The 60,598-nt window shown below is 36.4% G+C and overlaps 2 protein-coding genes across 4 annotated transcripts; one reads left to right on the forward strand and one right to left on the reverse strand.

The window, feature by feature from the left end:
* Positions 1-4,617: 4,617 nt before the first annotated feature.
* Positions 4,618-39,640, forward strand: LOC125227402 (alpha-tocopherol transfer protein). 3 transcript variants are annotated; one of them, XM_048131712.1, is made up of 7 exons: positions 4,618-4,793; positions 31,033-31,212; positions 32,820-32,914; positions 33,213-33,366; positions 35,470-35,663; positions 37,167-37,428; positions 38,387-39,640. In XM_048131712.1, exons 1-7 carry the CDS (start codon positions 4,712-4,714, stop codon positions 38,416-38,418), a joined length of 999 nt encoding a protein of 332 aa, XP_047987669.1. In that variant the 5' UTR covers positions 4,618-4,711; the 3' UTR covers positions 38,419-39,640. The 3 variants fall into 3 exon arrangements, with proteins under 3 accessions (XP_047987669.1, XP_047987672.1, XP_047987671.1); XM_048131714.1 differs by lacking the exon at positions 4,618-4,793 and adding an exon at positions 28,188-28,342; XM_048131715.1 differs by lacking the exons at positions 37,167-37,428; positions 38,387-39,640 and adding an exon at positions 35,926-36,231 and having other exon boundaries at positions 35,470-35,561.
* LOC125227403 (alpha-tocopherol transfer protein-like) lies at positions 39,635-54,640 on the reverse strand. Its single transcript, XM_048131716.1, has 7 exons — positions 54,158-54,640; positions 49,885-49,979; positions 48,907-49,060; positions 47,553-47,746; positions 45,788-45,934; positions 40,988-41,102; positions 39,635-40,548 (listed from the first exon to the last, which is right to left on the reverse strand). Exons 1-7 carry the CDS (start codon positions 54,333-54,335, stop codon positions 40,502-40,504), a joined length of 930 nt encoding a protein of 309 aa, XP_047987673.1. The 5' UTR covers positions 54,336-54,640; the 3' UTR covers positions 39,635-40,501.
* Positions 54,641-60,598: the final 5,958 nt, after the last annotated feature.

Here is a 60,598-nt window from a genome sequence, read left to right on the forward strand (position 1 = left end):
TTGAGGTTCAGAAACTTTTGAAATGAAGGTGCACTGAAAACAAATCAAAATAATGACTACAAGAAGGCAGATCAGATAATGACGTTTTCAGTTTATTTACAGGATGGTGCTTTTTGCTTGTCTTTTATATCACGACAGTGGCAAACAAGCATACGGTCCGCCAGACGGAAAGCGGTCACCGTAACCTATGGACGCCTGCAACTCAAAGAGTGTCACATGCGCGTTACCGACCCATTAGAAACTTGGACACTTATTTTTGCTGTGCACTTATTTCTAAGAAGAGTGGGCTGACTATACTATTTTCTAATGATTGACCTGACCGAAAAAGCTGGCAGAATGTATAGGTATGAGTCCTCCTTCGATTGAATAGGTACTTTTTTATACGGAAATCGTTTTTGGAAAACACGATCAATCTAATAAGTAATGAGGGCACCACTGGATGGTCAGGTAAGTAATTTTCTTGAAAAGTATGTTAATAGAGACCTACAAAGAAACCTAGGTAATAATTCTTCTTGATGCGACTTAATTGTGTTGCTTTTCTTTGAAAGAAAAATTCAGGGATTTAAAAATAATACACACCATGTACCTAGTGGTATCTGTCGGTAGAACGTTACACTATCTGAGTGTCAACAATGATACTGAGCGCAATACGAAATTCAAGACTGAGTAACCAAACAGTTCTCCTACTCGACGCTAGATGTCAGCATTTAACTAGCACTATTGTGTTGGAAAAGTACATTATTTTTTCTACTTATAAAGAAACAGAAAAGCAAAATAAAATGTATCCCAGCAGGGTTAGCACATGATTGCCGCGATAGTATGTCACCGCGAGATAGACTATATACCCGTCCTTATGTCATTGATATAGTTAGAAGAAGACGTGTGATCTCCCGCGGCAATCATTTGCTAGGCCTACAGACAAAAGAAAATAAAATAATAGACAAAGTAATGAAAAATTTAATATTGTAGTAGCTGCAAATGTCATTTATTACAACAATACGTGTCGTATGTTCTTGCACTTACAGCGCCAGTATAGGACGTTGCTAGGCAACCAACATTGTTTTGAATGCAGTGAACTGTGAACGATCCAAGTTTCTTTCTATTGTTTTTACTTCACACCGGAAGCGAGATTGCGAGTTGGGATAACTCTGATTCGATGATGCATCACGATTCATGAACCTTTAACACCATTATTGTCTTTGTTTTAGAAACAAAGGAGGAAGGGACTTTTTGAGGGAGTTATAAAATTTTCTTATACCGAAGTAAAAAACTTTTTAAATCTTTTTACATTTTTTTATTGCACATGTTATGAAAATTATTGTATGTGCAAGCCGTTGTGATTTAACTATACCCTAATTTGCAATATTTACCTTACGCCTCATATGTTGCACAATGCACTTCTTTAACTTATTTGCAATAGCACATTTAGTGTGCTAGTGTGATGAAAAATAAGTAGGAACATCGATTAGCAGATCACTTTGGTGTCATTCAATAACAACGATAACATTTCAGGGGGTGGGCAGTGATCAATAAATGTAAAACATGTAAAACAAGTCAAAATAACAAGAGGAGGCGAATCAAAAAGTAAGTGACATTAGTGTAAAAACTCCAATAGTAGGTAATGTAAATTGCTTTGTTTTTTGTTGTATGAACCGCTACAAAATTATGACACTAAATAGTAAAAAAAAAGAATTGGGGGTGGGGCCCCCATACATGTAACTGAGGGATGAAAATTTTTTTTTCGATGTACATACCCGTGTGGTATCAATGGAAAGGTCTTTTAAAATGATAAAGAAAAAACGACGAATAAGCAGTTTATGTTTTCTACGTAGTAAAAAAAATAGAGGTATGCTTTAACTCTTTCAACGATTTTTGGTTTGATCAAAGTATCTCTTATAGGGATAGGTTGGTAATTTTGAAGAGGTTTATTATATTTGCTGCTACGGAACCAAGCTGGCCAAAACAGGAGTCATTGGCGGAGAATATGTTTCGAACCTTACACCCAAGTAAAAAAACCTAGAAGTTGAGAAAAAACGTAATGTAAGACACGTCAAGATCGCGTAGTAATTGAATGCCGCAAAAAAAAAGATTGGTATATTGTAAACAATTAATTTATCTTAAAGATTATATATAAGTAAGTAAATAATGTACTTTCCTCAAACGTCACAGTTTATTATTATAAGTTATTATAATAGCAGACCTCTAATTACTATAACAAAGCATGTCTATCTCTAACATTTTAATACCTATTGTTCTGATTTATATTATTATCTATTTTATTTCTTTGTGTTAAAAAATAATTACAAATGTAGATATAAATAAAATAGGTACTAATTAAAGCGTATAAAACTTAATATTGATACGCCCTAGTTATTAGATGCATGATTGTAGTAGTATGTTGTATTTGATTTTAAGAACACTAGTAGAATAATACTATGATTGCAACGAATAACAGTTATGCTATTAGCGTCTTATGATGTCAACCACACTTAACTTACGACTAAAACCACAAAAAATATAATAGTACAATGCAAGTATAGTATGAATTTACTGAGATGCACTTTTCGCTTTTGCCCTAATCTGTTAAACAAAAGCCTTTGTTTCTATTATTCGCTGCGGTTAGCTCCCGTTTAATTGGCACGTGCTATAGTCTCAGTGTAGTTAAAAAGCAATCCATAAAAAGCCCTTTCGGAGATAACACGTTTTGTCATCTTCAAAAAAACTTACCTGCACACTGCAAACTGTTTAATAAATTTGAACCTTATTGCTATCATGATAGTTGCTTTTTAACTACACTGAGACTTTAGCACGTGCTGTGGAAACGGGAGCTAACCACCGCGAATAATAGAAACAAAGGCCTCTGTTTAACAGATTAGGGCAAAACCGAAAAGTTCATCTCAGAAAATTCATACTGGACAGAAGGCTCACTCTTTTGATGTTCACAAAATGTCGCCATTCTCGAAATTCTTACCTACATTAACAAACGGACCGGACGTCACCGCACGCGAGCAGCCGACAATGAATTCTATTGCGCCGCGCGAAGGTCATCAATGTCATCATCATCACCACTGAACGGGCCGCGATCTCGCGGCCGCCGGCATGTACTTGTAGCGCGGTGATAGAATCGCGGAGTGAGCCGCCCCTGCCACAGAATACATATTAGTACAAGTACCCCGGCTAAAACTCAAAATCATGTGCATGAGAACACTGTCCCATTTCAAATATTGTAAGTATTTAAACTGAACTTAAGTACCTATTTAATTTATTCGTGTGCTGGGTTATATAAGTTTTAACTATAAAAACATAAAAAAAATGTACTGGCGGGGTCACTGCCGTGCCCCCAGAGCAGCTAATTAAATACTTCAATAATAATGGCAATGCTGTTATTGATATAGGTACAGTCGCCATCAAATATATCGGAGCTGCCAAAGCATTCATAAATATCAGAACACGCATTCTTAAGTCTAGAATAGAAGCGTGTGTGTGCCGGACTATTTGTGGGAGCTTGAGTAAGGCTGCCAGAGCTCAACGAGGGTGCGGTGTGCTGGTGACGGAAGGACCTACGGAACTAAATATCTGTTCCGTGTATTGTCCTTTGAGTCGTCGGCAACCCGAACCCTCCTTGGAACTTGTGTACTTAACACAGCAAAAAGGAGTGTACAAGTTTCTAATGGGTTGACGACGCGCATGTCACAGTACTTGAGGTTGCAGGCGTCCATAGGTTACGGTGACCGCTTTTTATCAGGCGGACCTTAGGTATGCTTATTTGCCACCGATGTAGTATTAAAAAAAAGCTTTGGTAGCTCAGATATATTTGATGGCAACTGCACCTACATAGCACATCCACTAACTAAATTTATCGGAATCGATTGAAAGCTAATTTCTTGTTCGGAAGGCGTACTGAAGACCAGCCGCAGTGTATGCCATTAAACCTTGATAACCGCACTGACACGTCTGTCTGTCTGCCTATATCTAGAGCTACTTCACTCAACAACGACTTTTTTATGCACTTACATTTCACTTCGAATTATAATTATTTAATAGATAAGCAACCTAATTTAAAAATTGTTATGTACCACAGATTTAATGCGAAAAGCTCAGATGTATACAAAATTATTTAACATTTTTTATGGGATAGGAGGCAAACGAGCAGACATGTCGCCTGATGGTAAGCGATTACTGCCGCACATGGAAACCCGAAACACCAGAATAAAATCTCACACCTTAAGTCTCAAGGGCGAATCCAGGGGAACCATGGGGCTCATGGCCCAAGATGTAGCGCTTAGAATTTGGCCATGCGTATGCGACTACAAAGCTGGATCCGCTCTTGATGAGTCCCTCATATATTTCGCTTACTTGTCTGTCTTGTTACTTGTGGCTCTCTATAAATAACATCATCTAATTTAAAATTACCGAATATTACGACTAAATTACCGAATATGACGAGTCCAATTATAACAATAAGTATTAGCGTGTATACTATCAAATGCCCTTTAAATCCTTTATAAAGACTAATGATCAACAGTATCGATCGAGATAAGCTCGTAATTGATCGGACTACATTTATTTAACAACAATCATGGGCCGGAGAAATGCGCGGCGAAGCGCAGACGGCAGTCTCGACCCGACAGCACGCCGCGCCGCTCGCCCTTGCAGGGAGAGCATGCTTCACGAGTTTCACAAATAATTCACGAGTTTCACAAACTGTATAATGAAAGGGAAGAAAACAGTGAAGATGCCGGAGGAAATAGAGCCCGTGTCGAGGATCGTGTACCGCGAAGTCACGCCGGAACGTAAGTTTTAGTACTTTTCGTTGACAAATTAGATCAGTTGTTTCTTACATCGGTTACTTTCACTCTTAATTGGGAGGAAATAATTCGACAAAAACATAAAGTTCTACTTTTGTGATTTTTTTCATATTTTTTAAACATATGGTTCAAAAGTTAGAGGGGGGGGGACGCACTTTTTTTTCCTTTAGGAGCGATTATTTCCGAAAATATTAATATTATCAAAAAACGATATTAGTAAACTCTTGTTCATTTTTAAATACCTATCCAACAATATATCACACGTTGGGGTTGAAATGAAAAAAAATATCAGCCCCCACTTTACATGTAGGGGGGGTACCCTAAGAAAACATTTTTTTCCATTTTTTATTTTTGCAGTTTGTTGGCATGATTGATATACATATTGGTACCAAATTTCAGCTTTCTAGTGCTTACGGTTACTGAGATTATCCGCGGACGGACGGACGGACGGACGGACAGACAGACATGGCGAAACTATAAGGGTTCCTAGTTGACTACGGAACCCTAAAAATGACCGCATAGGATCTGTTGAATTCATCGATTTTTTTTAATAAGCTTGGGTTTTTTTGTGGCTACCGACTTTCTGTGCAGTTTAATTTCCGGGCTTATTTGTTATTGAATTATGAAACTTTACTCCGAGTTTTTTTTTTTTTGTAGGGTATGATGACAACGCAGAAACATTAAGTTTTTACGTTTTATTTATACACCGGTCAAATCTTACATGAAAATCGGCTAAAAAAACAAAGTGTGATGTAAAGCTGGATTTTTGGTATGTTATTTGGAGTCCTTGAGGGAATGTAAGACTATATTTTGCAAGCAAAAAAAAAGTGTGCTAACTTCGTAATTTAAAAAAAAAAGTAAAAATATCGGACTTTTTTTGGTTTTTATTTTTTTATTAAAAAACTGTGCGTTTTTGGTCAAAAGTTGCTTTGTAATGTTGAAAGCGCATTAAATTTCAAACAGTTTGACATATTTTATATCAATGTCCGTCAAATAGTTTTCGAGATATGAAGCGTCAAAAAAGGTTAATTTTTGACACATTTATAAAATGTAGCGTTTTGCCAATATTTTTAGACAAATATCTGCAAAATACTACATGATATGATATATATTGCAATATAACATTGTATAAAATTTATTTTGCTTTAGTTTTAGTGCAAATAAAGGTCAGTAAGACGAATAGTTACTTTGGTAAACAAAAAAAATCTATAAATAGAGAAGCCAAGAGTCTGGTAGATTGGTTAAGGTAAAATAGTTTACGCTAAAAGTTTTAGGTTGAAAGTGATATCTATTCGATCTCACTTTCTTTGATATACGTTTATCTGAAAAAATTGTCTAAGCTAACTTTGCATCGATTTGACTATTACTAATGAAGAAATAAAATACAGTAAAATTTTGAAGTTTAGTAAATTAGAAAAATAAAACAGAATTAGTTACATTTTACTTTTTCCTTTTTGAGGGTCCTGGTCCTACATCTTGATGGCACAACTCCTGTAGTGATAGAAAGTCCACTTGAGTTGTATTTGACCACCAATTGCTGTGGAATAAACTACGGGAACGGAAAGCGCCCACGCCAATTATTAAGATACTGGAGAAGTGGTATTCCCAGCAGAAGAACGTAGTAAGATGGAAGTCAACTCTGTCCACAGCCAGCGGGCTAAACTGTGGCGTGAGACAAGGAGGCAGTATGTCTCCGGCTCTCTTCAGCGTGTACATGGATGGGCTGTCGCAGGCTTTGACCAGTACCGAGGTTGGCTGCTCCATCAATGGGCAAATGATAAATCACATCGCATATGCAGACGATATGGTCCTACTAGCACCATCTGTGGGAGCTATGCGTAAGTTACTTGCAGAATGCGAGAGATACGCCAGCCAGCATAACATGAGATACAATCCGGACAAGTCTGAATTTATGCTCATGGAGGCAGCACATATGCCCACACATGTACCACCTCTTTTGCTTGATGGAGTTCAATTGCGGAGAGTACACGAAGTCAAATATCTTGGCCACATCTTGTTGTCCAGTTTAAAAGACCAGGAGGACATAGAAAGGCAGAGGCGAGCCACCGCAGTAAGGGCAAACATGTTGGCTAGAAGATTCGCCAAATGTAGTGACAGCGTAAAAAGACAGCTGTTCCTCAGTTTTTTTACAAGCGTGTATAATGTCGAGTTATGGTCCGACTACACCTGCGCGGCGGTGAGAGACCTGCGCGTGCAATACAACACATACTATGTACTGCTATTTCGTTAAACGGAGAATACTATTATTCAGGCACGTCCACGACAACGCTCGTGAGATTGCATCGATGTTATTGACCCTCAGTGATATGCTTTAAAAACCAGTCCATACAAGAACAATTTCGGAACAATCTGATTCAATTAATAAGGGTTTTCTACTCGTAAATATTTTTTTCCGCCAAGCGGCGATCCTGAGGTCTTTCTGACCGTAAACTTAACTTACTAAATAAATGTTGATTTGATATACGCAAATATGTGTCTGAGTAATACTTGAACAGCCCCCAAATAATAATAATTCGTTCTCCGCTACGCCTCCTGTAAATATATGTAAACTATCCCATTTGGCCATTACCATCCACCGATTATTTCTGATCCAGTTATACTAGACTTATGATATAATCCTATTTTATTAAATAACTCGCACTCTTTTGATCTTAAATGAAAGCTAGTGAAATGTTCTACATTTTTATTTTACAATTTATGTAATAGCCTGAGTTGTTTTGCTGATATCTGTCTTAAAATATTAGCAAAACGAATATTTTCATAGAAAGGGGAAAAATGCTCTTTTTTTGACGCTTCATATCTCAAAAAATATTTGACGGACATTGATAAAAAAGATGTCAAACTGTTTGTAATTTAATGCGCTTTCAACATTACACAGCAACTTTTGACCAAAAATGCATAGTTTTTTAATAAAACGGCAAAAACCAAAAAAAGACTGATTTTTTTACTTTTTTTTTTAAGTTACGAAGTTAGCACACCATTTTTTTGCTTGCAAAATATAGTCCTACATTCCCTCAAGGACCCCAAATAACATACCAAAAATGCAGCTTTACATCACACTTTGTTTTTTTATTTCTCTTTTTGACCAGTGCTGACAACTTATTTTATAATAACTTGATAAACTGTAATGATGATCAGACTTGTAAACAAACAAATTCCTTTACGGTGTAAAACCATACTTTACTTACTGTTTTTCTCTTTCTACAAAACCAACTGTAAAGAAGTGTTAGTCATATACGATTTCAAATTCCTGAAAAACATTTTCAGTATAATAACTAAAATACATCATAAAGTTCTAACAGGCCGCAAATGGTTCATTCATCCATCGATCGAAATGCACAACCAAGATAAAATCGATTCTCATATTCATCTAATAGCACAGAATATATAATAGTACAAGTACAGAAGGCCCACTGCTTTGATGTTCACGAAATGCCGCCTTTTAAATGCCTACAACATTCTAACAAAGAAACCCGCACGTGCGCAGCGTCGGACGATAGGGTTGCCTGTGGACTAAAACGAATTAATACTCAGATGAAATGTTATGCTATTATATTCCAGTCTTGGGTACTTTCTAGGTATATATACAGTATTTATATATTTTTGTTTAAGTCCCAACATCACAAACCTTATTGAACTTTTCCGTGGGACTTAATCACTAGTAGATCTGTGTAAGATTGTCCTATTTTATTCATCATGTCTATTTAACTAAGCACCATTAGCCATTCACACGCGGACATCGCATATAAAACTTAAAAAAAACTCTAGACGTAAAGTAACAATAGAAAGTGCGAACGTGCGTTCCGTGAGAACGCGCGCCACCCCTGATTAGGCCGCGAACTCGCGGCCGCCAGCATGTACTTGTAGCGCGGCGATAGAATCGCGGAGTGAGCCGCCCCTGCTAATAGTGTAAAGCAGATCTATAGAAAGTGCTAGCTAAGTTTTCCCTCGCCCAGATACCCCACGAGACCTGAAAGTAACTTAAGTGTGTTACTGCCACTTTCAATTCCATTTTTTCGTCAAAAAGTCGGATATAGTTGACATTTTCTGAGGTGACCTCTTATTACTACGAGAGCTCATAGTCCTAAACGGTGAGCATAAAAAATACTAGTAGTAAAAGTTTCAGGTTTTTAAAGAAACAACTTAAAAGTTATTTCTCTGTGACCACTGTATTTCATTCAAATCGCTAACCGTGAGATGATTTTATATATGATTGGGAGGAAGTGGGCAATTGATCACAATATTTCGTAGTTTATTATATTATCGATGTTCTCACCATTTGGGGCATAAGTTTGTGAAACAAAGAATTCTGAAATTATTTATCGTACATACATAAATGCAGTAACAGCTAAGTACTAAAAAAATATAATGACCAAAATTATAAATTTAATATTTAATCTAGGTTCGTCTCCATATTTCAATTAGTCCACTATTTCATACACAATGACGAAGTTTACAATTTACGCCACAAATTAATGACCATATAAAAAAATATACTACGTTTCGTTTTAATTTCAGGAAATAAATGTTAATTACAGTTCTTATGTAGACTATTCATATAGTTTTGCTAACCATTAAAACTTCACAATTTAATGGCATTTTAATATAGGATGGAATTTATCGTTCGGGCAACATATGTATAGATGGACAATAACCATATTAAAATTACGTATCCTCCATTATTAAATATTCTCTCCATTCTTCTATGCAAATAAACATCGTGAAATCATGGCTAAACTTATTAGATCAATGTACAATTTCGTGCGTTAACTTGTGGTAATGTATGTAAATACAGCGACCACTGTGACCCTTCGCGAGGGGTCACAAGACACTAGGCATTAAACCACATGAATATACGTGTCATGCGCACGTAAGCGCTCCAAATTCGTTTATTATTTAGATAGCGTTTTTTGCATTTGTGTCTTGTACTTAGTCTTATACTTGTGTCTTGCTTGTATCTTGTACTTGTTATATTTTTGTAGAGTTATAAATAAATCAGTTGCCAAGAGATAATGTAGTTGCTGCATCGATTAAAAACAAGCTTATAAAATAATACGATATTCCATTATGTTGTGTTACTGATACTGATATCCCATTCAACTTCTCTATTAAATTATCATCATTCAACTTCCATAACTACATCTCTTCTGTCAGTTCTGTCCCAAGCAATTTGTAATTTTAATCTCATTCGTAATAAATGTACTTAATATTAAAAAGGTTCTGTCATTTCAGCGACCAGACGACCGGTCTGGCTCAGTCGGTAGTGACCCTGCCTGATGAGCCGCGGTCCTGGGTTCGAATCCCGGTAAGGGCATTTATTTGTGTGATGAGCACAAATATTTGTTCCTGAGTCATGGATGTTTTCTATGTATATAAGTATGTATTTATCTATTTAAGTATGTATATCGTCGCTTAGCACCCATAGTACAAGCTTTGCTTAGTTTGGGGTTAAGTTGATCTGTGTAAGGTGTCCCCCAATATTTATTTATTTATTTATTTTATTTATTTAGTTGCATGTACTTACCTAAAAACAATAAAAACACAAAGTAATTTGGTTGCCATCTTTTTGTTAAAAGTTCCTGAGATCGCTTTCTAACTTAAGCAATAAGAATTTAATAGGTAAATAAGTCAAATATTAGAAATACATACCGTATACCGTACTTACTATCTAGATCGGATATGTCAGTGACAGAAGTAATACATTTGTTTGAAGTAACATCGCTTTTGACTGAGAAATCGGTGTTATAACGGAGGCACGTCTTATTACCATTTTAGAATCATCATTCGAATACGGCCGATAGGAAGGTACTACGGTACTGTAAGGATTCTAGACACTTTGTTTTTGTACATATACAATATGCATACAATATTGCTTTTCCGATATTGCAAATACATACAATGATTCAACCGTTTTATTAACTCGTTGGAGCTCACGCGATTGTTCTGTGATTTTCCGACATTTTCTAACGTGATATGAAACAATGAAGAACATTATGGTGAAACTATTTCGTAAATAGGTAATGAAAAGTGTTATGAGTATCACGTCAAACAAGTCAAACAACAGTCATATTAAAAATAAGTATTACCTAAACCGATTTTTTGCCCTACAACATTATTTTCTTCCCTACTGAAATTAAAATAAAATTCTGACAAGTTCCTCAATTTATAAAATGTTTTAAACAAATGCATTAAGAAATTGAGGAAGACTGAGATCATACTCAAGTTTCATTGCATCACTACGGGCCAGTACTACATAACATAACACCATCGTCTCGACACTTGAGAACTTCCTTTTATAAGATTTATAAGTATTTCGCACTGGCCTAAGCTAGCCTCAAAATAGGGATGAAGTACTTTATTTCTTCGTTTTTAAATTGACCTATTATTAATATCGGTAATTGAATGTTCAAAGTATAGTTTACCTTAGATCAATGCACCCAAAATACATTGTAGGTTATTTTTTAATTATTATTCTGATGCTCAGATGTTTAAAATGCGAAAATAACATTTGAAGTTTACTGAACACCGCTATAGCAAAATAAGTATCTGTAATCGTTCCAATTTTTCCTGCACGTTCAAGCAACAACAATGGGTAACTAAGGGCATTCAGTGCACAATTGACAATTACTTGAAGTACATAAATATGATGAAATGTATTAGCGTGATCTACACCATTACTGATCACTTTCGCAACTTGAACTCAACAATGTAAACAAGGACTTAATAGATAATCAGATAATTTACTTACCACTGGTAATCTCACTTGTATCGGATTTTTAAATGAGGAAGTATTATTACTGAAGGTTAACGACGTTGAAGCGAAACAACTAAAAATCCCACAGTATTCATCATCAGTAAAAAGTAGGACAAATATTTAATATAAATATTAAATAAAATCTCTATGTACCCACTTAGAAATAGAACTCTACTGTCAATTTTATGTTCAGATTATTGCACTTTTATGTTATATAAAATATGTAATCGTTAAAATCAATTATTTGTATAAGTACTCACTTAAGTGAATTGTAAATTTCTTCAAGATTCTTTACACCTAATATAAAAATTTTATCTTAAAAAGTATTGCAAGCAGAATTTATTCATTTTCCATCTGTGCTCTAAACCAGCTGGCCATCCGATCGAGATTTGCGGTTTATTTCTAGCCATGTTAGCTTTTCCGATCTAATAATATTTTTACAGTCTGTCATTAAATCGATTGGAGAAGAATCCACCTTAGTAATTGTACAGTAAGCGATTCTTGTCTAGTATTCCCGAAAGTTGATTACAAAGCAAATCCTTCAAATAATCCCAGAGGAATGATAAGGATGATCAGACTACTTTTGTTAGTTTTTTGTTTGTTCTCATTTACTTAAAATTACCTGAAATAACTATAGTTACATAAGTTTTTACTTAAGTCATTAATGTTATTCCCTAAGCCCTAGCTTTTTCCTTTTCTTTATGTGTATAGTTATATACTCGTACCTATCTATATTATGCTGTATGTCACATAATGTTTACTATTCTGTTACTTGCCAAACAATAACATAATTGTTTAAATATAACATTAGTTAATGCGTATAATTTTAGACGTAGGTAAACTCAATGTATCAATGTATGTCTCGGTGAGAACTGATGTGGAGGTAAATGCATGTTTACCATATAATTTAGTTTTTATACAAAAGTATGTACATTTAACTCTGTTTGTTCTCCTAATAAATAAAATAAAAAAATAAATTATTTTCGTAGATATTTACGAAAACTATGCCATACCTAACTAAGTAACTACAGTTTATTTAACAGATTATTCCAATAGCCAAATTTCAGGATATTTAGGCCCACTTGCACCAACCACTTACCTCAGGGTTAGTGGGCTGTCAACTGTCAAATTCCATATAAAATGGTGGGTTAACCTCGGGTTAACCCTCATTTTTCGGTGGTGCAAGTGGCCCTTAAAGGTATAATACACATTCAACCTGTATTCCTTGTTTAAGAGCATATACTTTATGTAATTGATATGTACATATCTATATTAATGTTTTTAATATAAAGCTCCATGTACTTATAAACATTACTCGTACTAGTAGAGCGGCGAGAGGGTCTCGGAAAAAGTTGATGTGACTGGTGAGTATACTGCTGACAAGTGGTATCGTTGTGATCGGTAGACTTTACTGAGTACGAAATAATGACTTGTCGCATTCTCAGACTGTGGGGGGGTTAACTATGACGTCACAAAGATCGCGGTCCCGGGTTTCAATTTTTTGCCAATTTGTCTAGAACCCCTTATCCAATTTTGAAAAATGAGGTGTCGATTGAAAGCGTATAACATGCTGATTTAGATTTCTTATAAGTGAAAAGTATAGTTTTGTTAGTTATTTTTTAATTAACAATAATTCAAAAAATACTTTTTTTTTACTCTCTTTTTTGATTTTTGTGACTCAAAAAGGCAATGAAAACGGCCACTTAGCTAAAAAATATGTTACATAAATCATTTAGCTACATTATAAAGCTATCTGTTGCTTTTTAAATTTCTACGATCGGCAATATATATAATATAATAAATAAGCAAACTACAAGAACATACCTGTAGGCGGGGAGTACCGCTTGGCACGCGTTCCCATACATTCGGCGTCTACCAAATTACACCTCGCGCAAAATTCGTTTCAAGCAGATATACCTCTAATCTTATTCATCGTAACCTATCAATATTGGTATCATTTGAAAGTACAATTAAAGTACTTTAAGAAATAATGTCAATCATTTTCTTATAATCAATAATAAAATGATTAAAGCCAGTCTGCGGTGGTTACAAAGGAAAAAAGTGGGTATGCAATTTGACTGGTTTCCTAGGTTTGATACCCTAGACGAGTTTAAAAGGGGAGGTAAAGGTGACATATGGGTTGTTCTCTGGCCTAAAAGCTACATAGAGGGTCAGGGGAAAAAAACTATGGTTTAAGTTTAGTTTTAAGTTATTTTTTCTTTTATTTGTTGATTTTATTGTTTAATTTTTTTGTAATTTTATCAAGGATACACGTTGGTTTTTTTTGCTGAAAATTCCCTTTTTTATGAGAAATGTGATGAATTTCATGGCATTTTCCGATAGAGACTAAAATTAACTTTCAAATAAGGCCACATAGTCATACTTTTCCTTATATAATATTAAGGGTAATACCAAGTAATACCGTTTGAACTCAAACGACTTAGAGGTGCGGTTTTTTGACCCAGTAGGTATTAAAAAATAATCGTAAAATCAAAACGATTGGACTTCGGTCATTATACACATTAAATCACTAAAATGAAGTTACCTATAATGTTTTAGTAATTATAATCATTACTTTTAGCCATTTTTCTCAAAACATAATTATTCAACAGAAGTCAAGATAACATTAAGAGCATATTTATTATTAATAATGCGTTATAAATATGAAATAGTTGTTGGGGTACACTTGTTAAGTACATGCAGCTCCTGCAAATACACTCAGTGTCAAAAAAATCACACATCTCAATCGTTTGCGTTGAAGCAGTATTGACCCACATATTAGAGAGCAGGGCACGCAGGCCGCCTCGGAAGACTATGTGTGGCACTGCGGAACCAGTGAAGTCAGGTCTACTCCGCCGGGGCTATTACCCTTAATATTATATAAGTAAAAGTATGACTATGTGGCCTTATTTGAAAGTTAATTTTAGTCTCTATCGGAAAATGCCATGAAATTCATCACATTTCTCATAAAAAATAACTTAAAACTAAACTTAAACCCTAGTTTTTCCTCCCCTGGCCCTCTGTGTAGCTTTCAGGCCAGAGAACAACCCATATGTCACCTTTACCTCCCCTTTTAAACTCGTCTAGGGCATCAAACCTAGGGAACAACCAGTCAAATTGCATACCCACTTTTTTCCTTTGTAACCACCGTAGACTGGCGATTATTGATTTTAAGAAAATGGTTGACATTGTTTCTTAAAGGACTTTAATTGTACTTTCAAATGATACCAATATTGATAGGTTACGATGAATAAGATTAGAGGTATATCTGCTTGAAACGAATTTTGCGCGAGGTGTAATTTGGTAGACGCGGAATGTATGGGAACGCGTGTCAAGCGGTACTCCCCGCCTACAGGTATGTTCTTGTAGTTTGCTTATTTATTATCCGATCGTAGAAATTTAAAAAGCAACAGATAGCTTAATAATGTAGCTAAATGATTTATATAACATATTTTTTAGCTAAGTGGCCGTTTTCATTGCCTTTTTGAGTCACAAAAATCAAAAAAGAGACTTAAAAAAAAGTATTTTTTTCATAATTGTTAATTAAAAAATAACTAACAAAACTATACTTTTCACATATAAGAAATCTTAATCAGCATGTTATACGCTTTCAATCGACATCTCATTTTCCAAAATTGGATAAGGGGTTCTAGACAAATTGGCAAAAAATTTAAACCCGGGACCGCGATCTTTATGACGTCATAGTTAACCCTCCCACAGTCTGAGAATGCGACAAGTCATTATTTCGTACTCCGTAAAGTCTACCGATTACAACGATACCACTTGTCAGCAGTATACTCTCCAGTCACATCAACTTCAAAACTAGACGACTTTTTTCAATTCCGCCGCCTTACTATACATAAATCAGTTCAAATCAAACATTGTCGTTATGTTTACATTAAAAATAGGTCAAACGATGATAAAGACCCGTAACGACGGCGGCGATGGGCCGCGGGATCAACAGTCCACTGGAGCACTTTATCACCTTTTTGTTTATTTATTTTCTCGGTTTGCGCGTAATTTTCATAACTACCTATTATACAATAACAATGATGTTTACACGTATAAAATAACGCATAGGTACAGATTTGCCTTCTTATTGTTAAGGAAACGTACGAACGTGTCATGCTATTTCAGTCAGTACAAGATGTACTGACACTGCTGACATTGACTGAACTAGCACGACAAATACGAACTTGAAAAATACGAAGGAAACCCTTTTCGCACTATATCTGTAAACGTATAGGTACTCTCATAATAGCGGGAAGCAAAAATAGGTATCTTATAAGAAATTGCACAGTATCTTTCCAAGTGTCAAGGAGAAATTTATTTAGAAAGTGGTAATAAGGCCGTGCACATAGTTAACCGCGAGGTGATAGTGCAAGGTAAACCCTTATAAGGCTGACCCGTCATGTACGAACTGATTTTGAAGAAAATAAGAAATGAATCGGAAACTTGATGAAGCGTCGAGGTGAGCCGCAGGGACGTCCAGTTATTTGCATTTTGACTCATGCTGCATTACTGCAGTGGGTGACGAATGCTTATTACAAGTACCATAAGTAGCGTTACTTATAGTGCTTGGATACGTATTTGTAGACCTCATATGCGTAGGTATATGAAGTGTGTTTTTTATTGTTTTATAACCTTTGTCTACACGAGGTATCCAAGCTTGTGATAATTAATACCTAAACATTTGTATTTTATTGCATATTAACTCGAATATAAATTATATCGCAATTGATTAATATGTACTTGAGAGCTTTAATGGGTACTTAGGTAAGGTTTTTTATGATTAGTTGATTACTGACCAAATTATACGGAAATACGATTTGTCATGGTGTTTGCAGGACTTATTAGTTTACAACTTATACATATGTAACTATATGGATACAATATTTATGGCCGAAACACTATATAAAATACAATATTTATGACCGAAATTATGTGTTCAAATACTCGCCTATTTTTACTTTTTTGTGGGGCTTAGTATACCTACACTTTTCACGCAAGATTCCGCTTTCGGCGCGGTCTAATAATAGCTCAAGATACTATGAATATGGATCAAAGTACCTAAGTGTCAGAAGTGGCATCTTAGTTTGAAGAAACTTCATTTCTGACCTTCGAATTCATATCCAGAGCTAATACTTTATGTGCTTTTATGAACATTATATTACCAATAGTGTCGCATAACGTAGCATCAGAGCAATGTTAGTAGGTGATAAGTCGACAACAGCGTTCATTAGTCCGGGTCCGGGAGCTCTTGAGTCTCGACTCTCGACTGCACTCGCTGCAAGTGTCGTAGCGGTGGCGACGGTCGCTTGCGTCCGCACTCCGCAGCGACAGTGACTTTGGCACCAACGTACTGAAGACATGTCATTGTGAGGGCATCTCATATTTATCGTAGCTGCTATCAAAAAAAATAAAGGATTAGGACTTTTGTCTTAGTTGCAATTGAAAGATAAGATTTAAACAAGTTATTCAGCATTATAATAAATAAACAAAGTAAATTGGGTGTACGTTTTATTTGCACTCCATAACAATGTTTTTAGCACATTTTATTTCTACGTAGTATCATTTAACAAAGAGGCCTACTGATGGTTCCTTTAGGATCTTTGATTTAACCAAATTTTTAGAAGTTCTAGACGACTGGTACACTACAACCCTGGTAGGGTTGTCAAAATGTGTCTATGACTTTTTTACCGATTTTCAAAGAAAGTGATGCTTGGCACCGACTTCAAAGTTGTCAGTTGTTAGCCCATATTTTTTTTCATCCTTTTTTAAGACAGTTTTCTAATCTTTAATATCATTTAGATTATTCTTATTTTCTCCCCTTGTGTTCATTTTTTTAAATATACGCGGAAAATTAAAATATACGCGGCAAGACTTCTCGCATCGCATCGGCGCCAAGTGGCAGTGAAGTCAATGGGGTCACGTCTTCGTCTCGGCGGCCGTGACATATCTCCCGGCCACTATCAGCCACTGATCTCTTTACGTTGTTTTTATCGAGCACGTTATTTCAGATTATATCGAACGTGTGGATATATAGTGATAAGAAACTTCGGATAGAGATTTATATATATTTGGTCATTGTTCCTTATATACCGACCTATTTTTTTTTGTTCTATCTATTCGATAAAAAATAAAATATAAAAAAGACCAACAATTTGAATGAGATAAAAATAGAGAGCTAGATTACAATAAATCCAAATTAATTCCGTTTTAACTGTTCAAATTGGAATTTAAATAGGTACTTTTAAGTGAACATTATTATCGAATTCTAAATAAGTAATATTATACTTAGGTAATTCATTTTTAATGGATACACATTAATTATCTGCCTACGCACATCAATCACGTGCGATGCACATATTCTAACAGCTTTAATGAGAAAAACTGCACAACCGCCAAAAGTCGCCAGTTGCTGTCTTGCCATCAACAAGAAAATATCTTAGGCGATATTCAAAAACCAAGATTTGACACCACTAAGTACTCTACGACAAGCAACCAAAATAATTTTCCCCTCACTATGGCGAGGAAACTACATCGCAAAAAATGCGTTTATCACTGCTTCCAGTAGTTCTATAGGTGGTAAATCATCTTTATTACTAGATTCACCTACTTTTATCAATTTTAAAGCAGTTAATTTGACTTTATTCAAGGTCAAATTACTTTACCCACTAGTGGATAAAATGCGTTTTTACCCGCTGGTATTAAAGGACAAAACACGTGTTTCTGAGCTAGTGAGGGGAAAAATAATGTATAAATAAAAAATTATATATTAAGGTAGGTCAAAGAGTACCTTGACTGGAGCCACAGTGTAGGCCCAGTATAATAATGAGTACTATCGTACAGTATGGCCACTTCCGCTCCCCGCTGAAAGTGCCACCCACCCCCTCTCGGTTACCTCACAGTTACCGCTTGTCAAAAGCACGAACAGTCGACCTGTCATATTTCACTCATACAAGCAAAGTACGCGTTCACCTACACGAACTTAGACTGTGTGCTAGGAACGCGCCTCTTTCATATATTTGGTCGCCAGTGTCCGAGGTGTGGTGTAGGTCTGAGGTTTGACTCAGGTAATTTTATTTTTGTTTGTGCGGAATCCGGATATTCTCACAATTCTGAACCGAAATTCGTAAAAATTTGTGAGAGATCCTATAATTTTTTAATGCAGAAATTGGCATTAAAATAATTTAATTATAATTTAAATATGAAAACTGCATATTTGTAAAGGTTCCCATTAACAAAGCGTGCACGCCCCCGCGGCTTGCGACACGCTTATCTTTGTTCCGCCCTCATTTATTTTATTTATCTACTGTCGCAGACATGTATACAAATCAGTACTGGCATTTGCTTGTATATACTTTACATTGGATTTTGTACTTCCTCCGGATTCCTGCAGGACTTTATGTACAATTTCGATGTAAAGACCCACCATTATATTTTGACACAATCTTCGTGAAAAGAAAGGCGAAAAATATCCTTTCTACGAAAACATTAAATTAAGCGATAGAGATGATAGGAATAATCAATTAATCACATCATAGGTACTTCTCATGGTTTCTAATAACTACGTATTTACCTATATGCAGTACCTGCGTGCAGCAAATATAGATCAAAATTTACTAAAGATTGACAATAAAACAATAGAAAGCATGTGTGGATACGTGACTAACAGATGTCACTTTGTATTTATTTATCAACGACTGTTGTTGATCGCCGAAAGTTTGAATAATTTTACTTTACAATAACGTAATTACTTGCGTCATATATCGTGACGTTCATCATTCCGATTCCGGTCACTTTCAATCAAATCGTCGGGAACGCGTTCCTTGGCTAAAGAGTCCTCGTGGTTTTATTGCAATACGAACAGTTTTCATCAGGAATTGCTTCCGAAATTCATCTCTATAGCAGATGAATAATAAGGGCCTTTATGAGTGGATTATCACATTTGAAACATTGAAATAAAAGCATTTGTTGATGTTGCCACGTGTCGCGGTGCATCAACCCGCGCTGGCGACCGCCCAACATGTGCTCGCGGTGATGCGACCAATAACCGATGTGTGTAATATGATGTGATGACCCCATTGCTTTCTATATGTAACTGTGCCACTTGATTAGTAAAAGGGGCGTTCTTGTGATATCAAGTAGCATTAATCTAGTTTCATATGGATCGATTGTTGCGAAGGTTGCAACCCACCATGTATAAAATAAACTAACCTCGAATCGATTTCTCTCACTTTGAAGAAAATTTGTAAGATAGAAAGGGTTTTTATATTTATTTTTAAAGTAAGTCTACTTTGTGAACCTTGTTTTGATATCCCATATCTTGCCTAGTATGTATGTATGTAAACACTTTATTGTACATACAAAGGCGAACTTATCCCTATAATCTACTATCCCTAGTATCTGTAATCCTTAAAAAATCGGTTACTACAGCTGAATAAAAAGTGGGGAAACTAGTTAAACACTATTTTTTCACATGTTCCATCTTAGTTATTATTTTTTAAGATACACCGACCATACGAGTGTCTATTGTCGTGAATTACATTTGCCGCACAGCCTAGCATCCTATTTAATATTAAATGGAAATTGTGGTACATTATACAGTGCTGTGTGCGTCAGACTCCGTATAAACAGGGATCTCTGCAAACACACTTTACATGAAGATGAATATTCCTACAATTACATCATTTTACCAAGTGAAGTGTAGTACCTAAGAAGAAAATTCGCTTTGCTTTAAAAATTCGCATACAAACATTATTAGTATATTTTCATTCCATAAATCATTTAATTTGGAGTACCATCGTTTTTAATTTTGTACAAATTAGACAAAGAAGAAAAGAAAGGAGAGAGACTTTACAAAGAATAGGTAAGTTATTTTATGAAAGAAAAAAAACTTAATTAAAGAAAATTATTTTCCTGTATTTCGAAAAAGAAATCAACACGTCATCTACCATTTAACTCATTAGCTGAAGTTTTTCTATAAATAATATAGTGTAATACCTCTATTATAGTGAGCTAACAGACGGATTGATTATTAATATATTAAGGATTCCTTGCACCAAACGACCAACGATAAAATGTTTTCCAAAAAAAACGTACCTACCTCTTGTACCGGTGAAAACAATAACAAAAAAAAACCTAAGTAAATAGTAAGTAGTATTGATTTTAACTAGGAAACATAATGTAAATATACAAACATGGAAAAATTGAGCAACATAATTTTGACGACTTAATATAAAACAACAGAGAATGATCTTTTGTCTTAGAATATTCACGTACGGTTGCAAGTTCATCTCGATGTCGTTCGTCCCTCTAATTGGATTGTGATAGAGCCAGGGCTGCCACTAAGTAGTAAAAGTGAATAACTAGTGGAACACTTTTTTATGCTCTTATTTTTTCCCACTGCCTATTGAAATTTATATCAGACTCCAATCAGACGATTGTGGAAATTGCTTAAAACATGTTTAATGTCATTGTTCAGTAGCTGTAAATTATTATTTCGTTTTTATATGCGCTAGCAACGTATATGTTTGAAGTCGGTGCCAAGCTAAATAGATTTAATACTGCATCTTTCTTTCTTATTTAAATAATGTTATTTGTGATGCATGATATTTATGATGAATGATTTCTTATCTAAATAATGTTATTTGTGATGCATGATATTTGTGATGAATGATTTCTTATCTAAATAATGTCATTTGTGATGCATGATATTTGTGATGAATGATTTCTTATCTAAATAATGTTATTTGTGATACATGCCTCCTTAAGCATCACTACAAAAGTCATGCATAAGGATTAAGGACCTGTATGACTGTGATGTAAAGCCACATCTATATCTTCCTTTTTGAAGTCGATTTTACATTTAATAGGTAATCTGAATTCTTGGTTGACCAAGTTTGCTTGGTCGTTCCGATGCTGCGAAAATTTTAAAAATCTAATGGAAGTTAAAATGAATACGTCCTCATTGCACTTGATGCTTAATGATCCACTTTGAAAAGCCACTTTTAAATCTTCCTTTTTGAAGTCAGTTTTACTATTTTTTTGTTATAAAAATGTAAAAAGTTCTGATTGAAGTCGGTGCAACCCTGTTGCGGTTGGCAGCGGACGCATCAGCTCGGCGCGGCGGCGCGTTGCTCCCGCGCCCGCTCGGTTCTAGGTCACGGGCTTGTACCACTCCGCTCTTACGCCATGTTTACAAACTCGACGCGCTTCCTATCATAATACAGCTTTTTGGTGTCGAATGCACTCCTTACACATATTTTATTTTATTTTAGTTTTAGTTTATTATTCAAATAAGTTACACAGCGTAACAGTAACAACTATGGCACTGTGAAACTAAAAACAAACAAGAAGGGCTTAAGCGCCTCCTTTTTAGAAGGAACTTAAGTCATTTTTGCGAATAATCGTTATTTTGAACAAAACAAAACAGAAATGAGTTTATATGTAATATTCAAACGCGCTCACACGATTTCAAGACATTTGGTAACTCTTTGCAGCGGCAGTGAGTGAAATACGTAATTTGAATTTTTTTCTTATAAGTCCGACTTACGCTTTACTGTAGATTTCTAATAGTTTTCCTGTAATCTATAGATTGAAAACTATCTCGTGTACTTTTTTGAAAATTTTACGCTTAGTAGTTTCGGAGATAAGGGGGAGGCGGGAATGGTAATTTTTTGCCTATTTTCTTAAATTACTTGAAAATTACTTTACTAAAATTTATTAAAAAAAATATTTTTGAAATACTTATAAAAAGCTCTTTCATTTGATATGTAACACAATATAGTTCTAGAACTTTGATTTTAAATTTTCACTTTTACCCCCAAAAAGTGGCACCTGTAATTGAATTTTCTTAATTTAAATTACATGTCCGTCTTTGGGTCACAGGTTTACATATGTGTGCCAAATTTAAAGTTAACCGGTTCGATAGTTTCGGAGAAAATTGCTATGACAGGCGGACAGACAGACACACGAGTGATCCTATAAGAGTTCCGTTTTTTCTTTGTGAGGTTCGGAACCCTAAAAAACGTGTACGAACAATATATATATATATATATATATATACATATATATATATATATTCCTATAGTATCAATAGTTTCATATTTAATAGCCGAAAATATTTACGATACAAGTGCGTAAAAAAGGAAGTTGGAAACGAGTGGCGATAAATTAAACCACGACCGAAGGGAGTGTTTTAAATCGACACGAGTTACGAATTTCCCTTTCGCACGTGTATCGTACGACGTTTTTCAGTACAGGGGGCCGATTTTTGAATCTCACTTTCACTAAAATACCGGTTGAAAACGGTGAATTGCCTATTATTTTCAGTGACAATTTTCTGAATTCGAACGCCGTGAGACTCAAAAATCGGCCCCCAGATGAGCCTCCGAAGTTTCGACCTGGCATATAATGAACCACTTCTCGCACTAGTGCGTAAAAAAAACACCATCTGTACTGAAATAGTACATTACGATACAAGTGCGTAAAAAAGGAAGTTCGAAACGAGTGGCGATAAATTAAAACACGACCGAAGGGAGTGTTTTAAATCGACACGAGTTACGAATTTCCTTTTCGCACGTGTATCGTACGACGTTTTTCAGTACAGATGGCACTCCGAAGTTTCGACCTGGCATATAATGAACCACTTCTCGCACTAGTGCGTAAAAAAACACCATCTGTACTGAAAAAAAATTTAAGCGGGTTACTCACGTGTTAAGTCGATATAGCGTTCGACATGTTTCGATCCATTTTCACATGTAAAGGCGGGGTCGCTCTTGAGAAAGATCCTCGAAAATGGATCGAAACATGTCGAACGCTATATCGACTTAACACGCGAGTAACCCGCTTAAAATATTTTTAAATAGGTACCACATTTTTAACCGACTTCAAGATACAAGAGAAGGGTCTTAATTCGGTTGAATGTCTTTCATGATATGTAAGTAAATATGTTTTTTGAAGTCCTTCGTCATTTTTTTTTTACTATTTTCTTTTTCTAGTTTGTTCCAATTTTGTCCAAATCTTTTACTATTGAAAGAAGCTGAGGAAACTCTTTAAATCTTATAGATAAATATAGGTGTAACGTTTCAAAGTCTGGATCTCTACCCACCATAGGTAAGAACAAAATCATAAAAATAGCACTGTAGAGGTACTTACTTTTTATGCCAATGACCTTCGTGGATCAATAAACTATAATAGTGCTCTACCTTTGGAACGTACCGTATTCGCTTATTCATGTCATGTAGTAGTTTTCAAATAACACCTAGGTCACTTTTATACGCCAAGGTAGATATGAATATCAATAATATAATAGAGTAACATAAATATCATAATTAAAATGTAATAAATCATATAAGTACCTAAACATAATATACAACTACCTATTGAATACAAACATGTAAACAGAAGCTGTATTTTGTTCGTCACCAGTCGGTGATTGCTACTGCACTGCTACTCAACACTAGATGGCGCTATTTACCTACGAGCGAACATAAAACAGTTTACATGTCTAGCAACAGATGCCACCATCGTCATACCTTACATACATATTTGTGTTGATGTTAGTACCTACATATAGTACATATGTATATACCTTAATTCGTTTCTTGTTTTAATACTTAATTATAGGAACACAACTGTAGATTACTTTGATGAATGAACGCTGATGAACATTATGTATCTTAATACATAAACATAATACCTAGGTACTTATATTGACAAAATAAAATATTTATTGTTTTTTGTTGATCCTTTCTTGACTCGAATCGACACATCAAAATTCAAGATTATACATACAACATAGCAGCACAACATGTTTGCTATTACATATATACCGTTGGTATATATATACCTCCTACCTCCTCCTACCTTGAATATTTATATTTACTTATTTAATATTTCTAATGTGAAAATTAAATGATAACAATAAACTTACTTGCTATTTATACAGAATGCACGTGGCCTACTCACAAATTGTGCATTTAGCATACAGATATGGTGATTACATGTAAAACGTATAATATCATCCTAATCCAATACTAAGTATTCCTACAAGATCATCACAACAGAAGGCACGGTGACTCTATTTCTTACTACCTACTAGTTTGCTCTGTGTGTAGGCCTTAGAAAACGCGTGTAAAACACTTAAAAAGCACCATAAATGCTATTGGCGTTGAAGTCCTTTATGGCAATGTCTGAATTTTGAGGTTTCCATAGAATCAGGCCCCGTAGCCGAATGGCATTTCTACGAAAACGAAACGCCGCGAAAGGTAGTCTGGCTCTGTCGCACCAATACGCAAGAGCTATATAGATATCTACGAGAGTTTCGTTTCGTGAGCGTAGGCGAATGGCACAAACGCTCACGAAACGCTCACGAAACGAAGCGCTAGTACATATCAATCCCTATCGCTCTTGCCTATTGGCGCGACAGAGCCGGACTACGTTTCGTTTTCGTTTGGCGTCGGAGAAATGCCATTCGGCTACGGCTACGCACCCTGCTCACAATAATTCAAAAGAATCTATTGAAGATTGCGACCTGTAGAAGAGAACATCCGGACAAACAAAAATCAAATTGAGTTAAGTAAATCGAAGACCTACGCTGTCGATGTAGTAAGCAGACGTCAGAAAAAGATAGAATATCAAACAGCAATAGAAGCATCACAAGCGACGATAGTATAAGTACATGTTATGCTCTGTTCACCGAGTTGCACTCATAATGAATGAATGGAGTTATGTTTGGTCGCGGTCTTTGACTCCGCCATCGTAACTGGTGTAATTAGTGATTTGAAACGGTTACCTTTGATGTCCACTGTATTGCACTGTGCACACTGTCCGAAGACATCTACTTGTATGATTCTAAGTGGATTCTTCTTTTAGTAATAGATTTGTATAACTTATGACTCGAACCTTTATGGCTTTTGGCTTTTGAGTGTTGGTTGATTTGGACTGTCTTGAACGACATGTCATGAGTCATGATATGTTTCTTTTCTAAATAGATGTTCCACTTTTTCCCAATCTCAACACTTTAGTAACAACTGGTAAAAAAATATTAGTTAAATAATTATATATTTTTTTACGTGCAGCTAGGTACTTAAGAAACCAATGTAGCTTCAAATTTGGGTTTGTTTACTAATATTTGTAAGTACCTAAATCTCATATCTCTCATTATTTAGTATTTAAAGGAACGATATTATAATTATTAATTACTTTGGGTCGTCGTTCGGTAGTGTATGCATAATAACAATACCTAGTAATGGGTACTATATGTAGGCATGTTGTTATTACCGGAAGCCAATGTAGTGGTAATTTACTCGAGCACCAAATTATTTTTATCTCTATATATATATGGCCTTAGCGTCTATTTCAGACGATTTATGGTGCAATGTCTGAAAGACATCGCTTTTGATGACTAAAGAGACCTATGCGAGAGCGACACATTTTGCCACACATCTGACAAGGGAAGCTTCCAACCGATTGCGACGTTTCGCTATGGTGTCTTCTTTCCCTTTTGTCAGCAAGTGCCGCAAACCAGGTCTCATCGACGAACTTGCGAGTCTTGCGACCATCTCCAACGCACTTAAGCTTCTCCCAGTTTATCTCGATTTTAAAGGCTGCCATGTCCCTCTTAGCGCAGTCTTTGAAGCGAAGCAATTTCCCAACATCTCTTTTGGCATTTACTTCGCCTAGAAGAACACGGCGTGAAACGGGAGGGTAACACGCCTCTGTTTGAAACGCGATCTATAGCTGTGCGATTCAAACCCTTTTTGTCACCCTCCCAAGATCCTACGCAATATAGAAGGAGTTGACACGGCGTTCGACTTTGGCATAGTTCCAGGTCTCGCTCCTTATGACAATAACGGACCATCTATCTCTAGCGCATTTTTTTAACATGATAACCGAAACTCTATGATTCAAATTTTGTTCGGAATACCAAAATAGTTTGCTCCTTTGACTAACGGAGCGCGGTATGTACCTATATGGTTCGATTGATTAATTGAATAGAGATCGACCTTCAAATCTTCAAGAAAAGAGCGTACACCCATCTTAAAGGCCGGCAACGCACCTCCAACACCTCTGGTGTTTCGGGTGTCCATGGGCGGCGGTGATCGCTTACCATCAGGCGACCTGTCTGCTCGTTTGCCTCCTATCCCATAAAAAAAAAGATATTAGGATGAGCTGAGCACATTAATTTTAACCTAAATATTTCCAAAGTTATAGTTCTAGTAACGATCTTTATTAGTTTATTGTCCCAAATTACTTTAAAAAAATACCCTTCCTCTTGCGTATTGTCGACAAAATATCGTCACTACTTTTAAAAAATCTCGTATCTCACGCTGTTCCTCAAAATTAAAACGCAGTAAGTCTATATGCATTCCATACATACTTACTACAATTTTCTTTTCATTGACAGACGAAGATACAAGTTTTTTTAAAAGTAGTGACGATATTATTTGACCGAAACGACATGATAAGTTGTTCGAAAGATCGGCTCACTTTATATTATACGTCATATACGTCAACCATAACAGGGTGGCTAGCCGAATGGCACAATCGCTCACGAAACGCTCACGAAACGAAGCGCTAGTAGATATCTATCTCTATCGCGCTTGCGTATTGGCGCGACAGAGCCAGCGGCGTATCGCTTTCGTTTGGCGTCGGAGAAATGCCATTCGGCTACGGGGCCTGGTCAGGCGACGCGAAACGAAAACGAAACGCCACGAAAGGTAGTCTGGCTCTGTCGCGCCAATACGCAAGAGCGACAGAGACAGATATCTACGAGCATTTTGTTTCGTGAGCGTTTCGTCAACGTTTGTGCCATTCTACTACGTAACAAGGAACCAGATCATTAGCTATTAATTTCAAATCGTGATTTTTCCCTGACACGATTGAAGTATTTGGGTTTTTCTGATTATTAATTAGCACCTAACCATCTTCCTAATATCTACTCCACTTTACGTTTTAAATTTAAACTTCTACGAAATCATCATGACTAAGAATAATTTCGTCGTTCATCGTTGAAGTCCTATTTTAACATTTACATAGAGAATAATGTCAACACTCTGAAATTTTGGTAAATATCGTAATAGGTCGTATTCGTCTTCTAAGACGTCAAAACTTAACGAATCTAACCAATTTGTACTCAATATCCGGGCACTTGTTTTACAGAGTTGATAAAAAAAGCAAACACGTGGAAGCAAAAAGTGGGTAGCTACGGTCAACACCTACAGCCTCATATATCAATCGCTTACCGACTAGTCGTCACTGGCATTCCAATTTATCTGTAGTTTTCCAGTATCTAAGCAGTTGCTTGATAATGATAACAATCGATCGGTTTTTTACTGCTACTGCATACAAATCTCAACTCGTTCTCGTCTTTTGTACCCAGATTCAAAAATTGTTTTTGCCGATTCTTTCATGGATTTTTTTCCAAAATGCTGAAACTTTCTTAGGAATAAAGCAGCAACAATACACCAAAATAACATTATTAAAATTTCGTATTTAATCGCTACGCCTGTGACAGCTCCTAGAGTTTATGAATCATGTTGCCGTCTGATTCGGCTGAGGCCAGCACTCGCTCCGCTTCATAAGCAACGGTAACGACCACCTGTACGTACCACCTCGGCACATATACCAGCCGTCCGTCACGCACCGCGCTGCATTCGCGTCCTTCGTTGCTCGCCGACGGTCCGCCCTGCTAGCCGATTTGTGCACTCTTTGCGAAACTCCTATAGGTGGGAAAACAACATGGGAAAACGTGAGTAATCTTATTATTTATTGTTGTGCTAAATTATTAGCTGCAAATGCAATTTTAAAATTTGTGGGTAAGTAATTTATTCATTGTGTACCGGTCTACATGTTTTAATAGGTGCATCGATTTTTAATTTGTTTATTTGTCTATTAGTATTGAGGACTTTATTGGGATTTTTCCCAATTGAAGTTTTGTAACTACCCAGTCAGAATTAGGTGGGTACAGTCGGAAATGCTGATTTGCTGACTCAGCATTAAAAGTAGCGGATCAAACAACGTTTCAGAACTAAGTAATAGTTCGGTACCATTCTGTAACCGCAAAAAGAAACCGGCCAAGAGCGTGTCGGGCCACGCTCAGTGTAGGGTTCCGTAGTTTTCCGTATTTTTCTCAAAAACTACTGAACCTATCAAGTTCAAAACAATTTTCCTAGAAATTCTTTATGAAGTTCTACTTTTGTGATTTTTTTCATATTTTTTAAACATATGGTTCAAAAGTTAGAGGGCGACGCACTTTTTTTTCCTTTAGGAGCGATTATTTCCAAAAATATTAATATTATCAAAAAACGATCTTTGTAAACCCTTATTCATTTTTAAATACCTATCCAACAATATATCACACGTTGGGGTTGGAATGAAAAAAAATATCAGCCCCCACTTTACATGTAGGGGGGGTACCCTAATAAAACATTTTTTTCCATTTTTTATTTTTGCACTTTGTTGGCGTGATTGATATACATATTGGTACCAAATTTCAGCTTTCTAGTGGTAACGGTTACTGAGATTATCCGCGGACGGACGGACGGACGGACGGACAGACAGACATGGCGAAACTATAAGGGTTCCTAGTTGACTACGGAACCCTAAAAAGAGGTGTGTGCCTATACATAGAAAATAAAATAGAAAATAATAATTGAACTCTTATATATCTTACCGCGAACTGTACAAATTCACCTATCTTATTTAGAAAAGTTAATTATTACCGGTCTATGTCAGATACTCTTGGTGCGTGGTTTGGTTTTCATACACTTCTATTGATTCTGACTGTACTTAAATTATTCATATACGTATCGGAAATGGTGCATTCAATGGGACTATTCCTACTTACATATAATTATAATCCGTTTGTATTAAAGTATTTTTAATGTACGTAGGTACAATAGACAACTTAATAAACCTTTGAATGGTACCTACCTAAGAAACTTATAACTTCCTACATATTCATTATTGAGATGAGATATAAATAAATCATTAAAAAAACTGTTGAAATATATGCTTAATTTAAATAGGTACTAAATCATCCGATCTCGGCACCTAAATATCAATTTAGTAGGGTAATCGTTTTATATACTACGGCACGCTAAGATAAGGCAAGGCGAATGACCGCAATATCTACAACTATGAAACTAATCGTATGACTCATTACTTCATTAACATTTCCAATAGGTAAGGAATCATGCATTGTTAAACTTATCCTTTGACTTGCAATTATTATTAATGTGGGTATCATCATAATATACCTATTATTAATCCAACAACAGTGTCTAGAACTTAAAAAGTATACAAGTTATGAGTAACAAAGTATTAAACTGTATACATACTTATTTAACTATCTAGTGCACTTAATAAGTAACAGGTAGGTAAAAGCTCCCTCCCTACACCACACATAGACAGTAGATTGCGTTTCATTATTTTGTTATTTTTATTAATACTTTTTAAGTTAATATAGGTACAACATCTAATCTGACGTAGTTTAGGTAATACGTAAGTTCCTCCAGCGTCAAACTTAAGGATGAGATAAGCTCTTCTAAATTTCCATACAACCGATTAAAAAGAAGGTAACATACTACCCACATAAGAAAAACATTAGCCCATAAGGTAAAACAGGTTTTATGACGCACGACGCTTCATACCAAACAACGTAATTCCCAAACACTAAATAGTTATTTTTAGAACAGGTTGCATTAGTCTAAGAATAGCCTTAGGTTGTTGACCAGGTCTTAAAATAACCCCGGCGTGACTGGCTTTCAAATAAGGCAGTTAATCATGGAAAATTTATAAAGTAGATCGACCTACTTACATAGCTCGTTATCTCTCTATAAAAAATGATAAACAATTTGTAAATATTAAAGACTAGCCCACGACTTCGTTCGCGAGGATTTACCTCCCTAAAAGAAATTATTTGCCTATTTCGGTGCATGAATGTAGAATAGTTTTTGTTATATATTTACAATAAAATTTAATCCCAGTACAAACTTTCATACCACTGATTTTATATTACACTAAACTATCTTTTCACGAAGTTTCAAGAGCCTATCTTCTATCTATCTTGAAATAAATCGTTAACCCGAGGGTTAACCCTCCATTTTATATGGAATTTGACAGATGACAGCCCACTAACCCTGAGTTAAGTGGTTGGTGCAAGTGGGCCTTAGGGGTGGAGTTTTTCAAAATCGCTTTACGCGACTAACGTCCTAACCCCTATAGACTAACCGGCCAATGTTATGTTACAGAAAATACATAATTTTAAATAAATCACATAAAACTAAAATAAAAAGGCGCCGTCTATCGAGGTGTTACGCTTTGCGCATTGATAGTCGAACCGCCTTAAAAGCTCGGTCCGCTCCGCTAACGCTACGCTATCAAAACGCCCTATGTTTGGCCGAGGCTTAAGTTTAACAAAGCGTATCTTTGTTCCAGTGTCCCAGCACATGTTAACGGATTTGGACAAGCTGCCAGCGGTGCAGCTTGGTGACTTCCTACTGCAGATAGAACTAGACGAACCGAGCGAATTCTTCAAGGAAATCGCGCGCAATGAGCTGCGGGAGGCATCAGAAGTCACCGAGCCCGCTATTGCCGAGCTCAGGAGACTGCTAGAAGGTAAGAAATTCAAACATACAATATGTCCTTGACACGTCAACTGTTGATGGACTTGGATCAACTGCTGATGATGCAGCTTGGTAACTTCCTGCTGCAAATAGGACTAAAAAACTAGATGAACCGAGCGAATTTTTCAAGAAGAGAATGTAAGAGATGGGAGCAAAAATACTTGTCTTATCCTTGTCTGTTGATGAACTTGGACAAGCTTCATCTTCAATATCACAGAGTTTGAGAACATATTACATAGACAATTCTGAATAGATTAGATTAGATCTTTAAAAAAGTAGGTATAATTAATGTCGCGTCAACATCAAATATTAGGAACATCTAAACCAATTACTGCATGGGTTCTGGGGTTACAGTTTTGAACCTCATATTGTCCATTGTACATATAAACTTTAGGTACTATTAACCCACGTACCTATTGTATAAAACCCGTTTTTTTGAAGTACTTATGTACATTATTGAGTGATAATTTTATCTAATCAGTATTTTAGAATAAACCCGATGCCCTTCTATTTCTGTCAATAATCATGTCACGAAACAAATAGACACTACACCGGGACCTGCTAGTAAGAGAACAACAATTTAATTAGCAAATATTTACTATATTTGTTCAATTATTTAAAAACCTCCGTGGAGTCATCCTATGCACGTATATTTGCTTTAACATTTTTTCTGTGTTTATAGTGATTAGCAAATAATTCATATTCTTAGGAAATCTTCCTAATGACGTAAACTGACATTTACAGCTACTATAGGATATTACCATCTCAATTCTAGTAGGCAATTTTTCATTAGCACATTTGTACCTACTGTGGGCAAATAATTTTGTACGCGGCTGCTGTGTGTTGATAAAAATATTATCCTTGGCCTCCAATCTGAATTTTTGGTTAATTGCCTAAGATAATACCAACCTAGGCATATTTCTCTGATGAATCACTACCTTCAAGTATTTCTGACTATATCGTCTATATCTTTAGATTTAAATAAATAGAAAAAGAAATAATAATAATAAAAAAAGCCTTTTAATTTTTATTTAAATAGAAATATATTAAAGATAAATAACAGCACAGACCCTAAATGAACTCAGATCAGAATTAAACAGTTCCGTTTAATTATTTTTTGGCCTACCTACAACAAGTCCCATATTTTAGTTTTTCCTCATTAGCCATGGAAATCCTGGCACTTTCTTTTGCGTTAGTCGGTATAATAAGAACTGTCAATCAAAATACAATGTTTGTTACACCGCTTAAACCTCTTAACCGATTTAGATAGCTTTTTTTGTAGCAACAACGCAACTTATTTTTATTCCGTTAGTTTTTCTTTTTTCACAACACGTTTTACCGCTTAAGTAGCTCTCTGACAATAGACTACGCCCACACAAAATTAAAAAAAAAACTACAATACAAAAGGTGTCCTGGAAGGTTGCCTGGAAGAGATCGCTCTTTAGCGATAAGGCCGCCTGTTGTTTACCTCTGTAATAAAATTTATTGTAATGTGTGTGTTCCTATGTACATTTCTGAGGTTGTGCAATAAAGTGGATTTGTATTGTATTGTGTCCTTTTTCATTTGCTATTCCTAATTTTATGTATGTGTTGTTACAGCGGACAAAGACTTGTACGTTCCATTGGAAAGTGACGCTTGGCTGGTCAGATTTCTGCGGCCGTGCAAGTTCTACCCTGAAAGTGCATATGAGCTGGTAAAATTCCTTTTTTTACTACTTAACGCCCTGATTTCTTATGCAATAAAGAATTGTAAGCCAAATTAAAAATCTATAAAATTATAACGGAAGTCTCATTCTCTTTTCACTTCAAAATTGACAAGGATTAAATAAGTAGATCGTGAAGTCATTTTAATGTGGACAAACCAAGTTTCATTTAAATTGTGTCATGTGGTTCCAAATATATATTTAAACGGTTTTTAGAAATGCATAATTATTGTAGTTTCGTGCGTTTCTTCACATTTTATAAATTAAAAAAATATATGTATCTTTCCAGATCAAACGTTACTACGCGTTTAAGGTGAAGCACGCGAAGCACTACGATGGTCTCATGCCGAGCAAAGAACAGAATATATTCAACCAGGACATCCTGGTGGTGCTACCCACGCGAGACCAGCTCGGAAGGCGGATTCTCGTCGTCGAGTTGGGCAGTAAGTGACATGGAGTAGATCTAATATGAGTAACATCATTTACCAACACAGCCAAGAGGTGTCACCCACACCCACACGCAACGAGCTGGGAAGTATTCTTGTCGCTGAGATGGGCAGGAAGTGACATTTAGTAGATCTATTAGTAGTAGTAGGTGCTGCCAGTGAGCAAAACATAATTTACCAACACATCCTAGTGGTGTTACCAACACGAGACCACATAGGTGTTCTTGTCGCTGATAGGCAGTAAGTGACATGTAGTACTTAGAACTATTTTCGCTGCCAAAGGGAATAATAATATATTTAACAGGTTATCCTGACGGTTGAGGTGTGAAGGTGTATTCTTGTCATCGAGTTCGGCAGTACCTGCCATGTAGTAAATCTACTGTTGTCACTGGATGCTGCTTAATACATCTTGAATATCTTGATGGTGCTGCCTAGACTGCCTACGTAACCTGGCCCCGTAGCCGAATAGCATTTCTGCGACGCGAAACGAAATCGAAATGCCGCAGAAAGGTAGTCTGGCTATAGCGATAGATAGCTATGAAAGAGATATTATCGTGAGCGTTTGTGCATTCGGCTACGCACACTGGACGTTTTCTTGTGTTGATTTGAGCGTAAAGCACACCTTTCGAACCAAATCACATCAAACCAAATCAGAGAACACCATAAATTGTCTTTGGTTTTATACCATTTACGCAAAGAATCTAACAGTACACAACATTTATTTATTTAAACATTATTACATAGTAAGAATTGTACAAAAGGCGAACTTCATTCCAAATAAATGATATTACCCATTTTACACGTATATGCTAACATACAAAGTCTGTTTCCTAAATAAACACGTCCTAAAGAAGTATCTTACAATGTAACAGTGGGTAATTTCTAATAAACACCGAGTGGGTAGAAACGAATAATTATAAGAACACTGTTATTATTTTTATTATTCGTACAGATTATCTACTGATCATAATGCTGTATCTATTTAGGTACTACCTATTCTTTGCTAGTAATGCTTAGGTATTATAGCGGCACTATTAATGTGTCTCCTCTGCGATACAATACTACAACCTGTAAACGTAATACAGGCGATTAATGAAACCGGGCATAGAATTCATTGGTGTTATCATTAATTGAGAGGTGTTTTTGAGTTACTCTTAATTTTGACCCCATAATTATTTTTTGAAAAATTTCCCTGCAGCAATGTACTACTGTAAACGTAGTGGCGATGATAATCAATGACAACTGTCAACGAGCGTTTAGCGCGAGTGTGTTTCCGTTACATTGCAGGCCGAATTATTTTGTATGGATAAAACATTTATCTCAATTTTAAGTAAAAGTTATCTAAGTAATTACAATTTTAATATCCTATACTCATCACCGTTAAAGATTCGCCCGTATTAGGTTTACAACCTGTATAATACTAGTAGTAGTATAACACTTTGCTTCTATTAGTATATTTATATCAAAATCATCATTTTACCGTCACGCTTTACTGGTAAAGTAAATTAGTCATTATATGTCGTCAGACGTAACCTTTGTACATTTTTATATAAAACGTCAACTAGTTAATTTCCATCAAAACAGCTACTTATCTCGGGTCTTTGACAGACTACTTACATATGATTACTACTTACACACATATGACTTGTGACATAATAACATATTCGTTGTCATACATTGACGTCATTCCTAAACAATTGATGACATGGCACAATAGCTAAATTTAATCCTTGAGCTACCTACATTTGACCGATCTAATTACATTGGTTAGGTAACCATTGGTTAACACTAGAGTAAGTGATCGTACTATCTTCTGTCAAGTTCTTAGTCTAGGAGTAGATATTTTAGTTCACTTATTTCAGAATTGTATTTAAACAAATAAAAAAATCTTCTGCTTAGATCAGTGTAGCCATCAAAAAATATACAATTGTGTTGTCAAAACCACAAACCACCAAATCTTCTTCAAGAAATCTTATGATTCAGCTCTAAATATACCAACTTGTAAACTTGGTTGTCTATGAAACTTTAAAATATAATTGGAATAATACATTTTCGTTTTCAATGAAATTTTGAATTTAATTTAATTTTTGTACATTTCAGAACGCTGGAAGCCAAGTAAATGCACACTGGACGAGGCTTTCAAAGGCTGCGTCCTGTTTCTGGAAGCCGCCATGATGGAGCCAGTGTCACAGATCTGCGGGTCACAGGTCATCATGGACATGGAGGGGCTGTCCATGCAGCAGGTCTGGCAGTTCACCCCGCAGTTCGCCAAGCGGCTACTAGACTGGCTCCAGGTTAGATATCTACCTCCTACAGCACGTATCTTTAGGTTGTGTGTTGTTACTGGGAGCGTCCATGATGGAACCAGTGTCACAGATCTGCGAGTCGCAGGTCATCATGGACATAGAGGGGCTGTCCATGCAGCAGGTCTGGCAGTTCACCCCGCAGTTCGCCAAGCGGCTACTAGACTGGCTCCAGGTTATCTACCTCCTACAGCACATATTTTTAGGTTGTCTTCTATTCCTAAAAGCTGCCATGATGGAACCGGTGTCACAGATCTGCGGGTCACAGGTCATCATGGACATGGAGGGGCTGTCCATGCAGCAGGTCTGGCAGTTCACCCCGCAGTTCGCTAAGCGGCTACTAGACTGGCTCCAGGTTAGATATCTACCTCCTACAGCACATATCTTTAGGTTGTGTGTTGTTACTGAGAGCGGCCATGATGGAACCAGTGTCACAGATCTGCGGGTCACAGGTCATCATGGACATGGAGGGGCTGTCCATGCAGCAGGTCTGGCAGTTCACCCCGCAGTTCGCCAAGCGGCTACTAGACTGGCTCCAGGTTAGATATCTATCTCCTACAGCACATATCTTTAGGTTGTCTTCTATTCCTAAAAGCTGCCATGATGGAACCGGTGTCACAGATCTGCGGGTCGCAGGTCATCATGGACATGGAGGGGCTGTCCATGCAGCAGGTCTGGCAGTTCACCCCGCAGTTCGCCAAGCGGCTACTAGACTGGCTCCAGGTTAGATATTTACCTCCTACAGCACATATCTTTAGGTTGTGTGTTGTTACTGGGAGCGGCCATGATGGAGCCAGTGTCACAGATCTGCGGGTCGCAGGTCATCATGGATATGGAGGGGCTGTCCATTCAGCAGGTCTGGCAGTTCACCCCGCAGTTTACCAAGCGGCTACTAGTCGGGCTCCAAATTTGATACTAACAAACATAGTGTGACAATCTGCATCCGGCTTTTGTTGCTGGCTGCGCCTTTGTTGACGGTAGGTACTCGTAATGGATCAAAATTTGTCGTGCGAATTAAAATTTTTAATTAGGTATGTTTTTGTTACCATAGGCATTATTTATTATTAACTATAACGGATTTACCGACTGATTTATGCAGGAATTCAGACTATTTTCCTTATGTACAATCTACCTACATGAAACGATGATAACGGTATTGTGTTTTAAGAATTCCGAAGTTCTAGAATTGTAAAAACTTGGATTGAAATTAATTTTTAAGACTACTAGCTTTTGTCCGCGGCTTCGCTCGCGTTAGAAAGAGACAAAAAGTAGCCTAGGGCACTCCATCCCTTCAAATATCTCCACTTAAAAAATCACGTCAATTCATCGCTCCGTTTTGCCGTGAAAGACGCACAAACAAACAGACACACACACTTTCCCATTTATAATATTATATAAGTAGAGGTTTAGTATGGATTACTTAAATTAGGTACCCATATCTATTTTCCACTTTTATTAAAATCATATTTTCATCATATTGTTTTCCAATTCCAGGAAAGTATACCACTGCGAGTAAAAGGCGTGTACGTAGTGAACCAGCCGTACATCTTCAACATGGTGTACCAGCTGTTCAAGCCGTTCCTGAAGGAGAAGCTGCGCTCGCGGCTGCTGTTCGTCGGCAAGGACTGGGAGCTGCTGCACAAGCATGTCAGCCCCAAGTGCCTGCCCGAGGCGTATGGCGGAACCCTCAGCATCCCCAAGGTTACTGGCCCACAGTGGCTGGAGCTGCTCATGATGTGTGATAAGGAATTTAGTGGTGAGTCGCTCAAGCTGTATTTAGGCCCCAGTTTTTAATTTAATTTTAAGTTGTTTTGTTATTTTTTTAGAGTTACATTAACTAGCGCTTCACGGGTACTATACCTACATGAAACGCTCGTAGATCATCTATCTCTATCGCTCAAAATCCGTTGCGTAGTTTTAAAGATTTAAGCATACATAGGGACATAGGGACAGAGAAAGCGACTTTAATGAAATTGGCAATTTGATCGGCTAATCAATATACCAACTTTTTCTGTGATTTCGACAGATCAAAAGGTCTGTAAACCGCTAATTAGAGATATTTTTTTTATTTCGAAGCAGCAATAATATTATTCGAAAATTATATAGATATTTATGATATACTTGCCATAGCGTGACGGATAATTTATTATCGTCGGACATGGTATTTTATTTTTTACCTACAGGCTTGGAAACCTTTTTATGTTTTAAAACTAGTGGGTAAAAATGCATGGTATCCATCCACTACCTCGAAGATACATAGAACAAACCAAAATGTGTACCTCTTATTTGAAACTCATATACTTATTCTTGATTTAAACTTGTCTGTTGTATGTACTTTACAACTTGTCGATATGTTGTTATCGACATATACCCTTCTCTTTTTAATTTTGCTGTTCCTGGTATCATTTTACCTGTCAAAGTCATTTGTCAATTTAGTCCTACTAGGATTACAGAAGTTTACTTTAGTGATTTGTTATTTAAGTTTTATTACTTACATAATATAATCTACATTCAAGTCGAAAAATCGAAATTAGGGCGTAGACATGGGTACGATATTGGATTACTTCACATGCATCGGCATTTTTTTTGTCTTTGTAAGTAATGTGTTCGATTTGTGTAAGGTGTCCCAATTATTTAGATATTTATTTATTGTTAAAATATGACCTTCGTTCGACCAAACATTTATTTTTTAACCAAAATTTTCTTTGTTTCAGCCATCGCGTCGTACGGGTATGTGAAAAAGTAGTTGCTGAACGCCTGGTAGCGCGCATGCGTGTAGTGATTATTGGTTAAAACTTTGAAACCATTGAGACACTTATATCGTTATACTATTAAGCTGTGAAACGTTAGTATGGCCGTTAGTAGGCCATGCTGTGTGATGATCAAAGTGTTGTAAAAATAAAATTATACAGTAAATATTGTAAATTAATCAAGACATCACAGATGTCCGGAAGTTCGTAGGAGGGGTCGTTTGTTCCGAATTATATCTATAGTAGTAGAATAAAGTGCTTGAATAAGTACAAAAAATAATTTATAAGTTGCTTAATTAGATGTGATTCATTAAAATTTGTTTGCACTCATATTTTATGTGTGAAATTGCTAGGTTTTTGTTTTTACTTTTTTCTTGTTTTTACTTCATCATTAGCAATTTTGAATATACGTTGCATTCATGTTTTTTTTTAAATCTCTTTTGTTACATTTTACTATTTAGAAATCAATTTTATTAGAATTTTTTTTTTATTTTCATGTGAAATATATTTAAAATGACACGGCAATTTCGTACATAAAGTAGTAAAACTGTATATAACTAAAGGATGAAGTGCCCCTGGGCCTGCCTTGCCGCTATGCATTCCTAGTTATGGTTCTCTAGAACTAGTGCCAATAAGACTGATTAATTACTATATCTGTTTTTCCATTTCAATTTCTTATTGGTACTAACTTTCTTACCATAATTAACTATATCTACCTGTTTATTCTTATTATAAGCCTACTATTTGTGATTTTATTGATATGTAAGTATTTTTATATCGCGACATTCACAGTAATGTTAGTGTTGAAATATATTTAGAGTAGATCCCGTGGTAATGTCACTCATTTATTCTGATGTAGATGCAAATGATATTATTATTTTGGGTTGTCGATATAAAACTGTGTATTTACTTTATCACTCATTTTAAACAAATAAAGCAACACTGTGATAAGTTAATATTTTATGAGCCAATTAGGACTTTTAATTGTTTAAAGTGGTACTTTCATATAAATCCAAGACAGAGTATATTCTGTAATTATTTTAGCAAAATGTTATTTATGTATTTATGGAATGTAGAGATATTTTTATAAATATAACTTTAATAGGAATGTATTTTTGGAATTCGAGTTCGGAAGAGAGACCAAATGTTTAATAGGGAGAATAATTGTTATTGTTTATTTAGAGTTATTTAAAATAATAAAACAAAGGTGCATCCATTTATATATGTTTTATTACAAAAATATCAAATATTAAATAATTGTTTTCCATTTGTAAAGACAAGGTTTCCTAATGATCACATAACATCGAGGTAACTTTTAAATTAATATTACCCAGTAGATAGTTCTGTTATTGTGGAATGTTTACACTACTAAGTGATAATAGTTTCTCTATAAAAATATATTTGTAAAAAAAATATTTATAACATACTTACCTAACCTTAATCTCCCTATAGTTTTGTCCTAATATCACCATCAATTAAACCTAATATAATAAAATATCTCTTTTAAAGCAAAACTTGACGTAAATTGTTTTTAGCCGCGAAAACTTGCACCCTAAAGTATTTGTTACATCCACAACATTTAGCGACAACAACATTTGTACTTTATATATACTTAGTTTACTCGACATTAAGGTTGACTCACATTAGACCGACCCGTCGTAGCCGGGCCCGCGCCGTCCGACACGTCATCAGGTTCGGTCCAGACAGGGCCCGGTCTAGTGCGAGTCAATCTTTAAACGTCAGCATCTGCCATACTAAAGGTGCAATCATGGTGGAATCACATAAAACCTATCTAAAGCTGTCATTTAATCAAACTACCAGGGGGGTTACCATGACGTGCTAAAGCCGTTTAGTTTAGGTTGAGAGAGAGGGACGGAGCTATGTAACTGCTATAGCTGTGTCCAAACGACGAACGGTTGTAAAAACGACATTGTTTTCGGCCTACAGCTGTGAGTGATTTCGTCATACGTCCCTTTTTCCCTGAGAATGACGCATTTACGGAAAATACACATAATTTGTTGACCCACATCCTTGTTTATCCTAACTAACTATAATGTAATATTTACTTATGTAACTGCGTTATTTGTGGTTTTCATTATTCTTTACGTAGCCGTAGGAGTTAGCCACTGAAACAAAAATTGTTGGATAAGAACAGCATACGCACTCAAAAAATAATTATCATCATTTCATACCAATGAGTGCAATTAAATTTGATGACTCACAGTCACACTACACCGGACTGAGCTGAGGTATCCGATACCTCATTTTAATGATGACGGCTGATCGGTGATCACGTGATTACTAATATAGAAAACGAAACGCCGCGCCCCAGCCCTGGCTTAGGCCGCCGTAGTCATCATCATCATTAGACCTTGTATGATTTAAGCAGCTTCTGTGATCGAGCGACAGTGCCGCTCGTGACTATAACCCAATTCGTGATCGGCCGATCACGAATTGTCTTCTAAGTACTAGTACGTGCAATTAAGACTTACCTACTTGCTTTCTTAGACATTAAACGTGAGCATACTGCATAATATATTAGACTCGTTGAATCAAAAGGCTTACCTTTAAAGCCTTCCTCGTAGTGCGACAGCATTTTCCATAGCAGCTCTCCAGTGACCTCCAATTCGGGTAGCGAACCGCCGTGGCGCGGGCGCAGGGCTTTGCCGTCTACGTGTGCCTGCAACAGAAACAAAATATTGAATAAATAATTTTATTACTTTTAAGAGTTTTAAGTAACGTCTACCTATAATACACAATATGTACCGCACAGCTGAAGTGAAAAGTGACCCTCACTCTTTGATTAAAGTAAAATAGCGGAAGATAGGTGACGCGCCACTCAAATGTGGCCCTCAAAAATCAAGCCCCCGTCGCCTGATTGCCTTCAGTTGCAAATTGCAATGGGCACTGCGTGCGCATCGGATGTCGTGAGACGTGTGACGTGAGGAAATTATAAATTATTTCTTATGGGTAAAACGTAACCAAAATCCTTTCGTGTGCTTTTATGCGTTGCACAAACCATTATAAAAGGAAAAACAAATCTCATGGAATCACTATTCACTCGTAAGTACATGAAAAATTTTATTTTCTAAGATAATTTATAAATCCAGTCTTTGTTTTGACGGCCATTTTGCAGAGCGGGATAGAAATATAAGTTTCACTGACGTGCGACCAAATACGCATGATACATTAATGACGCTCAAAGATTGCCTTTTGAGATTTGCATTCGCGGTAGCGTCAGCATAAAATGTTGATCATAATAAATAATTTATATAATAAATCTTTTACCTGGTATTGATTGTTGATTGATTATATAATTTTTTGTTAAATGATATTTGACCTCATTTTTGCAACAAACTTAAGTAGTAGATTATTTTGTTATTTTTATTTACAAATAATAAAATAATGATCAACTAAAGTTTGTTGCAAAAATGCTTGCCTTATCAACAAGAGTTTTTTTAATTCACTCGCACCAAATATGTTTATTTGTTTTCTAGTTTTCCTGGAGATGAACTTGTCAGACACAAAAGGCTTATTGTAGTGCGTAAACAACGACAAGAGCCAGACTGGACGCCTCGACTTTTCTCGCTATAGTGAGGGGAAAAGTTTTGTAAATAACTATTATTCTAAGTATAGGAAAGTACCCTATCGTAAGCAATTTTAATAAAGTTTTTCTTAAAGAAAAAATATGAGGTCACTATTTTAGTTCCATCAATTTCTGCCACTTCATATTTTCAAAAAGTAATAGTGTGTTGTGAGTGAGATTAGGGTTGCAAATAGAAAAATAAAACGAATGTTTTTTTTTTCAGAATTATGAAAAAAAACCGAGCACCATGGTCTTTTTTTCTAAATATGTTTTTTTTTTCACATGAACAAATAATTCGACAATAACGGTTTTTCGTGACTTGTATTGTAACGTGTTTCAATAACAATGACGTACATTTTAATACGATTAACATTCAGTATACAAACGTTTATTGGGGAATCCCCGATGCTACGTGCAGCGTGGAAAGGCGGTCGTGTTGCCAACAGTAAATAGTGATAACTACCAACTACAGATTTCGTAAAATGTTACTTTTATAAGACCAGAACTTTAAGTTATTTGATTAAATTCATTTAATAGTTAACATTAAGTCTAAAACTGCTTTGCAAATTTTGAGATTTCGTACCTACTTTGGGGGCGTCCATTAATCGCGTCATACGTTTTTGGCTTATTTTAGACCCCCCCCCTCCCCCATGGTGATCTTTGGTGATATTTTCAGGACCACCTCCACCCCTGGCCAATATGACGTGTAATTTTTTGGCAACTTAAGTAGACTTTTTTCCAACCCACGAATCAACCAAATCTTGGCGCGAAATTCAAATTTTCTATGAGAATTAAACCTTTGGCCCCTCATTTTTAAGGTTCCGTACCTCAAAAAGGAAACCACTGAACCGAAACAACTGAACCAATTAACTTGTTTGGCACACATATGTAAACTTGTGAACCAAAGACGGGCATGTAATTTAAATTAAATAAAAAACAACTATAGGGGCCACCTTTGGGGAGTAAAAGTAAAAATTAGAAATCAAAGTTTTTTGAAATAGTTTTTTAGCGTGTAACATATCAAATGAATAAGCGTTAATTGGGCCCCACTTTTTTTTTATTTGGAATTTTTTATCTGCTTTTCACTCAGAATCGCGAGCTCTTTCAATCCTAATAGGAGTAAAAAGTGTCCCAAGGTTTTTCTCTATTCCGTTACCATTTTTTCATACATTTTGTATGGCGGTAACGGACTGGAAGGTCTAAAAAAAAAAGGAAATCTTGGGACATTTTTAGGGTTCCGTAGTCAACCTTAGGGACAGGCCACACTTAAGAGACGCATGTCCTGAGGTGCGGAACGGACGTCCGCGCCCCGCCGCCTGGGGGCGCGTCTTACGTGACTTACGTCCTTCCTATACAAAATGTACTGAGGAGACGTTTTTTGAATTACATTCAGGCGGCGTGGTGGAGACGTCCGTTGCGCGCCGCAAGACATGCGTCTTATGAGTGTGGATGGTAGCTTATAGTTTCGCCATGTCTATCTGTCCGTCCGTCCGTCCGTCCGCGGATAATCTCAGTGACCGTTAGCCGACAAAGTGGTAAAATAAAAAGTTGAAAAAAATGTTTTGTTAGGGTACCCCCCCCCCCCCCCTACATGTAAAGTGGGGACTGTTTTTTTTTTTTCATTCCAATCCCAACGTGTGATATATTATTGGATAGGTATTTAAAAATGAATAAGGGTTTACTAAAATCGTTTTTTGATAATATTAATATTTTCGGAAATAATCGCTCCTAAAGGAAAAAAATGTGGGGGACACAACCCGCTCTAACTTTTGAACCATATGTTTAAAAAATATGAAAAAAATCACAAAAGTAGAACTTTATAAAGATTTTCTAGGAAAATTATTTTGAACTTAATAGGTTCAGTAGTTTTTGAGAAAAATACGTAAAACTACGGAACCCTACACTGAGCGTGGCCCGACACGCTCTTGGCCGGTTTTTTCTCCTATTACGATCAAAAAGACCTCGCGATTCTGAATATGAATCGCGTAAAAAATACCCATGTTACAAAAAAAGTGGGGTGGACAACATTGAAAAAAATGGCCCTTATACGTACATACATACAATCACGCCTGTATCCAATAAAGGGGTAGGCAGAGCACATGAAACTACTTAAGCTTCAGGGCCACTGTTGGCAAATAAGAAAAATTAAACACTCTTGGCAAACTAAAAAAATCTTTGAGAATTAAAAATAACCGACTGCACACAGCTCTTTTTTTTCTCACTTGATGGTCTCATCGGAAGATCAGCGCTGGAAGTCACCAGCAACACGCTGAGATGAGGCCATTTCGTGGCACTTCATTCCTTTCTGTTTGTGTTGTAATGTGTAATTAACTAATTAATCTTGACTGTGTTCACGAATAAATTATATTATATTTCTATTCTGTTCTCTTTGCACTGCACAACGCAAGTTCTTACTGTAAAAGTTGATATAAAAATAGCTCAGAAATGTTTTTTTCTTTACGTTAGTGTAACAAAAAAAATACACGTGATATGTTCCTAACCCCCCACCCCCCATGGTGATATTTGGTGATTTTTTCATGACCCCCTCCCCCCTATGCAGTATGACGCGATTAATGGACGCCCCCTTTAGAAAAAAACATACTCCAGAAAAAAAACTGTTTTTTTTTTCATGTTTTTTTTAAGCCAGAAAAAACCGTATTTTTTGCAACCCTAAGTGAGACATGTCATCAAGCTCTTATATTTTCATTTCAATTTTACAAAGTTTCACTTCTTTCGCGCGGAGGAACTCCACGCGCTTTTTTCTAATGTCTGTATCAAATAAGGTATTGTTGACAGTTGTGGCAAAAAGTGCCTCATCTAAATTTTGGTTAATAAGTTCATAATTTAGTTTAAAAATAAGACGTAATAAATATAAAAAAATATACTCATAATTATGTTCTTTTTTTGGTAACCCTACTTACACCAAACCAAACATCGCTCCACAGTGCAAAATAGTAAAGTAATAAATAATAAGTAATTTATTTTGTTTTCATAAAAAATATGTTGCATAATTCTTATACTCCAATTTGTCTGCTGACGCTTCTTGATTCTTTGCAATGACTTTTTTTTTTAATCTTTATTAAAGAGCTTTGATATGACACTTGGAAAGAGGCTCATCTCGATGCGCGCGTTTGTCTCGTTCGCACTACCGTCGTAATAAATCGGTGTGTCCCTGTCGTTCAATAGCGTAAATTTACATAGCTGTGTGGGTCTTCTTGTATGTAGTAGTGTGTAGTGCCATTTATTAGCTGACAATTAGTATTGACGTGCCGTATCTTCCGCTATTTTACTTTAATCAAAGCCCTCACTGCTTAGAAATCTATATCAGGGGCGGCTCACTCCGCGATCCCTTCGCCGCGCTACAAGTACATGCCGGCGGCCGCGAATTCGCGGCCCATTCAGTGGCGACGACCTTCGCGCGGCGCAATAGAATTCAATGTCGTCTGCACGCGTGCGGTCCGTTTGTTAATGTAGGTAAGAATTTAGAATGGCGGCGTTTTGTGAACATCAAAGGAGTGAGCCTTCTGTACTTGTACTATATTATATATTCTGTGTCTATATGCAAAAGTGCAAAGCGTATATTGCTAACTGTATCTAGAGTTCATGTTGTTTCCGTGGTAATACATGAGTATATGCGAAATTCTCGCAGAAGAATGGCTTAAACAGCGCGAACACAATGTTGACCCCATGGTAGGGACCATACCAGATAGGGATCTGCAAAGAAAATTCGTATACAAAGGTGCTAAGACTGCTAAGCAAATGTTGCTAAGTGTAAGTACCTTGAGTGAATTCATATTGTTGCCGTGGAAATGTATGCGCGAGCGCAGCTTTTCGCGCAGAAACGGCTTGAACAGCGCGAACACCATGTTGAACACGTACGGCTGGTACACGATGTGCACGGCTTTTAGTCGGATCGGTATACAGTCCTGAAATGAATATAGTTGTCATTATACCATTTGTTTTGTACGCCTGACGGTACAACATTAGATACATTCGTTCCCCGTGTACTATATACAGGCATGTGCAGAGTTTTACTAAAAATCATAACAATCTTGAGGCTGGTCTTACATACATACTAGTTATAGTCGAACGTTTTTTTTTTATTGGGGACACCTTACACAGATCATCAACTTAGCCCCAAACTAAGCCATGTGGGTTAAGCTATGGGTGCTAAGCGACGATATACAAACTTAAATAGATACACACATACTTATATACATAGAAAACATCCATGACTCAGGAACAATATCTGTGCTCATCACACAAATAAATGCCCTTACCGGGATTCGAACCCAGGACCGCGGCTTTGCAGGCAGGGTCGCTACCAATTGAGCCTGACCGGTCGTCAATATTACATATTCTATGGTTATATTGGTTATATTATACCATCAATTTGCAATCTGACTTTTTGTCTTCCAATTAAAACCCACATGCACAAACGCTGTGAATAAATAACTTTCTTTCTTAAACATACATAAAATTCAAATTCAAATAGGTACATGATATCCGCAAGCTAGAAGCACAGCCACGTTTTGTGAGAGAGTGGGAGAAGACCTAAACCTTGAACTTAATGGCTTGACGCATTACAATCGAAGTCACGGCCTGAATTACCGCCTCCAAAGTTATTCGCTAATGTTCGAGTCGTGTAAACAGTTACAACCAACGGCGGGATGACGTAAATGTGCAATTACACGAGCCGAGGTCCTGGCCATAAGGCAGAAGCCATACCTAATGGATTTTCCGAGAAGATAGAGTGAAGGTTGTACCTGTGAGTCACAGAAACCTTTTGAACTTATGAATCTCATCATTAAAAAAACTAGTGTTGACGGAAAATCTATTTTTCCCCTCACTAGCTCGGAAACATGTGTTGTGTCCTTTAATATCAGCGGGAAAAAAACGCATTTTATCCACTAGTGGATAAAGTAATTTGACCTTAAATATAGACAAATTTTCTGATTTAAAACTGATAAAAGTGGGTTAATCTAGTGATGAAGATGATTTACCACCTGTGGAACTACTGGAAGCAGTGATAAACGCGTTTTTTACGTTGTACTTTCCTCGCTATTAGTGAGGGGAAAAGTTTTGTGTTACACACGGGTGCAAATGTATTTTACTTCTCGTGTGTTGAAAAACTCACAAGTTCAGGATTCTATTCTCGAACTATAGAATCCTTTCACTTCCTTGTTTTTCAATTTCACACTCGGCGTTAAAATACAACTTTGCACCCTTGTGTAACAAATAACTTATTCTTGGTTTTAATGTCATTTAAAAATACCTCTCGCAGAAATAAAATAAACAAGGAACATCCATAACAAAGATTATCAGCCACAGATAGAATTGACAACGTGAACAACGTCCCTTATGCTAAAATCACGTACTCCTCCACGCGCTAATCGCCAACAAGTGTTTATCAGTAAAACTTAGTCTACTCGTTTGGTCTGTGACTCGAATGCACCCAGTCGACGAACATCTTAGCGAAGGAAGGCGTGACGGAACACTTGGAATGAACCACCGCCTTAAAGTCTCAGTGTTCTGAAGCTATACCTGCACCCAGTCGACGACCATCTTAGCGAAGGAGGGCGTGAACTGCAGCACGTGGTTAAGGGACAGCCCCTGCATGTCCATGATTACAATGACGCCGGAGACCTGCGTCCGAGGCTCCGTCATGGCCGCCTCCAGACCCAACTGGACGCCGCGGAACACTTCGGTTAGGGGTACCGCCTTCGGGTCCCAACCCTCTGAAATATTTTAGAATTATCACTGCGTGAACTGAATTCAATAAAGAATATTTTTGAGAAATGTTGGGTGGTTGATATATTTAAAATATATCGTCACACCTCGGACACTGGCGATCAAATATATGAAAGAGGCGCGTTCCTAGCACACATTCTAAGCTCGTGTAGGTGAACGCGTACCATGCTTGTGTGAGTGAAATATGACAGGTCGACTGATCGCGTTTTTGACAGGCGGTAACTGTGAGGTAACCGAGAGGGGGTGAGCGGCACTTTCAGCGGGGAGCGGGAGTGGCCATACTGTACGATAGTACTCTTTATTATACTGTGATATCGTGATACGTACTTGTCAACCTTGAAAAATGTAACTAATTACTATTGTTCTTAAAAATGAACATGTCATTTGATTACTGAATAAGTAATTAATTACTAATTACATACTTGATAGGTAGGTACATACACGGTAGGTAAGTGATTAAAGATAACTACAGCAAGTTAACATTTAGACTAAAGTTCATGAGCGAGGTTGACATATAATCATGCAATTATGAGAAAATAGTTAACATCAGCTTACATACGGATTTCCTGCATCTAATAGCTGATTCTTTAGTGTTAGTGTAAGTAATTAAATGTAGGTATGTAACTAAAGATTCGTTATATCATATTTAGGGTTTTCTTGTTGGCATCAGAGATATCAGGGCCAGGTTAGGATAATTAGATTTAGGATTGGGTAGATGACAAGAGCCTGGTGGATTTTTCGCGCTCATCAACGAGGATATAAGCAGCGAGGAGGTCATGGCAGTAGGGATCAAGGATTTGCCGGACTTTGTAGAAGACTGATGCTATCTGAGAATAGAGTAAATAGACTCACTGCCAGACTCGACGAACAGGAAACGCCACCCGTGTTAGGCCTGATTTAGACGGCGTGCGAACTCGCATGCGATTTTAGTTACATTGCGGGCTGTTGAGGGTACATACAATTTTGCACAGTCATCAAATACCGCAATGTAATAAAACTCGTATGCGAGTTCTCGTATCGTCTAAATGGGCCCTTAGTCGCGAGGTGCTAGGATGGATATGATGGAGTGGGCGAAAGCGGCGCGTACCACTGACGGCGTCAGGTCATGGCAGTAAACTTTATATTTGAGGATAGTAAGTAAACTCACTGCCAGACTCGACGAACATGATGCGCCGGCCATGCTGATCGCGAGGTGCTAGGATCGATATGATGGAGTGGTCGAAAGCGGCGCGTACCACAGACGGCATCAGGTCATGACAGTAGGGATCATGCGCTTGTCGGAATTTGTAGAAAGCTTGTATCTGTAAATAGTTATTTGTTTTACAAGGGGGCAAAGTAGTTGTTTAACCGCACGTGCCAATATTGATACCTGAGCAAGCGAAAGATTCCAATATTGAACCGCGAGCGTAGCGAGTGGTTCAAAAAGTGGAATCTTGAGCGTTGCGAGGGTATCAAGGCACGAAGGTTAAACAAACTTTGCCACCGAGTGAAACACAAAATTTTTCACCACACCAACACGAACAAAATACTGACTATAAAACATCAAAATAAATCAAATTCATCAATTTATTCAATATTTTTGATTCAAAATCATTATTTATAGGGTAAAATCTAGCAGACATATTAAGACATCGGGTTAAAATTTGCATGAAATTACTTTGCCCCCTTGTGGATAAAATGCAATTTTGCTATCTGTTTTCGAATAGCAAAGAATGCCTTTACCAGTTGGTGTGGTGAAAAAGATTTTTTCAGCTACAGAATGTTCTTGAAGATTTTTTCAGCTACAGAATATTCTATAAAATACTAAATACAACTGACATAAAGTAGAAAACATTACACCAAATATATTGACAGCACAAAACAACATTGCAACTTCGACATTGACTTACTTAACCTATGGAAATACATTTCGCAAACCATCATTTGATAGCGCAAGAATTGACTATTAGGTAAATATTAGCATTATTAGCGTATCCAAAAACCAATAGTTTACTCGAAATATTGATAGAGGTACAATCATAACGATTTGTTCCACACATAAAAATTATGGCGGTTATTTGAAGGCAACTTCAAATTTCAATATAGCGACGTTACTATTTTGATTAAGTTAAAATTTGATACTGACCTTTTTTAGAGCACTATCTGCGTAAAATTTGCAGGGCCTTAGAAATTTCATCAGGAAGTCGTCATTGTCAATAGGAATGTTAAGGTTTTTTTCACCTGCAAACGAAAAACAGCAAAATCAACAACAAAAACTCGCAGTTTCTGTTTTGTTTTTAATTCCCGCGTATATGTGCACAAATAACTATATCTCCAGCCCAAAGGGTCCTGCCTCATAAGCAATAAGGACCTTTTAAACAGAATTTCTGTCAGGATTTTTCAGGAAGGACTTCTCTGTTCTTGAATCATAAGAGCCGGTCTGTGTTGGAATACTACATATGTATCAATCAAGATAACATAGACACAATGATTCTGTTTCACAAGTTTTCAAAAGCAATGCTCATGATATCGGATGACTTTTGAATCCAATTAAAACAATTTCTAAGAGACCACTGTAGTGCAACACCGATCAGTTAGTAATATCAATGACGTTTTAGGCTAAATAAATTATTTTTTAATAATGACAGCAACTATGGAGCGCAGCATTCTAGGTGCCAAAAGGACCGATCGAGTCCGAAACACTACGCTGCGCTCCAAAACTCGCATTGCTGATGTTGGCAAAAAAACCGCCAGGCTTAAATGGGACTGGGCCGGCCACGTCTATCGCATGCATCCGGATAGGTGGGCTAACATAGCCACCAAGTGGATGCCGTCGCGTGGGCCGGGCAGGCCCAGGCAAAGATGGCGAAACGATCTTGACGCCTTTCTGAAGAACTGGCCGGAGGAAACGGAGAATCGGGAGTCATGGAGAGCCAGGGGAGAGGCCTTTGCTCAGCAGTGGGACACTCAAGTATGCTAACAAAAAAAATGACAGGTCAGCATCGTATTAAAGATCTCTTCGAAGCTTTGGTCTAATGGGGCCGCCTTCCTATTAAAACATTATTTACCGACTTAAATTTAGAAAACAGTCAAATAATTATTGGATTTAAGGTAGAAAAGTAATGAATAGATTAAAACCCGCGCAGTCTTCTATAATGATTTAAAAAGAACAAAGTTGTATACCTAAGTGTTTTAGCGTAGGTACCTACACAAAAACTACTCTACCACAGACACCAGGTCAAGGGCAGAGTTTGAGTGTTAGTGCCACAATGCACAAACAGATTATGCCGTAATTAGTACTTTGTTCCTTCTATCATTTCCGCGTTAGGTGTTGTTCTGAACGCGCAGTGCTCTACTTGTAGAGCTGTTGCGTGCTCTTAGGCAGTAGGTAGAGCAAGATCAAGGTCCGAATCATTTTATTATACTGCGATGACTTGTAAATTGGATATCAGGAAACTCTATCCTTTTAATTCCTCGTATAATTGGTTAGCACCTAGAGCAGTCATAACTTCGCTAAGTACGTGATATAAATGTAGGTATGTTTCGACATCTTTCAAGGTTGCGAGTGACAAAAATATGCTTTTGCTAGTAACACAAATATGCAGAATAAGACAATGATTTAATTTATTTACTTTTCCTACTTCATCAATATGATGAGTATAATTTAAGATAATGATTCTGTTATGACTGATGAGAGCTGAGATAAACTATGTACATACTTAGGTAAGTTTAGTTGCTTACAAAAGAATGACAAAAATAACCCAATGTATAGTTTCATTCAATAAATAGATATAATTGAATAGGGTAAAAGTCCTATATGCCTGCAATCAGGCCGCGAGGTCGCGGCCGGGGGGCTCAATTTTTAACTGTAACACTACACAAGTACACACACACCTAAGTACATTTCACACAATCTGGTCCGATCCGATCCGGATGTAGGACCGATACATTAAAGGCGTCATCTTTAGCATGGCTTAAACGATCGGAAACGGATGTATGAAGACTATAAGAAAAATAGCTGCAGGAGAGCGTCATCTGACATGCCATGCATAGAGTTTGCCTATTTAGTATATTAATTAATGAAGCTCGTGTGGTTTACGTTTTACTACCATCCGACGTCCGATATTGATCGGACAATGTCAAAACGCTTTATTATTTTGGAATATCTAATTCTTAGTTTACCGTTTAGGTCTCGTTTGATCATATAATTATAGGCCAAGTACAGACTGAAGAAGTAAGTACGTATAATATAGTCTTCAATTAGTGCGAAAAATGATTTTACTAATGAAATAAAACTATAGAAATGATTAAAATCGAATGCTTGAAACATTTCATACTAAAAGAACCAATTATATTTATTTTATATTTATTATAGATAATATGGATATTGAGTGAATGAGTTACGGCTTGTATGTTGCGAAATGAATTATGTTGCGTTTGGATTTACAATATGTCCCGACGTTTGTGAGTAGTGAACGTTGTAAAAACAACATACAAAGTATACCTATACTTAATAGGTACCAATGAAATTACGAAACTTACAAATGGGTTTATGTTTTTATAACCGGTTGCTTAACGGCGTAAATACTTTGTTTGATATCGTTAGGGAATATGAAGGACATAAACTTTCCGCAAGCTAAATAAGAAAATAAGTAAGTAAAATAAGTAAATAAGAAAATAAGTAATTTTATGACAACGATTATTCAAATTAATTACTTGATATAATATTACCTAATTTAATTATTTATTTTGACCTCAGATAATTTTATAACTTTAATTTTGTATTTTAAATATGATGTAAATAGTTTTGTAAATATTAATGTTTTAATTTAGGTAGGTATTTTTATAATTTGCATGCCATATGGGTCAATGCACTGATACCATGTATATATTTCCACCATTATATTATGATGTACGTGCTAAAATGCAAATAAAAGTTTTGAAGTTTGAAGTTTGAAAAGTAAATACTTACTACTTAAGTTACTTAGCAACTCGTAGTAAAGGACCTATTTTCGGTTTAGTGTTATTTTATGAGGTGAACGATTCCTATGAATATTTTTGAAGCTCTTTAGAATGAGATAGGCAAGGTTAATTAAGGACTATCGCTCCCAAACGATAAATTGGCTTTAAAATGAGGACGAAACAATAGACGCCGATATTAACCTCTTCAATTCCTATCTAGTTTTTGTCTAGACAACAACGTTTAAGTCTTTGACCTACGAAATACCTACCTATAAGATATTTACAAAATAAACGGGGATTTTATTCGAAAGCCGGAAAAGTTAGTTATCATTTCATTCATGTCATAAACTTCTTTAAGTTATAACTTACGTTAATAACAGTTACAGTCAATCATTATACTTAATCATCATCATATTTCATATTCATATTTGTCGCAGGGACGATCGATGGGGCCGGCAAGTATTGCTGTGGAGACCAAGACTGGGAAGCCGAGGTGACGATATACGAGGACCAGTGGCGGTACAGCCATATAAGCCCAAAAGCCGGGCTTGCCCTAACATTTTTAAAATCGCGCGCTAATATTAGATATTATTAAGTTCTCCATAAGTGAAGCTCACGGCCGACCAACCATACGGTACAGACCACAGCATGTTGCCATGTTTTGCCGTGGCGCTAGTGCAGCGCGGAAGAGCACGTTCACTACGTTCAGCTATATCTTGCTCGCTCGCACTCGTTGGCTTGCAATGGGGCTTGCTCTTGCATCCTTTTTTCCTAGCTTTTAGCCTACATTCTGCCTAGCAACTTATATAACTATTTGTAGGTATATATAGAACATTTGTTCCACGATTTAAGCCGGGCTTTTGGTATGAAGTGAGGAACAAGATTGAGCGCGCGTTTGATTGACAACTTCAAGTGTATTATTATTTAGTCGAAAGTTTTATTTGCGTTAAGTGAATGTGCTCTTCTTAGTTTTCTTGTTATTAAGTGTTTAATTCGTTTAAAAATCCAATTGACAATGGATGAATTTGTTCCTTGTGACGGTGACAAATGCGTGGTACACATATTACTCGACGAAGGCAAGGTAAAGTAGTAAAATTTTGCCCAAAAACGAGACATTATTTCCGCGCGAAAACCAACGCCCGGCTTGTGTATTTCTCAGAAAAGTGCGGCGCGTAATAGAACATTTTGTAGGGCTGTGAGTTCGAAAATTGAAGATTAGTAGTTAGATATTGCCAAAACGTACCTTTCGGCTTGCCTCACTTTGAAACCCTAGGCACGCCACTGACGAGGACGATATCAAAAAGACGGCAGGGCCGACCTGGCACAGAACCGCCGCTTACAGAACAGAATGGAAATCCATGAAAGAGGCATATGTTCAGCAGTGGACGCAAATATGCTGAGAAGAAGAAGAAGAAGAAGAAGAAGATTATACTTAATCACAAATAATTTAATTATACCTTTTAATAGTTCTCTTAGTTCTTGTAAACCTTTCGCAACAACTTCGGGCGTCTCTCGTAATTCGGTCTCTGCCTTCTCTGTGTAGAACTTTTCCGAGATGGGCCAGTTCTCCAGCTGGATCTTACTGTCGCCCCACATCACGAACGGCGCACCATTTTCTTCATATTGCAAATCCATTTTTGTCGCAACGGAAAAATACGAAGTTTCGAAAGTTTAAATTATACCGTAAACTGTGCGAGCGCACAACTTACACAGCCGCTGGACCTAAATGTCCCTTCACCGACACTTTGGATGTCTAAACACATACACTTAAAAGGATATATCTAGGTCATATTTTAGAGAAACTAACTATTTTTGGCAGCGGTTTATGTAAGGATTAAGTAAGAAGTGCGACAACCGGTTCGTCTGTCGAGTGAAGATTTGAGACGTGGTGGTCGCGGAGTGCCGTCCGCGCGCGCGCTCGCACTGGCCGCTGCGTGCTCTTAACGGTACCCTGCCACTTCCATGCCACCAGCACTCATTTACGTAGGCGAGCTTACCACACTAACTCATATATCCAGATCTAATGTGTGTCAAGCTTCCGGATTGATGGAAACCTCGCATAAAAAGCTTAAACTGTAATGATACTGTCATTGTAACGTATTTATCTCTTTTGCTTATATATTATCAATGGGATTCTAAATTAAAACAAGCAACAAGCAACAATTAAAGATGAAATAAGATAATAGTTATTTGTTATACATGGGGGCAAAGTTGTATTTTAACGCCGAGTGTGGAATTGAAAAACGAGCAAGTAAATAAAATAAATAAATAAATATTGGGGACCCTTACACAGATCAACTTAGCCCCAAACTAAGCAAAGCTTGTACTATGGGTGCTAAGCGACGATATATATACTTAAATAGATAAATACATACTTATATACATAAAAAACAAAGCATAGAAGTGAAATGATTCTATAGTTGAACCACAAGCGAAGCGAGTGGTTCGAGATTAGAATCCTGAACTTAGCGAGTTTTTCAATACACGAGAAGTAAAATACATTTGCACCCGTGAACACAAAACTTTTCCCCTCACTGTAACTACAACTACAACGCAAAAAATGCGTTTGTCACTGCTTCCAGTAGTTCCACAGGTGGTAAATCATCTTCATTACTAGATTCACCTACTTTTATCAATTTTAAAGCAGTTAATTTGACTATATTCAAGGTCAAATGACTTTACGCACTAGTGGATAAAATGCGTTTTTAACCGCTGGCATTAAAGGATAAAACACGTGTTTCCGAGGTAGTGAGGGGAAAAACAATTCTGGCCCCTTAAAACAAAAACAACTTAAGAGCTTTCCACATTATTCGATCCGAAGGAAAGATGACATAGGAAAATGTCAAAGATGGATTTTATATATGTACCTATACGATATCGGTCCTACATCAGATATCAGATGGTATAATGTGAAGACACAGAAATTGACGAAAAAGTTAGGTACTATCTACATAATAGATAAAGCGTTGTCAAGTTATGGTTTGGTAAACTTGACAGTCTTTCGTGGAAATCTTTCCAAGAATTTGACGACCAGTCTGGCTCAGTCGGTAGTGACCCTGTCTGCTAAGCCACGGTCCCGGGTTCGAATCCGGTAAGAGCATTTATTTGTGTGATGAGCACAGATAAATGCTCCTGAGTCATGGATGTTTTCTATGTATATAAGTATTTATATACTATATATATCGTTGTCTGAGTACCCACAACACAAGCCTTCTTGAGCTTACCGTGGGCCTCAGTCAATCTGTGTAAGAAGGTCCTATAATATTTATTTATTATTTATTTATTTTATTTTTTTATTTTAAGAATGCTTAACCAAGCCATTTTCATTGTTATTTTATTACGTTTTAATCTGATACTAATTACCTATTACCTATTACTTACTTAAACCATGGATTATGCTTATTTTAACACTTGTATTGTAGCTGTAGGCATGCAATAATTTTTCACCACACCAACTGGTAAAGACTCTTTTGAGCTGTTGCATTTTATCTTGTCCACTAATAGAGAGCAAAGTAATATCATAACTTAGGTATAGATTTTAATTTGATGGTAGTAGTTGGCAGGTCTGGTAGAATTGACCCTTAAAGGACGATTGATAGGTACTTTTGATTCAGTTAATGTCTTAACTTGCTGCTATTGTATACATAGGTACCTATAACCTGCACCGATAGCATGGTCGCGTGATTAGAGATGGGCGCTGACGGGTAAATACCGGGAAAATACCCATATCTACCCAATCTACCCGGTATTTACCCGTATCTACCCAAATGAGCGGGTATAAAAAATAATCTATGAAATTAAAGATTATTCTTAATTTACATGACTGAAATATATTTTTCTACTAAAATAAATATATATATTTGACTAACTAATATTAAAATGTTAACAGAGATTCCAAATATTCCATATATCATGTGTAATTTACCACATTCAATTAAAAAGTTGTATTCCCCAGATGTTTTAGGCCCACTAAGTATTCAAATAACTTACTTAACTTAAACACGGTGGACAGACAAATTCAAATTCATTAGCCAATGAGGTCACAGCTTTGCAAAACGCCAGGTAGTTGCATCCGTATTGAAAGGGTGCAATAAGTCACTTGACCGGTCAGTTACTTTTTTTTTTTTTTATTTATGGGATACTTATAATTTAGTTTGTACTTAGTTAAACAAGCGCCACGTCCATGTGTGATTTTAATTAACACTTGCTTTGAATTCGGACTGTAATAATGCCTTCTATGTGACTTCGGCTAGATAGTGGACTTCGGCTAGATAGTAGGCTTTACCAAACAAACAGCAAGTAACATTTTAGTGCTATAATTTTGGTTTTCGACGCTAAAAGCTACTATAGATGTCGTATAAAGGTTTTCGGCGTGACCGCCTGTCGTATAAAAGCCTCCAGTCACACCTTTTAGCTCTATAAGCTTGTACCGCTAAAAGGTGTTATTAGGAAGTGATGTAAACGTTTATATCACCATTTTATAGAGCCGCTATAGGCCTGGTCTATAACAGGATCAAATATGACTACTATAGGTCTATATTATTGTATAATAGTGTTAGGAATCACTGCTATGCAATCAATTTGCGCTACTAAGGTTCCCGACAAGCCGCTATAGTTGTTGCGTTATACAGCTAAAAGGTGTTATTAGGAAGTAATGTAAACGTTTATACCACCATTTTATAGAGCCGCTATAGGCCTGGTCTATAACAGGATCAAATATGACTATTATAGAACAATATTACTGTATAATGGTGTTAGAAATCACTGTTATGCAATCAATTTGCGCTATTAAGGTTACCAACAAGCCGCTTATAGTTTTTAGTAGTTGTGTTTTAACAGATTTAAAACCTAACTATACCACTATTTTGGGATATAGTGGCTTTGGAAAACACTGCTATAGTATTTAACACTGTATAGTAGTGATATGAATACCATTATAGAGCTATTTTTATAATGAAGTTTTCAGGATACGTTTATATAGCTTTGAAAAGGTTATAGTCGTTTTCTAATGCCTTTTACATCTCATCGCCGTATACGCCACAATGACTCTTAAAATATCACAGACCTGTTGAATAATGATTTCGGTATCTCTTTTAAAACACAATAGCGTTATAGCTGAGTTTACTATATGTTTTATAAACCAAATCAGATATATAAGAGTAGAAAACGATTACTTTTAAATGACAATTTTGACCTTAAAAGGCTGCTTTATGGTGTTTATACATCGTAATTATGAAATCAGGCCAAATATGCGGTATCTGGTTCCGTACAGTGTTTTTCTAGAAATTAACTTTAAAAATACACATAGCGACCAATTGTAGTTTAGATTTGTCATACTAAAAAGAAAACAACATTTATTAATACTGTTTAAAAGATCTTTCTATGGTAAAACATTGAAAACAAGTATTGTTTTCTATATAAAGAACTTATAAGTTATAATAAACTGGATCATAGTTAAATTATCATGCAACCCTAATTGAATCCACGATGGCGGGCTTATGGCAGTGAATGCGTATGATAAGTGATATAGTCGAACTATAAAAGCGTATGTTTTACTTCTTGGATCCATAGTAGAAACTATGGTACCAATCATTTTATTGTATTAAATTATATTTATTTATTTTATTCAAAACATGGTATAAATCGAGGGCGCATTTAAAATACTCCATTAAACTAATATTCTTTTAACGGTAAAATTTCCATCGCATACCTTTTTGCAGTAATGATGGAAGTATACGAAATCCAAATTATGTTAATTGACACTAAACTTCACAAGTTCACACGCCACTTTTCGTTAAGTTCCTCGTTTAGAACAGTTTTTGTTAAATATTACACACATTAAATTATTTTATAAATTTCGCATTAAAAGGGACGGCAACTGCTATTATAGAACAAAATAACCTGTATAACGGAATCTCAAATGCTACTATAGCATACATTGATACTATTAATAGCGTTACTGTGTCCTCTATGTCAACAAATTAGCACAATAGTCATCATTACATCACCATTATAGACCTTAAACGTCACGGATGATACTGCTATAGGCCTATTATATCACTAAATGGCTGCATAATTGCGCCAAATCGGCTCTACAGTACCAATATAGACTATTTATAGGACCATTTAGTATGATTTAATTTGGTGTCCTCGACCACTATAGGACCAGAAATTGTTACTTGAGAGGAATAAGCACACAAAATTTCATCCCCATCGGTTCAGCCGTTTAGGAGGAGGAGGTAACAAACACACAAGCATGTCAATGATATTTAACAAATTCCTTATTCAATACAAATACTTCGATATATGTTTATAGAACTATATTAATAAAATATAAATATATTATACAATACCAAGAAAACATTTTTTCACGATTAAATTCAATTTATGACCCATTTTATTACAATATTTATTTATACCCACCCATTAGGGTAGAAAAGGTAAATATCGGGTAGATTGGGTAAATACCCGGTAAATACCCGATATCTACCCCGGGTATTTTCCCGCCGCCCATCTCTACGCGTGATAAACGATAAAACATTGGGCCGTCCCTATCGCACCTATCGCATTTACAAATACTGCGATAGGAACGGCCTGATGTTTTATCATTTATCGCGCGACCATGCTTGCCTGACCAGTCTCCTTTACCTGCAACTTTTAACAGTTATTCTGGCATTTGCATACATTCATCAGATTTGCAACTCTTAATGCAATATATTTCGAAATTAAGATACATATGCTTGCAATATCTCTAGACCAGAAAAAATGGCCAAAGGAGGACATTACACGCATACTTTACCTATGACCATTTTAGTAGTAGTAGTAGTAGTAGTAGTAGTAGTAGTAGTAGTAGTAACTCTTTATTGTACAAAAACACATTAAAAATAACATACATTGAGATGCGAAGTACAAAGGCGAACTTATCCCATAGAGGATTTCTTCCAGTTAACCTTTGAGTAAATGAGAGGAAAGAGTTAAAGAGGGTAACAAAATCTAGCAATTTGTACAACAAGGTACCATAAAGACAATGGATAAAAATCTATATATAGTTATAGGATAAACATAACTATATCACACAAAAAGGAATGAGAAAAATACACTAAGTTGAAAAGAAACACAAAATACATTTTTCACTATGTGCGTTTGTCTGTCGTTTCGTCCTTAATTTTCTCCGGTTTGTATAACTATACACAAACTCGGGAAGCATTGTATTAGTCCGAATTTATCGGTTCACGTTAATATTATAAAATTATAATTTTGACGACCGCTCTGGCCTTATCGATAGAGATAGAGACCTTCCCTGCTAAGCCACGGTGGTTCGAAATTACTTCGAATCCCGGAAAGGGCATTTATTTGTGTGATGAGCATAGATATTTATTCCTAAGTCGTTGATGTGTGGCATGGATGTGGATTAATTATTTACATAAATTAAAATATAATAGGTACCTACATGTTCCACAGTTCCTATAAAAACCCTATATAAAGACACAGAAATAAAAAGTGTGTGAGTGGTTAATATATTATTTTACCTTGATTCTAGCGAAATCGTTATTGCTGCTCTCAGCCGGTCTAGCCAAAGTGACAATGATGACGCTACCTAGGTACTTAGGTGGCGATCGAAGGCTCTGTCGCGCCACTACAGAGCGATTGGAGCTACACGGTCAATCAAATCATGGCACTACAAAAAGGCAGCAAATTTGAAAAATATGGGGCTCATCGGCCACTTGTCTTAATTCAGCGCGTGCCTTTCTAAACCTTAACCCCTTAACGCAGGCAGAATGATCAACGAGCCAGAACACTTAAAAATTGATTGAAAATTTAGGGGCAAATGTTCAATTCCCATAGAAAATTTGAATTTGGCGCCTTTTTTGATGCCCAGTTTTGTTTAAACGTCTATA

Source organism: Leguminivora glycinivorella, chromosome 6, assembly GCF_023078275.1.
Source record: "Leguminivora glycinivorella isolate SPB_JAAS2020 chromosome 6, LegGlyc_1.1, whole genome shotgun sequence".
Classification (NCBI taxonomy): Eukaryota; Metazoa; Arthropoda; class Insecta; order Lepidoptera; family Tortricidae; genus Leguminivora; species Leguminivora glycinivorella.

Excerpts from the sequence above, each read along its gene's own strand:
- LOC125227402 (XM_048131712.1), top strand. The coding sequence starts at position 4,712 with ATGAAAGGGAAGAAAACAGTGAAGATGCCGGAGGAAATAGAGCCCGTG. Across the intron at positions 4,794-31,032 it reads CCGCGAAGTCACGCCGGAAC|TGTCCCAGCACATGTTAACG; the intron begins GTAAGTTTTAGT and ends TCTTTGTTCCAG. Across the intron at positions 31,213-32,819 it reads GCTCAGGAGACTGCTAGAAG|CGGACAAAGACTTGTACGTT; the intron begins GTAAGAAATTCA and ends GTGTTGTTACAG.
- LOC125227403 (XM_048131716.1), bottom strand. The coding sequence starts at position 54,335 with ATGGATTTGCAATATGAAGAAAATGGTGCGCCGTTCGTGATGTGGGGC. Across the intron at positions 45,935-47,552 it reads TGGTCGTCGACTGGGTGCAG|GACTGTATACCGATCCGACT; the intron begins GTATAGCTTCAG and ends TATTCATTTCAG. Across the intron at positions 41,103-45,787 it reads ACAATATGAATTCACTCAAG|GCACACGTAGACGGCAAAGC; the intron begins GTACTTACACTT and ends TTTCTGTTGCAG.